This window comes from Marmota marmota, unplaced genomic scaffold, assembly GCF_001458135.2.
Source record: "Marmota marmota marmota unplaced genomic scaffold, marMar, whole genome shotgun sequence".
NCBI classification, from domain to species: domain Eukaryota; kingdom Metazoa; phylum Chordata; class Mammalia; order Rodentia; family Sciuridae; genus Marmota; species Marmota marmota.
Window position 1 is genome coordinate 10,500,115 of NW_025999969.1, and position 54,692 is coordinate 10,554,806.

The 54,692-nt window shown below is 39.7% G+C and overlaps 1 protein-coding gene and 1 pseudogene across 1 annotated transcript; one reads left to right on the plus strand and one right to left on the minus strand.

Annotated features, from left to right (window-relative positions):
- Positions 1-12,133: 12,133 nt before the first annotated feature.
- On the plus strand, positions 12,134-48,926 carry LOC107154287 (serine/threonine-protein kinase PAK 2-like). The gene is made up of 17 exons (XM_015499897.2): positions 12,134-12,149; positions 12,731-12,870; positions 13,635-13,816; positions 13,902-14,051; positions 14,487-14,592; positions 20,057-20,127; positions 20,774-20,912; positions 27,650-27,754; positions 29,131-29,236; positions 31,279-31,342; positions 32,873-32,921; positions 33,402-33,514; positions 35,027-35,144; positions 37,922-38,021; positions 40,197-40,393; positions 48,269-48,406; positions 48,840-48,926. Exons 1-17 carry the CDS (start codon positions 12,134-12,136, stop codon positions 48,924-48,926), a joined length of 1,881 nt encoding a protein of 626 aa, XP_015355383.2.
- Positions 48,927-48,957: 31 nt separating this feature from the next.
- Positions 48,958-49,973, minus strand: LOC107154288 (annotated as a pseudogene).
- Between the last annotated feature and the right edge of the window lie 4,719 nt (positions 49,974-54,692).

Genomic DNA, 54,692 nt, shown 5'->3' on the forward strand with positions numbered 1-54,692 from the left:
ATTTGTTTTGTTTGTTGTTGTTTAGAGACAGGGTCTCACTGAGTTGCTAAATGCCTTGCTAAATTGCTGAGATAGAACTAGTAATCCTCCTGTCTCAGCCTCCCGAGCCTCTGAGATTACAGGTGTGCATCACCATGCCTGGCTATGTAGGTCACTCTGGGGAGAATTGCCATCTTAACAATACTGAGTCTTCCCATTCTCGAACATGTTGTATCTCTCCATTTATTTAGGGCTTCTGTAATTTTTCTCATTAATTTGTAATTTTTGGTGTGTAAGTCCTTGACATATCTTGTTAAATAAATACCTCTGTGATTAATAGCTATGGGGCACTATCATTAATAGAATCATTTTAAAATTTCATTTCCCAGCCATTTGCTGATACTGTACAAAAATGTAATTAATTTTTATATATTAGCTTTCTACCTTGAAACTTTGCTAAATCCATATATTAAATCTTATTATGTAGATTCCTGAAGTATTTCTGTATAAACAACCATATCATCTGCAAACAGGGATAGTTTCTTTCCAATCTTTTTGTCTTTAGTTTATTTTCCTTTTCTTGTTATAGTATCTAAAACCCTGAGAACAGTGTTCAAGGTGGTGAGAATGAGAATCCTTGCCTTATTCTCAATCTCAGGGAAAATATTTTGTAATTATGATGTTGGCTTTAGTTTTTCACAGATGACCTTTACCAGTTTGAGACAGATCCATAGTCTTCCTAGTTTCTGAGAATTTTATCAAAAATGAATATAGATTTTTGACAAATGCCTTTTTCTATTGAAATGATCATATGATTTTCCCCCTCTTTCTGTCAATAAATAAATTACATTGATGTTTTCAAATGCTCCATCAAACTTGTATTTCTGGGGAAAAAAATACTTGCTATTGCATACATCATCTACTGTTGGATTCAGTTTTCTATTATTTTGTTAAAGATTTGTGTGTCAATCAGGATGGGATGGGTTTCTTGTTTTCAATAATGTTAATGTCAGGTTTGGGAATTAGATGAATGCTGGATTTATGAAAATACATTGGGCTTGATCCCTCTTCCTCTGTATTCTGAAAACTTTATGCATGATTGGTATTATTTCTACCTTAAATATTTAATAGAACTCAATAGCGGGAATATCTATACCTGGAATTTTCTTTGTAGGAAGATTTTCATTAACAAATTCCATTTCTTCTGTAGATTTAGAATTATTAGATTTTTATTATATATCACCAGGCTTTTGCTTTGTTAATTTTCTCTATTGTCTATCTTTTTAAAAAAATATTTTTATTTTTAAAATGTTTATTATTTTCTTATTTTTTTTAAACTTGGGGTTTAATTTCCTCTTCTTTGTCTACCTTCTTGAAGTGGAGCCTTAGGTAACTGATTCTTGTTCTTATTTTCTAATAGGAATTTAAAGTTGTGACTGTTAGCTATATATCCCACAAATTTTGGTCTATCACATTTTTGTTGTCATTGGGCTCAAAATACTTTGTATCCTTCTTTTTGATCCTTGAATTATTTAAAGTGTGTTGCTCATTTTCCAGATATTTTGGGTTTTCATCAATATCTTATTATTTTGGACATTTTATTTTATTCTATTATGGGCAAAGAGTACGTTCTGTTTGATATTAGTTCTTTAAAACTTAAGTAATATTTCTTTTTTGGCCTTTGACTAAATGACTTTATTCTCTTTATCCTATGTCATAAACAAAAAAGCAGAATGAAACAAATGACAATGGATTTCTTCTCAGTTTTTGAGCCAGCTTATAACTTGTGACATATTATTTTATCTATATATTTTATATTTTTAGCTATTTATTTATTTTTAACTTTTTAAAATTTATTCTGATTTGTTATACATGACAAAAGAATGCATTTTATTTCACTGTACACAAATGGAGCACAATTTTTCACTTCTCTGGTTGTACACCAAGTAGGGTCACATCATTCGTACAATCATACATGTACCTAGGTTAATGACCATATCATTCCATCATCTTTCCTATCTCCATGCCCCCTCCCCTCCTTACCCTCCCCTTTGCCCAACCCAAAGTTCCTCCACTCATCTTATGGCCCCCACCCCGTAGTATGGATTAGCATCCACTTATTAGAGAAAACATTTGGCCTTTGGTTTTTTGGGATTGGCTTACTGTACTTAGTGTGATATTCTCCAAATCCATCCATTTACCTGCAAATGCCATAATTTTATTCTCTTTTAATGCTGAGTAATATTCCATTGTGTATATATACCACAGTTTCTATATTCATTCATCTATTGAAGAACATTGAGGTTGGTTCCACATTTGGGCTATTGTGAATTGGGCTCTATAAACATTGATGTGCCTGCATCACTGTAGTATGCTGATTTTAAGTCCTTTTACCAAGGAGTAGGATAGCTGGGTCCAATGGTGGTTCCATTCCAGGTTTTCTAGGGAATCTCCATACTACTTTCCAGATTGGTTGCACCAATTTGCAGTCCCACCAGCAATGTATGAGTATGTCTTTTCCCCCACATCCTTGCCAACTCTTATTGTTGCTTATATTCTTGATAACTGCCATTCTGACTGAAGTGAGATGAAATCTTAGAGCAATTTTGATTTGCAGTTCTCTAATAGCTAGAGATGTTGAACATTTTTTCACATATTTGTTGATCAATGTATTTCTTCTTCTGAGAAATGTCTGTTCAGCTCCTTAGCCCATTTATTGATTGGGTTGTTTGGTCTTTTGGTATTAAGTTTTTTGAGTTCAAACTAAAAAGCTTCTTCTCAGCAAAAGAAACAATGAGGTGAAGAGAGACTACAGAATGGGACCAAATGAATTCCATACTTGCTTTTTCTATTTCTATGAGGAATGTTATTGGGACTTTAAATGGAATTGCATTAAATCTGTATAATGCTTTTGGTAGGTGTGACCATTTTGACAATATTAATTCTGCCTATTCAAGAACATGGGAGATCTTTCCATCTTTTGAGGTCTTCTTCAATTTCTTTCTTTAGTGTTCTGTGGTTTTCATTGTAAAGTCACCTCTTTTTTTAGATTGATTCCCAAGAATTTTATTTTATTTTTCTGAAGCTATTGTGAACGGGATAGTTTTCTTAATTTCTCTTTTGGAAGATTCATCATTGATGTATAGAAATACTTTGATTTATGGATATTGATTTTATATTCTGCTACTTTGTGAATTCATTTATTAGTTCTAGATGATTTTTGGTGGGATTTTTTTGGGGTCACCAAGTATATAATCATGTCATTGGCAAATAGTGATAATTTTTTTCTTTTCCTATTTATATCCTTTGAATTTCTTTCTCCTGTCTAACTGCTCTGGCTAGAGTTTCAATGACTATGTTGAATAGAAGTGGTGAAAGAGGGCATCCTTGATTTGTTCCAGTTCTTGGAGGGATTCTTTCAATTTTTCTCCATTTAGAATGATGTTGGCCTTGGGCTTAGCATAGATTGCTTTTAGTGTTGAGGTATGTTTCTACTATCCATAGTTTTTCTAGTGTTTTGAGCATGAAGATGTGCTATATTTTGTCAAATGCTTTTTCTGCATTTATTGAGACAATTATATTATTCTTATCTTTAAGTCTATTCATGTGAAGAATTACATGTATTGAATTCTGTTGAACCAACTTTGTATCCCTGGGATGAACACCACTCCATCATGATACACTAACTTTTTAATGTGTTTTTGGATGTGATTTGCCTGAATTTTATTAAGAATTTTTGCATCTATGTTCGTCAGGGATATTGGTCTGAAATTTTCTTTCCTTGATGTGGGTTTGTCTAGTTTTGGTATCAGGGTGATACTAACCCCATAGAATGAGTTTGGAAAGGTTTCCTCCTTTTCTATTTAATGGAATTATTTGAGGAGTATGGGTATTAATTCTTCTTTGAAGGTCTTTTAGAACTTTGCTGAGAATTTGTCTGGTCCTGGGCTTCTGTAAACTGGTAGGCTTTTGATGGCATCTTCTCTTTCATTGTTTGAAATTGATCTGTTTAAATTGTGTATATCTTCCTGATTCAGTTTGGATAGATCATATGTCTCTATAAATTTGTTGATGCCTTTTAGATTTTCTATTTCATTGGAGTTTAAATTTTCAAAATAGTTTCTAATTATCTTCCGTATTTCAATAGTGTTTGTTGAGATATTTCTTTTTACATCATGAATTTTAGTAATTTGAGTTTTCTCTCTCTTTCTTTTTGTTAGGGTGCAAAAGGGTTTATCAGTTTTATTTATTTTTTCAAAGAACCAGCTTTTCATTTTGTCATTTCTTCAATTGTTTCTTTTGTTTCCATTTCATTGATTTCATCCCTGATTTTAATTATTTCTTGTCTTTAACTATTCTTGGTGTTGAATTCCTTATTGAGTTCTTGTTGGCTTGGATCACAATAGTGACAGAATGTTTTGGCTTGTAGACAAGGAGAAAGCAATAAATATATCATGTCTGACCTTCAGAAAAGTTTTGGATTCTAGGATAAGTGCTACTTCACTCAGAAAGCCAAAAAAGCTAGTTGTCTTCATTACATAACAGATGGAGGGCTCAGGAGGTCTCACCTGTTTGCTTCCAATTCTCATAATCCTGAACCAAATATTTGGGTCTTTCTGAATATTTGGGAGCATGGAACATTCTTGTTGATGTCATTTTGGCTTTCTCCTTACACTGTGGCTTTTCTGGCTTATCTGTGAATGATCCAGATATGCTTTTCAGCACTGAATCTCCCTGGTGTTTTCCCAGATATAGCATTCATTTTTCTAAGTTTCACATAAGTTTTGCCCACAGAAATATGAGTATAGGGTGGTGGCAGAGGATGAAATAAATAGGAAAAATTTTAAACTATGAAGACAAGCTCAGTGTCTCAATGTCTCTGGAAAATTAACCCAACAATTTAAATTCGTAAGTTGATAATCAAAAATTTTGTCATTATCTTGACCTGCAACTAAAGTAGTCCTCTTTGATATCATTTCTGGTCCAAGATAGATTGCGGAGGAGTGACACAGGTGAAGTATTAAATAGAGACTTCGTACACCAAGGTTATGATACTTATGTTGAATTGGTTTCCAGTTTTCAAGATTTTATTCTTCATTTGAACAACATACATTGATGCACCACATAATTTCCTAAGCAGTTGACCTCAACAAATAAAGGAGTTGACTTTGAAGACTCTAAAGTTCTTTCTGTCTATCCCTTGAAAAGTGAGTGCTTTTTGGCCTTTCTGATATTCAAGGCTAAAGAAGTTGCTTGGCATCTTCATTTCTTTTCTGGATTTTTTTCTTTTCTTTTATTCTGACATGTTTCATTCTGCAATAATCACAGATTCTAACTGAACATATACTTTTTAAAGCTTAATTTACATAGGTATTCTTCAACTAAAAAGAGATATGTGCCATTTACCTTTTCCCAGTACATCTTGCACATACAATGCTCTGAGTAGAAAAATTTGCACTTTTATGTTGTTAATATTTAATGATCACAGATTTTATGGTTTGGATGTGAGGTGTCTCCCAAAAGCTCATGTGTGAGACAATGCAAGAAGGTTCAGAGAAGAAATTATTGGATTACGAGAGCCTTAACCCAAGCAGTGATTTAATCCCCTAGTAGCGATTAACTGAGTGGTAAATGAAGTGATAGGGTGTGGCTGGAGGAGGTGGGAATTGGGCATGGCTTTGGGGCATATATTTGTATCTGGCAAGTTTATTCTCTCAACTTCCTGATCATGTGAGCCATGTCCCTCTGCCACACTCTTCTGCCATGATGTCCTGCCTCACCTTGAACCCTGAGGAATGGAGCCAGCCTTCTATGGACTAAGACCTCTGAAACCATGAACTCCCAAATAAACTTTTCCTCTTCTACAGTTGTTCTGGTTGGGTCTTTAAGAAACAACAACAAAAAAAGCTGACTAAAATAACAGGTTTACCCCAAAAGTTCATGAGGGAAATTATTATGTCTTAGGTATCTTGACAGCCATATCTATACTTTTTGTATATACAGTCCATTTTGTATTGGTCTTATTCAATAGTCTAAGGGTACAGCAGGATTTGAAAGCAGGCTGCTGGGACCAGAGTTCTCCCATCTATATGAATGTCTCCCATCTATAGATATATTAAAAACTTTTGCCCTATTATGAGCTGAAGAATGAATTGAAACTTTTTCAAAATTAGTGCAAATTATAGTACAAATAATTAGCAAGAAAAACAGAAGTTTTGAACTCACAAAAGTACAAATGTGATGGCAGAGATTTTTTGGCAAGTTTAGATTAGAGGCTGTTTGCTATTCTACTGTTTTTTTCCCCCTAAGGATAAATTTAGTACCATGCAAAAAAAAAAAAATGCACATTACACTCTTTTGATGCAATAATATCTCACAAAAATTTGATTTGCACGAAGTCAATACTGTAAATAAAGCATATATATTCAGTTTCATTTTTTTTAAAAAAAAGTGATGAATAGCACTTCTTGAGCTTATTCAAGTTTCTTGGATTTAAAACTTATATAATAGGATAAATTAGCAAGATGTGGTGAGACATGATGGCGGATGCCAGAGAAAATTAAGTTTTTGATGGGCATAGACGAGAACTCCACATGTAGCATGGAAATAAGAAAAACCATAGATTTTCAAATAAGATGCTAAACTTTTTAAAAATTTTCATTCATTTATTTATTTATTTTTGGTGGTACTGGGGATCAAACCCAGGGCCTTGTGCATGCAAGACAAGCACTACCAACTGAGCTATATCTCCAGCCCAAGTTGCTAATCTTATTCTCTTTGTAGCCACTCTGTTTATCCTGACCTGAAATTTTTATGATGTTCCAGTTTTAGGCATCACTAAAACAAAGACTGGCAGAATCAAGAATCCTATCATATTGTATTATAGTTCAGTTAGGCAGAAAAATGTTTATAAGGGAATAAGATAAGAACTGAGAAAGATACTTTGAAGAGGATTCCTAACCGAAAGGCACAGAATGGAAGTCAAACCTAAATACTTGTGTTTAGTGTGTGTAGGTATATGGGAAGAGAGAGAGAAGGAGAGGGTGGGAGAAGATTTCTTGAGAGACAAAATTGAGAGGGGTGAATGTAGATACGTGTGCTTTAAATAGATTTGATCTAGAGGCTAATACTGAGAGCGCAATTAGAGATAGACAATGAGCACAGTCATGAACCTCGTTTCCTTACTAGTTAAGCAAATTGTGCAAATCCAAGAAAAGTACTTTTTGTGCTAGAAAAAAATCACAAAATTATTAAATTCAGAATTTGTGCTTATTAAGAAATTATACATATATAACTCTTCATGTTTCAAAAAAGAGAAAATATAGGTTCTGAAGTATATAAAGATAATTTAAAAAATGTAGAAACCAGTGATTAAATAAGATGACTTTGTAAACCAAATAAAAAGAGCTTTATGTCTCTCTCATATATTCTTAACCAGTGTTCTCTGATACAAACACATGAGAGTATAATTGTCAAACTATCAACAGTAGGGGCTGGGGTTGTGGTTCAGCCTAGCATGAGTGAGGCATTGGGTTTTATTCTCAGCACTGTATATAAATAAATGAATAAAATAAAGGTCCATCAACATCTAAAAAATTTTTTTAAGTCAATAGTTTCTTTAAACCAAGAAACAATATATTTCATTCTTTCTATCCAAAAAATAAATTATTGTATTTAAAAATATAGTAAAGCAGGGGCAGTGGTGCATGCCTGTAATTCTAGCAACTTGAGAGGCTGAGACAGGAGGACCACAAGTTCAAGGCCAGCCTCAGCAACTTAGTGAGGTCCTCAGTAACTTAGTGAGACCTTATCTCAAATAGAACATAAAAAGAACAAATAAAAAGTTAAGAAAAAAGAACTAGGGGGATATATCTTAGTGGCAAAGAACTCCTGGGTTTTATCTCCAGTACTACTGCTACTATTACTACTACTAATAATAATAAAAGAATGGATTAAATTCTCTTTATTACCCCATTTGACTGCTGAGGTAGTGTTTAGGGAGGAACTTTTTAAGAAAGCAGGGTAGTAGAGTTCAGAGCAGATAAGATAGCCAGCCATTTAGGTCCCACAGTGGCTTGAATTTAAAAGTGATTTTTTTTTTTTCTTTAGGTCTCAGACCAGTCCTCTGCAAGACTTATAAGTCTTGCAAACTCTCCATGCTCTTTAAGCCTTGGACAGATAGAGATCTGGCAGAAGCTAAGAAGTAAGGGAAACTACTGTTCTGAGCTTGAGAGGCAAAACTGCATTCACAGGACATTTTAACCATTTTTTCTTTTGAAAAACCAGTCTCTTAAGGTGTGGTCTTAAGGAGCTTATCCTAGTTTAGTTTATGTTTCCTCCAGAGACAGTTTTCATTCCCCTAGTTGATAATCAGGCCATGTTTGAAGCAGAACATTATTAGACATCTCCTTTTTACAACTGTGAGTAGGTCATTTCCCAGGCCTGGCAGCTGAATAAAATGAGGTGCTTTTTGAGCATCCGGCTCCCAGAGCCTCTAGCAGCCAGCAATTTCAACTCCTCTTTTTTGAAACAAGACTCTTCTCTGAACTACATGAAAAAAATCCCATTTTTTTTTTCAATAGGTAGTAGGCTAGTAGTGAACCAAACATAACTATTGGGAATGAAGCTCTCATCTGAATATGAGAAAATAGAACTCAGGCTCCTGTGCCAGAGAAAACTCCATTTTTCTTTAGGCCATAAGAGCTTCTTATAGCCAGCAAACACTTCTCTCACCACGTGGTTCTGATAAATCTATTGCTGGCATCATTGGCCAAGTGAACAGGGGCCTTTATTTGGCCTCATGCCAAAGACCCTAGAAAGTTCAGACTTAGAGGCAGGACTGACCTCTCCTGCCACTATAAACTTTAAACGTGATAACCCATTGGGAAAAAAAAAAAAGACCTATGTGTGGTGTATTTCTCTACTCTGTGGGCCAAAGGAATCTCCAGAGGGTAAGGAGGACATCTAATGATGGTTAAATGCTTAATACCCTTTTCCCAGAGGAGTTTAAGAAGGGGTGCATTGAGAATGCCTCCCTTTTGCAGCCAAAGAAAACTAGTGGAGGACACAAACAACAATGGGGAGAATCCCCACAGGCTCATGAAGGCTTAGAATGTGAATGAAGGGATCCCAGGCATTTCTGTAAGAACCACCCCATGTTAAATGTCCCTCTCTCAGTGACTAGAGTCTGATCAGAGAGAGGAGGGTCCTGCAGGAACGAGTATGAGAGAGTGCAGTTCAGCTCACCAGGAAGTGTGTGTCACTGGGGTTTTACACAGTAAAATTGACCAATCACCACAGGATACCCCATAAGGGCGATCAGGAGAGGAGTTGGGGGAGGGATCTTTGTGGTTTTCCCGGGATGTGGCCCTGGCTAGAATTTCAAAGTTATTCAGAACCTTTGTCCATCTCCACGCATCCAAACGCAGACTGGGACTAGGGACACTGGGTACTCATGCCAGACATGCTCTGAGCCTGGATAGGTTAGTGAGAATCCAACTTGCCCGACGTGCAGGACAGGTGATTAGGAGTCACCTAGGCCATGAATCCTGCCACCCAAGTCTTGTAGAATGGCAGATTGCACTAACTGCATTCAATGAACTGATGGGTGCCCATTTTTGTCCTCAAGAAAGAAAGGTGCAACTCAGAAGGATGTGAGGTGTGGAGGAACTTCTCCTAGTAATCATTCCTGCAGAGCCCCCATCTGAAATCGGTCTGAAAAATCAGGATCAGGTCCTGTCCACACACACACCCCCCACCACCACCCCGTGTTGAAGATTAAACACCCAAAAAGCACCAAGGTAAGAGCAAGAGAGAGACCTCCTGGGAGGAGGGATTCCAGAGCTGGTGCCCAAGAGAGTGGGGGTGTCCTGTATCTTTTATAGATTTCAGGTTTCCTTTCTTCTCATGTCTCTCTCTTCTGATCCTGCCTATATGGCCAAACAGAGGAAAGAAAGCCATCCAGGGGGTACTTCTCCCTATTTTCCGTATCTGCCTAGTAAGGCAGAAAGGGAACTGCCCAGGAGGTGCTCATTAACAACTCTTTCTTGGAGTCAGAAAAACTTGGCAGCAGGTTGGAGGAGGGAGAGGTGCTCTGGAGATACTGGCATTTTATTTAGTTTTGAATCATCACCCATATTCCTGACCTGAACAAACATTATCAACACGACTGTCCTTTTGCCACAATCTCAGTGCCACCCACCCCTGATCTATTTTTAATGAATTTAATTTTCTTGGCCAGGCATGATTGGCCCATGCCTGTAGTCCCAGAGGCTTGGGAAACTTCGAAAGGAGGATCGCAAGTTTAAATGGAGCCTCAGCAACTTAGTGAGACCCGTCTCAAACTAAAAAGTGCTCAATTCCCCTGGGTTCAATCCCCAATCCAAAAAGGAGGCAGAGGCACTATATATGGGCATTGGACATCTGTGCAGCTGATGCTTCTCAACACAGACTTCTCAGTTGGTGGGAGCAGTTCTAGAGTAAAACTGATGTCACCTGGATCACAGGCCTCTGTAATCCTGTCAGAGAAACCACAAGTATCTGCCCATTTTCAGATCCAATTAGGAGCTGTCCATCCCTTACTAAGACTTATGGTGGGAAGAATTCACCAAACACAGAAGGTTTCAGGTGATCAGTGGTCAATACAATCTCACACATCAGTGTAATAGAAACCCAGTTAATTTCTCATAATATACAGCTCAGGGGAGGCTGTTAAGGGATAGAACAGAAACTCAATCATTTCTCAAGTTGTGTCTGGGTAGCATGACATGTTGCCTAAAGGGTCCCAGGTGGCACCCCATCCAGCAGGTCTAGCTTCAAAACAAAAAGCAGGACAGAGTTCTGCTAACTGCTTCCTCTTCCCTTTTAAAGAAAAGGTGACAGCTTTTCCAGAAGGGCTCAATAGACATTTACACACATCTCTTTAATCAGGATTGTTTCATAAAGCCCACCCTGGAAGGGAGGGAAACTAGGAGGTTATTTAGTTGGTAGATTGCTACGTCCTTCCCCAAACTGGAGCTCTGTTAAAACAAAAAGGAAGAAGTGGAGCTAGGATAAGCGAGGAGCACTGCCTACTTCCATTAGCACTGGGCCTGAAAGGGGGATAACTAACCATCACCAAACTTCTCCCCTAAACAATATGACATGGTCTCTGTATTAGCTGCTTTCTGTTGCTCTAACAAAATACCCAAGAATGGGTACTTTATAAAGAGATGAGGTTTATTTAGCACAGAGTCCAACATTTGGCAGCCCCTGAGACTGATCTTTGGTGAGAGTGATCACAACATGGTTAATGGCATCATGGTGGGAGGACATACAAGGGGTCAAGACTGAATGGCCAGAAACTGGGGAGGATGAGTCTTGTTCTCTTTATAACAGCCCCCTCTCAAAGGAACTAACAGGGACCCATGAGAAGTTCATTACTCCCTTCCAAGGGCCTCATCCCCAGTGGCCAAATTACCTCCCACTAGGCCCCACCTCTTGCAGGTTCTACCCCCTCAACACTGCCGCACCGAGGACCTAGCCTCCAGCCTATGAACCTTTGGGGGATAAACTACATCCATCCTCACAAGCTCCAACAAAGCCACATTGTAAGAGCAGGATGTCCCCATCTATAAGTGTGTATGTGAGGGCAGGGGAAGGTTGATATCAGTGGGCACAGGAAGCAGCCAGAGCCCCCATTCCGGAACCTCTCTGATGTCACACTTGTAGTCATGGTACTCTGGGTGCCAACCCAGGAGAAGGAGCGGTTGGCTCTCATTTGTTTGAGAGCAGGCATCGCAGCATGACTGCATCAAACGATTTATTGTCCCCACCCCCACCCCCAGCCAGATCCTGGCTATTCTCAAGCCTCTGGGCTTGTTTCACAGTGGCAGCCCTGGTCTTTCTAAGTGCTGTGTTCTTTACGTTTCCGTGAGTCTCCGGGCCAGCTGTCGGGTTCCCACCAAGAGACAGCAGGGAAATAGACAGTGAGAGTGCAGAGGCAGGGAGGTGGAGGCAGGCCAGGAGGGGAAGGAGGATATTTAGTGGGAAGTACAGAGATGTGGGGAGCCTGAGGATTTGGGGGGACTGTGGGAGGCTGGTAATGCTGGTGACATTTGGTGGAGGGAATGGGGTCTGTCTCTAGCCTGGATATTCAGATCTGTCCTTAAGGTCTATGGGTCTGACCTCAGGTAAGCCGGGCCTCGGAGTTGTACAGACTCATTGGCATGAATTTTTTGGACCCAGGCATCTTACACAGAGGTAAGGCCTCAGACTCCTGGGAGAGGGAGGTGGCACCCCAAGGCTGGTGCCTACAGAGGTCATTTGTAAAGGGCTGACCCCACCTGTGGCCTCAGGATCCCCTCTTACCCTGTCCTTATTACTTGGGCCCTGGCACTTCATTTCCCAAGCCACTGAAGTGTGAAAAACAGAATCCTGGAGGTTTTGCGGTTGCTTTAGAAGGGAGGACCGGGCAAGAGAGGCAGCAGGCTCTTCCAACCACACAGTTCACCCTTCCTCCTTCCCATTTCACACCCTACTCCAAGCACTGATCACTATTCCAAAGGGGGAGCTCCATGTAGAGCTCCTGTGGCTGGACAGCCCTTCTCTCTGACTGCTGCCCATCTGAGTGGTCAGCTTGCTCAACAGGGACCGGGGTTCCCCTGCCCTCCTCCTCCCCACCTTCTTGATGCCCAGTGATGCTATGGGGCTGCCCTGAGCATCAGAGTGATACAAGGGCCTCCTCCACTGCCCACACCTCTCCCCCTGCCAGGTGCCTTCGAGCAGGACCCTGAGGCTCCCTACATGGCACGAGTGAATGGCAGGTTGTACCACATGCCGTGGTATCCCACCTGCTATTTTCACCGCCTGCCCCAAACCTTCCACTGCAAAAGGTGTGACATCTGTGTGGAGGTGAGTGCTCCTCCTCCCTGTCCACTCACCAACCTATCTCCGGGCACCTGGCCAGGACCGGGAACCTCACATCATGAGTGGGCCAGGTGGGGGTATCAGACCATGTTCCCAGAGTGCTTCAAGTGGCTCTCAGCCACTGTTGGTCACTTATATATGTCATCACCTCTGTGTCTGCACCTGTCCAGGGAGGCTGGCCTTGCTTGCACAGGTGCTGACATGCAAAGGGCATCCCCTCTGTGCTGAGCCTGGTGGAGTCAGGTGGAGGAAAAACAGTGACTGTCCCCTCCCCTGGCTTGCTGATACTAGATCCCCAGCCCTTTAGGCTGACTGCTGCCCTGTCCTGGGGATCTTTGCCCGTCTTGGTCTGGGTGTCCCAGTTGGAGGGTTTCCTGGGTTCTGAGTGCGTTTCTCTGATGTGCCCACCCTGCTCGGGTTCACAAGTGCAGACGGCTGGTAGGGGAAGGGCATTTTTTTCATCCTTATCCAGTTTCTGAGAAAACGGAGCCCAGAGTTGTTATATCCTGGTCCAAGTGACACCAGGCAGGTCTTGTCTCTAAAGACCTCACTCAGGACAGGTGACCTGATGAGCCATGGGGTCCTAACTGTGCTCTAACCAGGGAAATGCCAGGTTCTCGCTCAGATGGGAACCCTTATGTAAGGTCAAGAGCAGGCGGCCTAGAGGGCTGCGTTAGGGGAGGCCTCAGGATTAGGGGATGATGGAGGGCATTCCAGAAGGACCCTCTGACCTGCCTCCTCTCCCCTAGGAGTTCGACCACCATTGCAGGTGGGTGAATAACTGCGTGGGGCACCGAAACATCCGGCTCTACCTGCTACTCCACCTGCTACTCCTCGTGTCTCTGTGCCTCTATCTGGGTACCGTGCTGGCCACCTGCGTGGTTTTCATCACACGCAGGAGGAACATGGCGTTTTTGGACAAAACCATGACGTATCCACACAGTCCCAAGGGTCCCACACTGGGAAGAGCTTGTGTGGTGGGGAGGGAGGGGCAAACAGCCCAGGANCCATTGCAGGTGGGTGAATAACTGCATGGGGCACCAAAACATCCGGCTCTACCTGCTACTACTCATGTCTCTGTGCCTCTATCTGGGTACCGTGCTGGCCACCTGCGTGGTTTTCATCATACGCAGGAGGAACATGGCGTTTCTGGACAAAACCATGACGTATCCACACAGTCCCCAGGGCCCACACTGGGAAGAGCTTGTGTGGTGGGGAGAGAGGGGCAAACAGCGCAGGAGAAGCAGGGTGATAGGGGAGGGGCTGACGTGGGCGGGGCTAGAGGGAGAAGTCACTGGGGAGGACCTGTGAAGGACAGGTAGAAGGCCAGTGGGGTCAGGGACACGGCGGTGTAGGATACCTGTGGAGTTAAGAATCTAGGGGCCCACAGAGTAGGGTAATGAAAGTTGAAAAGGGACAGGTGGGAGGACAGTGTGGTGGAGGGAGGCTTCCCTTGGGTGTATTGGACTAACTGTCCAGTCCAGGGAGGGAGAGCAGTGGGTAGTGCTAGCTGGGGGAGGAGGGAGGGAGGGAGCAGTGGGGTCGACAGGCGGGGCCAGGGAGGAGCTCTTCCATGGCTTTCCTTCTTAGCCTGTGCACAGCATCCTCGTGGCTGTACGCGCTGGGGCCCTCCTGGTCCCACTCATCCTGCAATTGTTCATCAAGGCAGTGGCGGTGGGCACCGCCAGGCGACCCTATGAGGAGAAGGTAAGTGGTGAGTGCGTGTGCCCTTGGCTGTGTGGAGGCATCTTGCACCTCTTCAATTAGACACTTTGTGCACTTTCTCCACTGTCCTTGGCCTTGATGGTGCCTCATGAGTCCTTCCAGACCCACCTCTGAAGACGCAGCTCAGAAATCTCTATACCCTGGAGCTTGGTGGCCATTCTGCCTCCTGGGTGCATTGCATTGAAAGCCTACTATGTGCTGGGTGTGCTAGGTGGCGGTTATTTGAGGGATGGGTGTAGAGGTGAGTAAGTACATCATGCACTTGTGTTGATAAGCAACCTGCCATCAGAATAACACCAGGAGACACCAGGAACACTCTGAGCGAGGGGTCAGTCCTGAGTGGTGTAGCCAACTGGAAGAGATTGGGAGTTTGGCGAAGCCCACGCTGTAGAGGAGAACATGCCACTCTCTGTGTCCTAGGTGTGCTTTTGGAGAGGCAGACAGGAGGGCATTGACTGTGAGAGGTACAATTTTGCAGAAAGTCACAGAAATCTGAAAGTAGAGTGTTAACAGAATGATGAAGAAACGGATCTAGATCAAGCACAAGGTGACATAGGCAATGAGGTTGACCCCATGGGGGTCAAGATTAGAAAGGCCCAGAAAGCCAAGCGTGGAATTTCCTTTGGAAGAAGTGGAAACCTGGGAGCCATGGTAAAATTTTGTGAAAATGTCATTCATTGAGGGGTAATTGCAAACAGTAAAATTCACCCTTTTTAGTCTATAGCTAGGGATTTTGACAAATGATATCATGTACTTTCCACCAAGATCAAGGTTAACCAGTTTCATTACAGAGAAAATCTTTTCATCTCTTGTTGTCATTTTGTCTCCCTGAGTCCTTGTGGTTTTTCTCTTTCCAGAATCATGCATAAATGGTGTTGTGGGCTTTCTACTCTGGCTTCATTCACTGAGCAGGATACATTTGAGATTCATCTATGTAGTTGCTCACATCAGTAGTTTATTGTCTTTTGTTTCTGTGTCGTATTGTATTTCCCTACAGATTATTTATACATTCATCAATTGAAGGATTTTTACTTTGCACCTAGGTTTTGGCAGTATTTTTGTTGGTTTATTTTGCTTTGTTTTTGTACCAGGGATTGAACCCAGAGATGCTTAACCACTGAGCAACCATCCCAGCCTCACCCCACCCCACCCCCAGCACCCTTATGTTTTCTTTTTGAAAAATTTTTACAATTTTGAGAAAGTGTTTACTAAGTTGCTTAAGGCCTTGCTAAGTTACTAAGTTACTGAGGCTTTGAACTTGCCACCCTCTTACCTTAGCCTCCCAAACCATTAAAGTCATGGGGAACTGTGCCCAGGAACTTTTCCCTGGGATTCTTTTAGTATGGCAATCACTTGACTAAAGGCTTTTTCAAGAAGACTGGTGGGCAGCATCAGTTATAAATAAAGCTGCCACAACAACCATTGATGCAAAAACATGTGGACATAAGTTTTCATTTCTGTTGGGTAAATTGTTAAGGGTAGCATTGCTGAGTCAAAAGATAAACATGTGGGATGTTTTAGAAAACAACTGTACTGTTTCTACTTTGTACCAGCAATGAATGAGAATTCCAGTTGCTCCACATCCTCAATAGCATTTGACACTGTCATTGGTCACTATTCTTTTTTGTTTTCAAATTGTAGCCTGTCTAATAAATTAGTAGTGGTATCTCATTAGGGCTCCAGTCTGTATTTTCCTAATGACTAATGATGTTGAGCATATTTTCGTGTCTTATCAGCCATGGGTACATTGTCGGTGAAGTGTTTGCTCCAAACTTTTGCCCATTAAAAAAAAACTGTGTTCTTTTCTTATTGAGTTTCAGGAGTTCCCTATAGTGGATTCAGATCTGTGTGTTGCAAATCTTCATCTTGCAATTCATGGCTTGTCATTTCATTTTCTTCATAGCATCTTCCAAAGAGCAGGAAACCTTGGTGTTGCTGTTTTTCCAGCACTGAGGATTGAATCAGGGGTGCTTGACCACTGAGCTTCTTCCCCAGCATTCGTTGTTGTTCACTCTGAATGGAACCTCATGTCCTCGGTGAGGAACAGTTTCATTGTTTTCTTCCCCATCTGTGTCTTTATTGCTTTTTCTTTGAGCATCCACTAGGAATGATAGGGGTGGGCATCTCTGACTGGGATTCCTTTAGTATGGCAATCACTTGACTAAAGGCTCTTTCAGGAAGACTGGTGGGCAGCATCAGTGGGGGAGGGGAAGCTGCAGACCCTGAGGCAGCTGGACAGACAGAGGAGCCTGTCTGCTCATCACCTCCCATCCTTTTAGTCACCACCCCACCACTGCCATATGTGGTTCCCTCCCCGCTGTGACTCCTGTGCTTGGCCCTTATTCCTCAGCCCTGTGGTCTGCCTGTCTCCTCCTCTCTCCAGCTTCTAGTATCATCATTGAGTTTGCCTGGCAGCCTTTTCCCTCCCTCCATCCTGTGGTTCTTCCAGCCCCAGGTCAGGCCATAGGCCATCGCCCTTCCTCCTCTGCTCAGAGTGAGGCCCTCCATGTCCAGGATCCCCAAGTCTCAAGGGACCTAAATGTGGGTCTGCCCTCTGGGATTCACCAATCAGGGCTCCTTTCCATTATTGGCAGTACCCATCTCAGGCACTGATCCCATGCTCCAACTTTACTCCCTTTCTACTCTGCCCCCTGACTGCAACTCCTGGAGTCACTTGCTTGGTGGTTGGTGGCAAAGACTCTGGTGTAAACCACATAAGTTCAAATCAGAGCTCTAGAACTGACCAGCAGGGAGACCTGGGGTATGCTACTCAGCCCCTGGTCACTCAATTTCCCTATCTGAAAAACAGGGAATTGTGGGTTGATTCATGTAAACCACATAGAACAGTGACTGGCACCAGAGAGTGCCCTGTGTGCTGCTGTTACATCACTACCATTCCTTCCCATGGTCATCTACACATGTTTGTGCTCAGATTAAAGTCATACAAGTCCCAGCCTTAACATCCCAGGCCTCCACTCCACCTGTTGTACCTTCTGGGCCTTATGTCCTGACAGAGTTGAGCTTGTTCACTAGCTCCCCCTTCACTTCCTGGCCCAGGTCCGCCCAGCCCTTGCTGTCAGGATGATGCTCTCATTAATGGCCAAGTTCAGCAGACATCTTCAGACTACTCTTTCTGGTCTAGACACAGCCTCTGAAACCAGAAGTCGCTGTCTCAGCACTTAACTCTCTGGGCTTCTCCTCTGCATGTACCTGGGTGCTGTGAGCTGGATTGCCTACATGGTTCCCATGATACTCTCTCTCTGCTCTACCCTTTCCACGCCCCTTGGTGCTCAGGACCTCAGGTTGCAGCTGCCCTCACCACTGAAAGTAGGCTGGCCATGCTGTTTGCAGGGTGCTTTCCATCCCCAGTGCAGTGACAGGGGTTTGTTTTTTGCTACTCGGTATTGAACCCAGGGGCACTTTACCACTGAACTACATCCCCAGTCCCTGCTACTTTTTATTGTGAATCAGGGTCTCACTAAGTTGCCGAGGCTGGTCTCAAATCTGCCTCAGTTTCCCAAGTCACTGGGATTACAGGTGTGTGCCACCATGCCTGGTTGGACAGAAGCATTTTTGATGCCCTGAAATATTTCTGATGGGGGTGCATCTCAGTGGTAGAGTGTGTGCTTAGCATGTGCAAGGCCCTGAATTCTTCATTCCCCAGCACACAGAGAAAAGACATCTGAATCAATGAGTGAACCAACAAACAGAAGAACCAACATTTGGGGATAGAAGGAAAGAGGAAAGGAACCGAGAGAAGCCTGGTGCCCTGACCCCCCAGGATAAGGGGAAGAAGGAGAGGCAGCAGGAAGTTGGTCAGAGATGGGGCAAGAAGAAGATGCCGCTGCATTTTGGTCCTGTGGAGTGTGAGGGCGTTTGAGACACAGAATTGGAGCAGGAGCCCCAGGAGTGGAGCCAGAGAGAGAGGCTGGTCTGGGTGGCACAGAGCTGTTGGATTCTAGTTGTGTGTGATAGGGTTCCATGTGGGGGGAGGATGGTATTCACATTTACCTCTCAGTTCTTAGAAATTTACTATCATTCCTTAAGCATTTTCTGTACTTTATGTACAATCAATATTTTCTGTACATGATATATATCTAATCAAATATTCTTTCTCTAAGTTTAAGGATTCTGTAATTTTTTTAATGCTCTGCTATTAATTAATTTATTTCTTCTAGTACTAGGGATTGAACCCAGAGGTGCTTTACCACCAAAGTTGTATCCCTAATCCTTGCTCTATTTTGTTTTGAGATAGGGTGTCACTAAATTGTTGAGGGCCTTGCTAAATTGTTGAGGCTGGCCTTGAACTTGCGATCCTCCAGCCTCAAAATCCCAATTCCCTGGGATTACAGGTGTGTGCCACTGCACCTGGTGGTATACTCCTTTCTTAAGTGCTGTGAACACCTTAAAGGAGGCAGATCCTCATAGAGGACAATGATTCGAGTTGCTTTTTGGACATATTCCAGAGCTGTTCTGATGTGGAGTCTTCTTTTCTTCTAGTGGAGAAGAGTGTTGAAGATGAAAGTCTTCATGTGTAGGCCATCGGAGACTTGGGGTGGATAGAGGTGCTGCTGGGCCACTTTCCATTATAACAGAGTATTTGCTACCTAAAGCTCATGAAGTTGGGGTGAAACTCAACCTGTTCTGGAAGGAGGAGGGGTCGAGGCTGAGGGATGGACTCAGGAGAAAGAGAAAGTAGAATAAGGGAGAGAGGAGAAGTCAGTCAGTGTCCTGGGAAGTACATGACCTTTGAGCTTGACCTTTCCTGCTTTGTGTACTGAAGGTCTTCAGCTCAGATTTTCCTGGAAAATCTGATTTTTTTTTTTTAATCTATCATCTTATATTTTTATTTATTTATTTATTTATTTATTTATTTATTTTATTTTTTATTGTTGGCTGTTCAAGAAAATCTGATTTTTAATTAGGGAAATATGTCTGGGCATCCCCTGCTGCCACTGGTCTCCCAGATAGTGAAACTCAATGAAGGTAGATTTTTAGAAAAAATCGAGAGGTAAGAAAGTCAAGTGGGAGCTGGGTGGTGACACCATCTTTGGATCAGTTGAGCAGAACAGCACAAGACAGATCTTAAAAGGTACCTGGAAGGATGAGGTGAGAGGACAGGTGTGGCCAATGGAGACAGATCAAGGATCCTGCAAAGGGAAGCACTAGGGGTTGAGGAGCCCTGAGAAGGCAGGAGAGGTGGGTGCTGGGTCAGCACTGTCTGGGGACAGCTGCTCACAAGTGGGTCGAGGGAGGTCACTCTTCCTGGGAGCCTGGGAAGGCAGGAGGCCGTGGGTCACTCTTGGGCACCCCTGTACCTAGAGCCTGGCCACAGGCCCAGGTTGAGTCCTGGCTTAACTGACCAACTTAGTGAGGGTCCCTGGGAGATGGCCTTGCCCAGTCCTGCTGATTCTGAACTCCTCTTCCCCTCCTCATTTCCCTCCAGCATGACAAGGCATTCAATGTGGGCTGCCCAAGAAACTGTTACATCGCACTATGTGCACCTTTGGGACCCAAGTGAGTTGGTCAACCAAGGGCTCAAGTGCTGGACCCTGGGGCTGGTGCGGGGGGGTGAAGCTGGGTTTATTTCCCTGGTCCCTGTCTCCAGCTCCCAGCCTTAACACTCCCTGTTCCTTTCCCTTGGGGTTTTCTCCAGGGCACTCTGGGAGTTTCTGGGAATTTCACTCTTCCTTGGTGTTGTGTGGTGAGCCGTTCTAATTAGACCGTGGCCGCCATTAGAAGATGGCGCCGGCTTCCACTGTGGCCTGTGATAAACAACTCCTAATATGGAGAATTGGCACGCAATCCCTTACCACCCTATGAGAAAGGTCCACGTGGCAGCTTAAGATTGGTATGCTGGAGGCTTTATTAGGCTGTGCTTGGGCGCTCGGCGACGGGTCACTAGAAGATGATACATGAATCAAGGCCTGAATAAACTGCTGAAAGAAGAATCCTGTGTCGTGTTTTCCCTTGCCGGCGAGGGGTCGCGGCAGTGTTGTAGGTTCTTGCCCCAAGAAATGTGCTCGAGGGGAATGGCAGCCTGGATAAGGCTTCTGGATGAGGGCCCTGGGATCTGTGCTTTCCCAGCTGAGGGGTGAGAGTGGTCAGGGAGACCAGGCCAAGGTGGGTAGTGACTCCTTGCATTTGGCCTGTTGCTTCCCAGGTACATGTCTGAGGCGGTCTGCCTTCAGGTGGACCAGGGGACCAACTGGGGGCCAAAAGAACACCTTAAAGACCTCCTTTGGCCCAGGTATGCCACTCAGGCCCCCCCAAGGAGTGGCAAGTCTGCACCTGTACAGAAGGTAAGGAGTATCAGGTGAGCTTTGAACCATGGGAAATGTGGTTGCACATGTGTTAGGGGAAGCCCCCGATGTCGGGCTGGCCCTGAAGCTGAAGCACTTGGAGCATAAGGAGTGGGATTATGGACCTGGAGGGTACAGGGTCCAGGTCACAGGGCTTCAGAGCACACTAAGGTGTCCCTGGATAGACAAAGAGAAAAGACTGAAACACACTTTCTGGTTGGCTTTGGGCCAGTCCTTACTTTTTTGGTCCCCAGTTTCCTCAGCTATTAATGAGGACTGAGACTAGTCCAGTGGTTTATGTTTTAAAGAAAATTCTGTTTCTTTTATGTGTGTGTGTGTGAGTGTGTGTGTGTGTGTGTGTGTGTGTGTGTACATATATAAATATCAGTTGTAGATGGACACATATATTTGTTTTATTTGTTTATTTTTATGTGGTGCCAGGGATTGAACCTAGTTCCTCATGCATGCTAGGCAAGCACTCTACCCCAGAGCCACAACCCCAGCACCCCCAGATTTCTTTTTTTAATGGAAATTTTTGACATATGATGTGAAAAAATTTGTGTGGAGCATTAGTTGTACAGTGGGGTGGGTAACGCATAGTGCCCCCCATGGTCCCTTACCGTGATGTGGTGCCAGCCCTCTCCCTTGTCCTGCCTCTGGCACCCTGGGACTTAACTGTGAGTTGTGGGGTGGAGGGTAGGGAGATATCCCCCATGTACTGACTCTGTGTTTAGCTTCTCATCAGCCCAGTGGTGCATTGGGAGGCTTCCAAAGGAGGCTTGGCCTCCCATTCTCCCTTCATACCCAACAATGCCAGGACATGCAGCAGAAATTCATCTCCGGAGCCCCATGTGGGGGTCTCTTGTGCCTGAGCCCTCAATTCCCTGTTGAGAGTGCCAAGACCCCCACGCCTGTAATATACACATATTTTTTTTGCTGCTTCCTATGGCAGCTGTGCCTATGTGTCCTAGGTTCAGGGAAGTGTGTTTCCTGACGTTGGGTGGAGGCTCTGAAGGGCTGGGACAGGGCCCTCCTGGTTCATTTTTGGTCTCTGGAGACTCAAGCTCATAAACCAACACTGCCTGACTCTTTGCCCTTGGGAAGACATTCAGCATGTCTCTCATCCTTAAAATGTGGTAACAGTAATAATCACAGTGACTGACCTGGCTGGCTTCCTGGCAAGGGCTGCAGATGGACAATACCCACCAGCCTGGAAAATACCAAGTGCGCCTGAAACAATTCCATAAAATACAAAGGGAACTTGTTTATTGTTAGTCCTAATAGGCTAGTAGATTAGTCAGAAACTACAAAGTTTCAGTTAACATGAGAAAGTTTTGGAGATATAATAGTCAATATGGTTGTTACAGTTAATTTACTGCATACTTGAAAACTGATAATAGAGTTGGGTACAGGTGTGCCCATCTATAAACCCAGCTACTCAAGAGACTGAGGCATGAGGATCACAAGTCAAAGATCAGTAACTTAAAGAGAATTGTTTTCTGTATGTATGTGTGTGTATATGTGTGTGTGTGTGTGTGTGTGTGTGTGTATATATATATATATATATATATATATATATATATATATATATATATATTCCTGGGGATGNCCATCTATAAGCCCAGCTACTCAAGAGATTGAGGCAGGAGGATCACAAGTCAAGGATCAGTAACGTAAAGAGAATTGTTTTCTGTATCAAAAAAAAATGTTTTGGGGATGTAGGTCAATGGTAACACACCCCTGAATTCAATCCTCAGATGTGGAAAAGGAAAGAAAAATTGACCATCACTTTTGTGGGTTTTCTGTTTGTTTAAGGTGGAGTTCCCCGTATGTTGGCCAGGCCAGTCTTGAACTTCTGAGGTCAAGCAAACCTCCTATGTCAATGTGCTGAGTGCTGGAAGGCAGATGTGCACCACTGGACTGGCTAGAAAAGGGATTGTAAACTGGGTTTGGTGGCACATGACTAATTCCAGCAACTTAGGAAACTGAGGCAGCTTTAGGCCAGCCTCTGAAATTAGCAAGACTGTACCTCAAAATAAGAAGAGCTAGGCATAAAGCTAAGTGGTAGGATGTCCTTGGGCTCAACACCCCAGTGCTGGGGGAAAATGTGTGTATACACACACACACACACTCACAGATATATAGATACACATAGATATATAGACACACACACACACACACACACACACACACACACACACATATATATATATATATATATATATATATATATTTCATTATATAGAAGGATTTGGAGAGTTTAGATTTCTGCTTTGGTGTAGTACGAATAAGCATGAAAACTGGTTTCCTTGAGCGAGCGAGGCAAGAGCTCTACCATTGAGCCACACTAGAGACCTTACATTTAAATTTGGGTTAATTTTTCACTGTTAGTTATTGGAGGACCCCACATTTTCTTTTTCATTTTCTTTGGGCTTGTGTTGGGGCTTCCTCTGATGCTCAGATTGGTCTCAAATTTGTGGGCTCCAGTGACTCTCCTGTTCCTGCTTTCTGAACAGGAGGTACTACAGGTACATGCCACCACACTTGGCTGTGCAATCTCATATTGATAAGACATTTTACATGTGATAGGAATCCCAGAATCAAAAACAGCAATTTAAGATGACTGAGCATAGTGACGTCTGCCTATCATCCCAGCATCTTAGGAGGCTGAGGCAGAAGCATCATAAATTAGAGACCAGCCTGGGTAGTTTTAGCAAGACCCAATCTCAAAGTAGAAAGGGCTGGGAATGTCGCTCAGTGGTATAATGCTCCTGGCTTAAATACCTAGTACTTCCAAAAACAAATTAAAGAATAAAAATATTAGGGCTCGGGTTGTGGCTCAGTGGTAGAGTGCTTGCCTAGCACGCATGAAGCCCTGGGTTAGAGCCTTAGCACCACATAAAAATAAATAAAATAAAGGTATTGTGTCCATCTACAACTAAATATTTATTTTAAAAAAATAAACATGAAAGCTGGGTTTGGTAGCACGTGCCTGTACTTGCAGCTACTCTGCAGACTGATACACAAAGATCACTAGAGACCATGAGTTTGAGATAAACCTGGGGAAAATGGTGAGACCATATGTCTCAAAAACAAAAACTAAATACTAATATTAATACTACTACTACTAATAATAATAATTTGTGAAGCCAAGCACTTTGGTTCACCCCTACAATCCCAGAGGCTCCCGGTTGAGGTAGGAAGATCACACGTTTGATGCAGGGGTTGGGGTCTTAACAAGACTCTTGTCCCAAATTTGCAAAAGGGTGGGGGGACTGGGGATGAAGCTCAGTGTTAAAGCACCCCTGGATTCAGTCCCCAGTACAGGAGATGGGGGAGGAAACAAGCCAATTTGACTCCATATCATTAAGACCTTGGGACTAGAGGTAACTTGTGGTAATGTTTAGCAGGTGCTTAGCAGCTTAAGGCCTGGGTTTAATCCCAAACACCAAAAAAACAAAACAAAACAAGACAAAACAATAAAAACAAAAACAAAATTTAAAAAAACCCTTTATGTATATATCCCAAATCACAAATGAATATGTTACTTTCACATATATACATTTTGACCCAGAAATGTAATATTTAGCACGTGTGTCCTTGGGGAGCCATAGAACAGCATAGATTATGGGTTGTGTCCCATTATTTAGATAGCAAAATGTAGCAAAAAATCAACTCAAATATCATTAGTAGTAAATTGGTTAAAAATATGGCATGACCATTTAATGTACTACTAGATTGTTTTAAATAGATTTAGGGGGGAAAAAAAAAACTATAATGTATTGCTGGGTTCAGTGGAGCATGACTGTAATCCCAGAAGCTTGTGAGGCTGATTTAGGAGGTTTACAAGTTCAAAGCCAGACTCAGCAACTAAGTGAGGAACTAAGCAATTTAGTGAGACCCCTGTCTCAAAAAATAAAAAGGCTGAGGGTATGGCTGAGTGGTTGAGTGCCCCTGAATTCAATCCCTGGTACTCCTCCTCCTCCCGGCCTAGAAAGATCTGAAACAGTAAACACTGTATGAAGTGGGTTCTTGGTTTCAAAACCCTACATTTGTATTCCCTGAAGTGCTGAAGTTGGAATGGGCCTGCCGCCCTGTGTTCTCTGTCTAAAGCCTAGAGCAGAACCAGACATAAGCAAGCGTCCTTCTTCCTGTTTGCTGTCCCCTGACTTTTGCTTTTGGCTTAAGCCTTCTCAATTAGGAGCTACTCTGGTGGATGATGAACAAGAGGAAATACAGGTTTGACACTTCTGTCCATCTCCTCAAACACACCATTCCCATTCCTCTGTTTGGATCTTTCCTGTTGATTTGCAAAATAAATATGGAAAAGTAGAGTTTTAGAAAATGAGACCATTTAGAATTTAGTCAAATCTAAAATTATGTGTATGGGTTTGTTTTATGTATGTTGATGTTTATCTCTGAAAATCGATAGTACTAGAGCAATTCAAACCACAACTCATGTCTGAATTTCTCTTTGTTAGGGCATGCCAGCGCAGCGGGCTCAGTTGCCACAAACCTTCAGGGTCCTCAAAGGAAAGCCAACTGAGCATCCTCTAGCTGTGCGGGGTGTCAACAAGTATTATAACGCCAGCACCTTGAAGCAGAAAAATCTCAGATTTCCTCCTCCTGGTGAGACATCAGACAGTGGTAAAAGACTGAATCCCATGGAAACTTGTGAAGCACTGATAGATAAAAAGATCATTTCTGGAAAAATAAAAAGCTAAACTGTATTGTTCCTACTTTCTCCTACATAGATACTGCTTTTTGTCAGCTGTCCGGATGGCTCTTGAACATCATCTGGAGACTGAGGATTTCATTGATCTCATAATTTTGTTAGAAATGGAATTGGATATGTTACATTTTTCCCATATTTCTTATACATTATAATTCAACATGGTAGTGGGATTCACACTTGTTCCATGTTGTTACATTTACTTGGGTTTTTTTTCCTCCTCACGGATTTCAATGATTTTCAGTTTAGAAGGAAAAAGTGTGGATATATAGACATGTTTATGCTGGAGATATGTTTATTGTCAGTGGCATAGAAGGAAGTTTTGCTTTACAAATGCACAGACCTTGAAATAAAAAGTATTTTCTACTCAAAAATTACTTCCAAATACATAAAAATAAGCCTTATAACTAAAAGGATTTTTTCCTCAGAATTAGAATCTAAGTGGGTAAGAATTGGAATATACTGGATTTTTAAAAACAGTTTGTGTAAGGCAGCATCGGAATGAAGTCCACGTGGTGCAGTTGGTTGAGCGATACCTGGAATGTCTTTGGAGATTTAGTTAGACTCCCCTTCCCCACACTGGTTCTCCTGCTTTCTCTTCTTTGCACTGTACTTTAAAAGATGCAAAATCATTTCTCCCATTTCTCTCTGTGTAGATTTTGCCCATTACAACCACAAGATATATAATTTTTATTTAATATGTTTCTCAGTCTCTAAAGTCATATATATAGTTTTTAAAAATAATCTATGTATGCAAAAATCATATGTGGTTGGATTAATTTTATTTAATATGTTTACATCATCACAGAGATAAAGGCTATGTTCAAAAAAGAAGTAGACTTCTTTGCAAGTAATACTGATCTTGACTTTTTCTATAAATAACTTACCTGGTATCCTTAGGAAAAGGTCAGACTTTTACCTAGAACTTCTGTGTCAACTAACTAGTAAGTTGCATTTTACAAATAAAGAAACCATGTCAAAAATAATTATTTTCCCAGTTGCCATGTTTGGTGGCTTTATATCCTTTTGCTCTTTGGTAGACAATTCTCTGGAGAAAGTATCTTAAACAAGGAATGTTTTATTTTAATATAGCTTGGTGGGCATGGTTTTCATTACACTTTGGTGGGGGCGGGGTACCAGGGTTTGAACCCAGGGGCACTCAACCCCTGAACAACATCCCCAGCTCTATTTTGTATCTTATTTAGAGGCAGGGTCGCACTGAATTTCTAAGCACCTAGCTAAATTGCTGAGGCTGGCTTTGAACTCAAGATCCTCCTGTCTCTGCCTCTTGAGCCACTTGGATTATAGGCATGGAATTACCAGGCCAGGACTCCATTACATTTTAATAACTTGATTGAAGTATAATTTACATACCATGAAAGTCAACCATATTAATTATCTATCCAGATTTTTCAAAATGTATGTTTAGGGTTCCATTAAGTTTATAGAGTTAGTAGCTTATTCTTTTATAAATTATTATTTTTATATTACTATTTCTATCATATTTCTACAGAAGTGATTCTACTTAAAATGAAATCAGTTTTAAGACATTTCACTTGCTCCTATTTTATATTATTTTTCTTTTTGTCATAGAAAAGTTTTTTCTGGTGAATTGTTAACATTCCCTTCTCTTTCATTTTCAGAGAAGGATTGCTTCCCTCTGGAACGCCAGCAGTAAGTTGACTTATTTCTTATAGTTCTTGTTCTAATTAAGGTTACCAAAACAAATCATTTTTATTTTGCTTTCTAAAATAAGAGGTAAAGAACTATTTAATGTTTCTAAATAGTACTCAAGAATATTTATCATATATGTGTATTTACTTTTCCATATTTCAGAAAATCACCTTTACTTTTTAATTGATTATATTGGAACCAATGAGGTTTAATCATTTAAAAGTTAGCTATTGAAAAATAACTTCTTAAAGTTTGTTTTAAAAAGAAGAGACCTGGTCACATTTTAATCTTTGACTTTTCCTGGCTTGTCTTCCTTTGCTCCTGAACACAGCTGAACACCAAGGGGCCAGAAACATCAGCAATAGTAATGGAGGAAGATGATGGTGATGGAGGGGTGCAGCCTTTCACTGCCCCACGACATGGCCACACAAGACCAGTGAGTGACTAATGACCTGGTGTGCACATCTGTGCATGTGTGTTAGAAAAACAGCTGTTTGTGTTTGACTTTCAGTGATAATTAAAATAAGCCTTCAAGTTTAAAATATTTTACTATGAGAAAATTAAGATTAAATTAAAATTTTTACCTAAAGAGTACTCATCAAAAACCACGTTTTTGAAAAATAAAACTCTATGCATTCTCTAAATGTTAGAATACTTAACTCACTGGGGTTTTTCTTTCCATGTTTTGCCCCCTTTTCCAGAGAGATCATCTATTGCTCTGTTTTTTCTCTGTTTCATAATGTGGGTAACTCTTCTACCTAAAACTTAGATCTTTCCTCTTCCCCAGATTATGTACTTTATTTCTCATTTTGACATTTCTCTCAAAGCCTTGATGGCATTCTAAAGACAGTTGAGAGTGAAATTCCTCCCCAGCTGAGGAGAATTTCAACAGTAAAGAGCTCAGATGGAGTCAGGGAGAGAAGTACTAAGGGGGCTGGACTGTGATGTGGTGGCTCTGAGGACTGCCATTGGATTCCCATCTCATGACAGATGGCTGTGTTTTCTATATTCCTTACAACTGGCTCTTTGAAGTGAAAGAGGGAGGGTAGGTTATATTTGTGTAAAATGTTTTGTGAAAATTAGTTATTTCAACGTCAAGATTTCTAGTCTTTTGCATTTTATCTTTTTGTGAAAAATGTTAGTTTTAAAGTGTGCTGCTATGTTGTTTTACTATTTTATCTTTTTAACTTTAAAAAATATATTTCGTTGTAGATGGACACAATACCTTTATTTTATGTAGTTATTTATTTGTGTGGTATGAGGCGTGAACCCAGTACCTCACACATGCTAGGCAAGCACTCTACCACTGAGCTACACCCCCAGCCCCTGTTATACTATTTTATATCTGGGCACACAGAGATTTTATTCATAGACCTGCTATTTTGCTAGTTATACTTTTTTTTTTTTTGGCACTGTGTATTGAACCCAAGGACACTTAACTACTGAGCCACATTCCCAGCCCTCTTTTTTATTTTTTATTTTGAGACAGGGTCTTGCTAAATTGTTAAGGCTGGCTTTGAACTTGGAATCCTCCTGTCTCAGTCTCTCAAGTTGCTGGGTTACAGGCATGCACTGCTGCATCCAGCTGCTAGTTATACTTTTAAATAAGTTCATGCTATGGCAAAGAAAAATGTTTCACATTTTTTTTCACTACATGATTTTTGTAAGTCTGAAAGTATGGCTTTCTTTAGAACAAGAGAAATAACTTAGTTTTGGTTAAAAATTAAGGAATTCTGAGTAGTGTTAGAATATTTGAAAATATTTGTTTTAAAATCTCAGTCATGAACAATATCTCGGCATATTTCCACACAGTCTATAACTGATGCTCTTCCTGCACCTCTTGGTGATGCGACTGTGGGCAGTGGTGCCAAGAGAAAGAACACAAATTTGACCGATGAGGAGATTGTGGCGAAAATAAGTATGTTATCTACTTTTCATATTATTTATGAGTTAGCATTTCTTAAAACATTTGACCCACGTCTGGGGATAGAGCTCAGTAGCAGAGCACTTGCCTGGTATGTGCAAGGCCTTCTGCAGCACTGAAAAGAAAAAAAAAGACCCAGTTGAACTGAAATATATACCTTTTATTTTAGCTTAAGGCAGAAAGACTATTTCTTATAGGAGTAATTGCTTCAATTCAAATGTAGTGAGCTGGGCATGGTGGCATATGAATATAATCCCAGCAATTTAGGAGATTGAGGCAGAAGATTTCAAGTTCAAGGTCAGTCTGGGTGATAGTGAGACTCTGTCTCAAAATAAGATATAAAGGGCTGGGCATATAGCTCAGGGGTAAAGTGCCCCTAGATTCAACTTCCAGTACCACCCTCAAAAAGTGAAAGCAAAATATTATTCATTTTGTTTGCTATTGCATTTGAAATATATTATGCATTGATAGTGAAGTCAGTCCCTTCGGGAGCAATACTATTTCCTATGAGCCAAATGTAAAGAGTATGAACATGGTCATAGTTGGAAACCTTATCAAAGGAGGTTTGTATATGTTTGTCCAGACCTATAGCTTTTCAAAATAGATACATTTAGTCATAAAATATATTCCAAGGAAAAACATGTTTTCCATGTCTCTTTTAAATCATTTACTATTGTAAAACATGTTTTCCATGTCTCTTTTAAATCATTTACTATCAGTAGCCTGAATCAAGCATTATAAATAATGTAAACAGTTCCAGGAAGGGGGTCACAATAATGTCTGATTACAAGCCCCCAGTAACTATAGTTATAAAAAACAATGTGATGAAGAAGGCTCAAGGAAAAATACTTTAGAGAAGATGGGTTGTTATAAGCACTTACATATTCAATGTTCTGGATTCCTTAGTATTTTCCAATATAAAACTGCTTTAACTGTGACATCCTAGGGATATTTGTATATAATAATCTTTATCTTAGAAGGGGTGCTGCTTTAAAAAATAAACTAAAATTAGTTTACTGTGATTATTCATTTGTGACCTTTATCTATCACATCCCCTGTGTTTATGCCCTTAGTTTCTTGGCTTGACTCTTAGTAGTTTACTTGAGATTGAATTACCTTCATAAGATTATTTATGTGGGTTTCCTTGACATGGCCCTGTCCTTGTTTATCTTGAGGTAGTGAAATTTTAATGTGATTTTCTTATATATTGACTTTACTGGTCATCAGAATTCACACTAGGATTTTATATCCAACCTCCTAATTTTACCATTTCGTAGTCATTACTTTGAACATTGCTAACACAGATATATGATTATTCCATAGTAGAGTAATGTCTGTAGAAGGAGGTGGTTTTCTAAATATATTGAAAAAAGATATCCTGGAATAGTCAGAAAAGTCAGTTAGGATTATTCATTTGACTATCACTTATTTATTATTACTGATAGTTGTTTCATAATTTATCATTAGTATATAATACATGCAGTGAAGAAGAAATGTAGAGTGCGGAATTTCCAAGTTTTTGTTTGTTTTTGATCCTAGGGATTGAACCCAGGGGTGCTTTACCACTGAGCTACACCCCAATCCTTTTCAGTTTTTTTGTTTGGAGACAGGGTCTCACTGAGTTTCCAAGACTGGTGTTTCTTTTGCTTCAGCTCCTGATTATTTGGGATTTCAAGCATGTGCCGCCATACCCTGCTGGAATTACCATTTGGAAAGCTGTACATCCTGAGAGTCCCCTTAATTCTCAGGCAGACTAGAACATTCAATTGTTCTGAAATATCTTGATGCTTGAGAAAGTGATTAGTTAGGAGTCCCAACCTAATGGAGAGTATGTGTCTTCTTGTTTCGAACACACTTTTGCTTTTCTGAAGTTTCTTCAATGTTTTGTTTGGAACCATTTATTGTTGAAACTTGATGTGTTTGAAAACGACTGTTTTAAAATCAGTAGAGTTTATTAAAAGGAATCATGATACTAAAATTGATTTGTTTTTAAAATTCTTGACTGAAAGAATTCAATGTTGTTTTTGTTTAACAAGGAACTATGGTGAGCATCGGTGACCCTAAAACAAAATATAAAAGATATGAAAAAATCGGACAAGGGTAAGTGTTTATGATTGTATTGTTATAATATTCACTACTTACTGGGTATTCAACATAAGCTCTCCTCCCTCCCCCACACCAACATAAGAACTCACTATATTCTATGAGTGGTACCTTAAGGGATTTGTGTAAATACATAATGCAATTGTTCAAAAACCCTACATGTTAGCAATGACTTTATATCATTGTTTCTTCTTGAATGTTATTTCTCATAGATGGTAAGGGGTTATTAGATGGAAAAGTTGCCCATGACATATTTAAAAGCCAACTTTATTGCAGGATTATAGGCCATAAAATCTCTTGACTTGGGGCTGGGTATGAAGTTCAGTGTAGAGCATGTGTCTGAATTACATGAGGTCTTGGCTTCCATCCCTGGCATTGCAAACACAAAAGCAAAGCAAAGCAAAGCAAAAACCCACACATTGATCTGGGCTTGCTGGTGCACACCTATAATCCCAGCAACTCAGGAGGCTGAGTTAGGAGGATGGCAAGTTTTCAGCCAGCCTCAGCAATTTAGTTAAAACCTAAGATCAAAAGGACTGGGGAGTTAGCTCAGTGCTAAGGTACCCCTGGGGTTCAATCCCAGTACTAAATAAATAAATAAATACACAAAGTGTTTTTGAATCCTATTATTGAGTATTGATCTTTGATCTGCCACTCTGATTCAGTAATTTGTTTTTAAACTATGCTAAGCTCTTTCCTGTATTGCTTTAGAGCAAATGATAATCTTGAATTTTTATTGTTACTAATCTCTAGAAAATGTTCTATGAACTTAGAGAGAATTAGTAGGATTTAGAATGAGAATTTTTGGAAACATCCTTAATTTCTTTTTTAACAACTAAATTCAGTTCAGCACTGATTTTAATAATAATAAAAGTTGAAAATCACCTTAATATTTTAAACATGATAATATGTTGAATAATTAATAATGAGTGAATAAGAATCATGCCTATGTATGTGGATAGGTATCAGAAATTCAGGTGAATTATCTATTAGTTTGTTTGTGGTCCTGGGGATTGAACCCAGAGGCGCTTCACCACTGAGCTAGTTCCCCAGCCCCTTTACAGGTGTGTGCCACCATGCCCAGTCAGATGAATTTTTAAAAGCAAATTGTAGAGAAATACCTGAACATTAACTTCATAATTGAAAGTATAGGAACACGCTTGGAAAGTCGCACATCAAATACAGGATGAACACCCAATGCAGGTTCCCTGAGGTGGAGGGAGAACGCTGCAGGCAAGGGCACACCAGAAACTTCCAGGTGCAGTTGTTTGTTTCTTAAGCAGGGAGCTGTCAGAATGAGTGTCTGTTATTCACTCTTTTCTTTATCTTTTCCCCTATATTTTTGTAGGACTGAAATATTTCAAATCAAAGTTTTGGCTACAAGGATTGCCTCCTCTTTTCCCTTTCCTTTTCCTGTTTTTAAGATGCTAAATCTAAAACTTAACCGTGAGAAGGGTAAAGTCCTTAGCTCTTATAAATGGCAGTGATTTAGAAATCTGAATTCTGACTGTGTCTTGTTTCCCCTAGGTTTTCTGGTACGGTTTTTGTTGCTATTGATGTGGCTCTGGGGCAAAAGGTAGCAACTTTTTCATACTTCTAGATGTTCTATTAGCTTTTTGTTTAGGAGAAAAACTAGACAAAGCTCAGCATAATCAATAGGAATATACTTTTTAGTTGGATATGTTGTAGAATTAGTCTATATAATTTTATAGCCATTCTCACATGAGGGTGAACAAAGAAGGAATTATGTCATAAATAAGCAAATATTTTTTAAAAAAGTTTTCCCAGATTGGAGTGAAAAGAGGGTTAATTCCTGGCACTGGACTGATCTGAGAGGTTGGTTAATCAACTTCAAAATAATTCTGAACATATTTAGGGTTCAGGTAGTATAAAACACTGAGCATAGTCAGTGTGCAAGTGAAAATACTAATTATTTGTCAGTTGTAATCTCACTATGTAATATCATGTGTTACTATAAATTAGTGACTGGTTGGTGTTTGTTACTTTCTAAGAGAACTAGGAAAACCATTTTTTTTCAATTCTGTTTCCATTATAGGTTGCGATTAAGCAGATTGATTTAAAGAAACACCCACAGAAGGAACTGATCCTTAATGAACTTTTGGTGATGAAAAAACTAAAGAATCCCAATATAATTCACTTCTTGGACAGGTAAATACGTTTGAAGTTCTTTTAAACATTAGGATAAAAATATGGAAATTGATAGTCTGGTGGTTCAACGGAGGCTAGCCACTTTGAAGTGTCAATAGTGAAGAGTAAACTTAAAAGAGAAAGAGGAGAGGTGAAACTAGCCTACTCCAAGTTAGAAAGTCCTTCTGTTACAAGGATATTACTTGGCAAGTGAGAGAAGGCAGCTAAATGAAGCACATTGCAAATGATATGTATATTCATGCAAATGATCAGAAGCAGAAACATTTAAGAAATGGTCAGCTGGGATTCATATCTTAATCCACAGAGCTGACTAGCAGTCAATTCTTAAACATTTAGATCAGTTTTTATTTCAAATGCTGTTCTTTGTGTACAAATTGTATATGTTTATCAAAAGCTCATGTAGGCCGTGTGTGTTGGTCCATGCCTGTAATCCCAGTGACTGGGGAGGCTGAGGTAGGAGGATCATGAGTTCAAAGCCAAAATTTAGCAAGGGCCTAAGCAACTCAGTGAGACCCTGTCTCTAAATAAAATACAAAATAGAGCTGGGGGTGTGGCTTAGTGGTTGTGTGCCCTGAGTTCATTCCCTGGCACCCCCCCCCCAAACAATAAAAAATTCATATAGATTAGCAATTGATGTTAAAAAAAAAAAGAAAAAACAATGGAAAATTAAGTATACTATTAATTTTTTTAAAGAGAGAGAGAAATTTTTTAATATTTATTTATTTATTTTTTAGTTTTTGGTGGACACAACATTTTTATTTTATTTTTATGTGGTGCTAAGGATCGAACCCAGCACACAGCATGCCAGGCGAGCACGCTACTGCTTGAGCCATATCCCCAGCCCCCTATTAAATTTTTTAAAAACACTTATGAAATATATGAATGAAAGACAACTGGTAAAAAATGGTAATAGCAGTTGTATTAGAGGGTTACAGGTGGTTTTCTTCTATATATAAATTTGTTTAGGATGGAAAAATGATAATATATTTTGAGACTTTAGCCCGAATCATGGGGTCTGGGGGTCTGCATTCATGGAAATAAATTTTTAGGTACATTTCTCTGCTTTTTAAAATAATATTTCAAGTCAGCATGGAATGCTAGTTAAGATAAGCCATAGGCATTGTAATCGTTAGAATTTGACTTCAGATGCTGATTCTGTCACTTTCTATGTGATCTTAGATGAGTTACTTCACCTCTCCAAGCCTCTGTCTCTGTATCTACAAAACAAAACCAATAATCCTTATGTGATAGGGTTATTTTGGTTGGAAAACTCCAAAATATACACCAAGACTACTATTATGGGCAAACTATGACTTAAAAATCATAATGAATATCATAATGGCCCTTGGACTTTTTTGGACTGTTACATAGTAACTTTCCAGTGTTTTTCTTGGCTCTCAAACTATCAGCTCTGTAGGTTTATTATTATGGCGCTTAACATTTGAACTCTTGAACAAAGAGTGTCAGATGTTTAAAAAAATAAAAGGTATGTTTTGTATGTTCTGTTTCTAGTTACCTGGTCGGAGATGACTTGTTTGTAGTGACTGAGTACCTTGACGGCGGGCCACTCACTGATGTTGTAACCGAAACCTGCATGGATGAGGCGCAGATTGCTGCTGTGTGCAGAGAGGTGAGTTTGCTTTCTTTGAGATAAAGCAGGGTGATGTGTGGTCAGCAAGAGATGAATTAAAGGAAAGTTGTTCTGCACAGGGAATTTTGGTTGTACACATCCTCTGCAAGTTATCCCATACTGTTTCATCTCAGATGAGCATTTCAGGCCTTCATGTGTAGGATACATTGGGAATAGGGTTTAGGCCCTTTTTTATTTTTATTTTTTTGCGGAATTGGGGATTGAATCCAGGGGTGCTGCACCACTGAGCTACAACCCCAGTCCTTTTTATTCATTTATTTTTTTATTTTGAGACAATCTCAAAAGTTGCCTAGCTTGGCCTCGAACTTGTGATCCTCCTACTTCCACCTCTGGTGTAGCTGGGGTTACACGCATGCCTGGTTAAGGTCTTTGAAGAACTAAATTCACCTGCAATCTCCTTATAGTCATCACGATAGTTTATCATCCAGACAGTGCACTTTTGAGAACAAAGTGGGGTGCTTTTAAAAAATATACCACTCAGTCAGGTGTGGTGGTAGAAGCCTGTAATCCCAGTGACTCAGGAGGCTGAGACAGGAGGATTTGCAAGTTCAAGGTCAACCTCAGCAATTTAGGGAGGCCCTAAGCAATTTAGTGAGACCCTGTCTCAAATGAAAGTGTAAAATGGCTGGAGATGTAGCACAGTGGTAAAGTCTCCCCAGATTAAATCTCCAGTGTCCCTTTTCTGGCACCCACCTCTACCCGGACCCCCCCTCCCAAAATAAATTGGGAACTAGAACTGTCACAGACAAACAAGGCACATTTACCTTTAATATCAGTAAGTCTGCCTCTGGCTTTATTGAGCTCACGGAAGGTGAAGGAACTGGTGGTTTCTTTATGTTTTTTAATGAATTTCTTTTTGCTGAAGCTAGTAAAATTTTCCAAATTGCCTAAGTCTAAGCCAAAAACAAGTTCCATCTGTCTCTCCATAACTTGTTCTGTAGAGGAGACTGGGGATAATTGTTTGCTTATTGTCACTGAAACTGATACTACTTTGTCCTGATGTCACAGGATCATTGTCATAAATGACAAAATTATAAAATTTTATGATGGACTATAGTGTAAAACATAGTGAATTATAAACTTTGTATAATATTTTCATTAAGGTAACATTCTTTGAAAATTTAATTCTGAGTTGTATTTAACTGAGTAATTAAAGGAAGGAAATCAGCTCTTTCATAGTTCTGAATATCACATCCCTTAACAAAGTTTATTTGGTCACTTGAAATCTAATCACATCTTAAGAATTTATCTATTTATACTTAATTGTTTTTCTCAATTTTTTCATAGTTGATTCTAAAATCTATTTTAGAAGTTCTAACTGTATTCACTTAGGTGTTCTTTTATGTGCCCCAAATTTAACTTGAGACTATAGTTTATTTCTACTTATTTGTGTAAGTATTTTTCTGTGGCTTTAAAAAATCTTTCCAAGAATCTGATTAAATGCCTGGTAAATATAACATGATAATACCATTTATGTGTTTTTTCTTTGTATAATAGTATAATATTTGGAATGGTATTTTTACTGGTTACAAATAATGTACAGACTTTGTTGTTCTACTCTGATGGGAATGAGAATAAAAATACAACTAACTTTTCCCAAGTGTATAATTTATCTTATCAGTTTGTATTAAAAAATCATAGAGCAAAGAAATTTTTTAAATCTCATTTTATTCTTGTTTTTAAGGAAGGGGGGGAATTTATCCTTACTTTTTAAAAAATATTTTTAATTGTAGATGGACACAATAACATTATTTTATTTATTTGTTTTTAATTGTGGTGGTTATTTTGTTTCTTTGTTTCTGCTCTGGGGATCAGACCTAGGACCTCAAACATGCTGGGCTTTACACTGAACTCTACCCCTAGACATATATTTTCCTGGTTGGTGTCAGGCTGTGGAGATAGCTTGACCTAAAATCTACCAGAGAAGAAATGAAGAGGACAGAACATTATATTGACGACCCCCCTCAATGCAACCAGACCACCCTCCATCTTGCCTGCTTCTCTTAGTGGCTCACAATGATGAGACTTCTGAGTACCTTAGGTTTCAAGTGCAAATAACCACAAGTTTATCCTCTACTGTAGAAATAATTTCTAAAGAATTTAGGCTCGTTTACCAAGTGCTGTGTACTACTAGGCATTTAAACCTGAAAAGGCCTAGATATTATATGGACGTATCCTTTATTTTATAAGAGACCATTGAAGACTAAGTTTTAAAAATCTATGGTAGAGACTGGGGATGTAGCTCAGTTTGCCTAGCATACACAGTGCGCTGGGTTTGATTCACAGCACTGAAAAAGAAAAAACACATAAATGGTATTATCATGTTATATTTACCAGGCATTTAATCAGATTCTTGGAAAGATTTTTTAAAGCCACAGAAAAATACTTACACAAATAAGTAGAAATAAACTATAGTCTCAAGTTAAATTTGGGGCACATAAAAGAACACCTAAGTGANAAAAAAAAAAAAAAAAAAAATCACTGGGAAAAAAAAGGGCTTAGTAAGACATTATTTAATAATGCCTCTAGATGAGATCAGAGTGTGGGAGGGGATCTTCTTACTAATTAAGGTATTATGTCTTCAGAACTTTGCATATGAGGGATGTTTTTCTTTATAAATGTTAAGTATTGCAGGGTCTTTGGCTGAAGACTACAAACAGTGCTCAGGCCACAACTACTGCTATAATGACTCTGTGTGAGCTAGTGAATGGAACTTTCCAGGACTGTTTCATTGATACGTGTCTTCTTGTGTTCAGTGCTTACAGGCATTGGAGTTTTTACATGCCAATTATGTGATTCACCGTGACATAAAAAGCGACAACGTACTTTTGGGGATGGAAGGATCCGTCAAACTTAGTGAGTAATAAGTGAAGGAAAAGCATTCATTGTTTATTTTTTATTATGCTTTCTTCCTTTTTAAATTAAAAAAAAAACCCTTGTCTGTTAATATTTTTGAAAATTAAAATATGGAAGGGGCTAGAATCTAGTGGTAAAGACTATGAGCTGGGAACTGAACTGGGTTTAAATAGCAGAGGTGCTACTACTTGCACAATAATTTTGGGTAAGTTAATCTCTTTGTGTGTCTTTTCTCATTTATTCACTGAGGAAGATAATAGAACCAATCTCAGGATTTTTTTGGAGGTTAAACATGTAAAGGACTAAGAAGCAGTGCCTGGGCCTGTGCTAGTGTGGATGCTGCCTTAGAGATCAATTTGCATTTGTTTCCACCATCTGTTAGTTTTTCTCATGGTACTCTTCAGCATTCTCTGAGTTTCACTCAGGATAGCCTTTTCAGGAGAGGGCTGTATGACCCTGACCTCAGGGATGACAAGGAAGACATCCTACTTTTCCAGTGTTCTTCAGAAGGAGACACAGCAGAGTCATGCAAAACAAAGTGAACTTCTTTCCCCTGTGTCCATGGGTATCTGGGTTTCTGCCATGCCCTCTGGAGGAGTCAAGCAGAGCTATTAAAGTACATCCTGTAAAAGTTACTCAATCAGATCATCAAAATAAAAGATTCTACCTTTAAATTATCTTAGTGGGCAAGTTGGGAATAGATAATCACATACATTGTTGGTGGAGACATATGAAAATGGAATTGGACTTTTTTGGATCATGTTTTGTGGTGACTCTGCCACTTACTAGATGAATGATCTTAGGTGAATTAACTAAAAACATATATGCCTTGGTTCCCCTATTTGTAAATTAGAATAATTTAAATAGTAAGCATACCTGGGGCTGGGTTTAGTGGAGCACGCCTATACTACAGCGGTTTGGGAGGCTGAAGCAGGAGGATCACAAGTTCAAAGCCACCCTCAGCAGTTTAGCAAGGACTTCAAGCAACTTAGTGAGACTTTGTTTCAAAATAAAACATTTAAAAAACCTGGGGATGTGGCTCAGTGGTTAAGCACCAATACAAAAAAAAAATTAAATTAAAAAAAAGGAAATTACCCAGAACATTTTTTTTAAAACTTACCCTACCTCAAAGGCTTATCATGAGGATTACATATTTTTACAAGGTACTTGGATAGTACCTGAGTTTTATAAACACTCTTTTTCATTATAAATGTTATTTTACGTAACAGTTGTTCTTTTCAGTATTCACTCCTATAGAATTACTAAATATATGCACCATAATTAGTAAAAGGATATTCTATGCAACATGGTAAAGAAAAACTAAAACTATCTTTAATGTCAAACAGTAAAGGAATAGTAATCTGGTATGTTAATACACCTTAATATATTATAGTTTTTAAAACAGGCAGATAAGTGTATTGATATGGAAGGATCTCTTCTATAAACAGTTTACAAAATATCCTAGTTAGGTAAAACAAACCAAGCAGTTCGTAGCTTAATATTCACTCTTATGCAAATATCAAACAGTCTAAAGCTTACAGACCTGATAACCCATAGTTACATAAGTACTTGAATGGCTTTAACAATAGAAGGGAAGAAAAGATCATAAATTCTCATCTTGACCTTTCCACAAAATTAACATCAAGTACTAAAGTTTTCTGTTTCTTAGTTATAGTGGAGATAGTTGGAGTAGATGAAATCTAGTAAGTACCTTGTCAGTATAATTACATTCAAATGTGTTCGTTTTCTAAAGTCCCTGCTAACTTGTATGCTTAGTATAGCTTCTCTTTATTTCATTTAAAGTAGTTTCAGTGTCCTGATGTTTGCCTGATTCATTTCATTTGGGTTTGATGTCCACCTTCAGTGATTTTCTCCCCTTTTTGGACCTCTTTCAATTTTACTAAAACTTTTAGGATAAAATATGTATTACTGAGAATAAAAGCCCACCTAATAATCTGCACTCTGTTGTAGGAAGAAGAAGCAAAAAGTGGCAATATATAACATCACCAATGTATTCTAATCCCAGTCTGGATAACTTTATTATTAAATTCTTTTAATAAAATAAATAAGCCCAAATAGTCCAAATATGATTATGTCATCTGAGGTGAACTTTTTTTACAAAAGCATATCTAGAAGCTATTAACTCTAGATGTTTTGTTTTTGTTTGTTTCTTAGCTGACTTTGGGTTTTGTGCTCATCTCACCCCTGAGCAGAATACATGCACTGACATGCTTGGAACACCCTACTGGATGGCACCAGAAATGGTGCTGGGGAAAGCTTATGGCCCTAAAATCGACATCTGGTCGCTAGGGATCATGGCCATTGAGATGCTGGAAGGAGAGCCTCCATACATGAAAAAAGATCCCACACAGGTAAGACCAGTGTAACACCAGCTTCACTGCAAGAACAATACTTTCCCTTAAAGTGTAGTTGGAACTTCCTTGTGTTGTTCATTGGCCAAGAATTTAGGATCAAAACTTTATAAAATCTAACCTCTGCCCTTACTTTGTATCTACAAGTCACACTGCTTTTGAGTTACAGAGCTGACCGAGTTAGCTAAAGAGTGTAGGTGTTCGTTATTCGCTGTATGGTTTCCTATTTGGGGTGTAAGTAAGCATGGACTCACCTTTCTACATAGTTGAAGTCTCCTAGGTATGTGCCTCTCTCTACACAGTGAAGGTACTTTTCTTACCCATTTAAGTACCCTGGATATAGAAACCAGGTTATCCACTTTGAATTTCAGTCTCTGATCCCCAAGGTCCAGAAAAGAGGAAAGCAAGATGACTCCTCTGAGAAAACTGTATCACTGACAGTGTTCAAGCCCATTTTCAAACAGAGTAGACTTTGAACAAGCAAATATTCTTGCAACTGAGGTGAATTTCAACCATCCTCCCATCTCCTTTTCAATGACCATATGTGGCCCAACTCCATTAGTAATTAAGGAAATACAAATCAGAACCACAGGACACCTCTTTACACCTAATGTCAGACAATAATCAGTGCTGGTAAGAATGTGGGAAAATTGGAATTGTTGGCCAGGCAACAGTTGTAATCCCAGGGATTTGGGAGGCTGAGTTAAGAGGATTGCAAGATTGAGGCCAGCCTGGGCAACTTCACAAAACTCTGTGTCAAAACTCTGTTACATGGATGTAACTTAGAGATAGAACACTTCTGAGTTCAATTCCTAGTACTACGGAAATAAAAATGAAAAAATGATTGGAACTCTCATATATTGCTGGTGGGAATGGAAAAGATTGCACAGCTTTAGAAATAACTCCACAGTTCCTCAGAAAGTTAATATTGGGTTACCATATGACCTAGCAATTCCACTACTAGGTATATATCCAACAGAATTAAAAGCGTATGTCCAAGGCTGGGGTTGTGGATCTTGGTAGCGTGCTTGTCTTGCATGCGTGGGGCACTGTGTTCGATCCTCAGCACCACGTAAAAAACGAAAATCAAATAAAAGAAATTTTTTAAAAAGCATCTGTCCATGGAGTGGGAGATGTAGCTCAATGGTAGAGTGCCCAGCAGGCCCTGGGTCAGTCCACAGCACTGACAAAAGAAAAAAAGGCAATAAAACCACATGTCCACACAAAATGTACACAAAATGTTCTCAGCAGTGTTATTTAGAATAGGAAAAAGTGGAAACAACCCAATTATGTGTCACGTGATGAGCAGTAGAGTATTATTTGGCCATAAAAGGGAAGGAAGTTCTGACACATGTACACATTGACCCTTGAAAGTATTATACTTAGGAAAACAGGCCAGACAACAGAGGGAATTGGATTTGCATATTCTTTCCTGAATGCGTTTTGCCCCATTGCCAGTTGAAGTAAGCAGTTAAAATAGTTTTAATAGGAGATTTATTTAGAACACTTTTCAGAGCAATTTTCAAAACCCTTTCATTTCATATATTTATTTAGCCAATATTGAATTAAGTCCCTGCCTTGTGCTAGGCACTGGTTTAACTTGCTGCCTAGAGAAATCACAAAAATTCCTGCCCTGTAGAACCTCCATTCTAGTGGAAGGAGAGAAACAAGAAGGGAAATCAGAATACTACACTAAGCAATGGACTCTTTAAGTGCTGGACTAGCAGGAGAGAGAGCGTCAGGGGTTTGTTTTTAAAAGGGTCCTTATGGAGGGCTTCACTCAGGTGACATTTGGACACAGGATGTGAGAGTGGTGCTTCTTTACCTAGGGAAGAGCACGGCAAGCCCAAGAAACAACAAATCCAAAAGCCCTGAGGCAGGAATGTTCCTGGAGCAGTGAAAGATCCTGAAGGCTTTAGCAGAGTCACAGTGCACTGAGCAAGCAGTAGGCGGTGAGGGTCAGTGAGAGGAGGCCCGGAGTATTGCTTTGTGGGGCTTCTGGCTTCCACAGAATGGGAAAACCTGTGGAAAGTTCTGAGCAGAGGTGTCAAATGGTGTTACTTAAATTTTAAGAGGCTCACTCTGGTCAATTTGTTCAGAAGAGATTCTCAAGGAAGGCCAAGGCAGAAGCAGGAAGACCAATTAGGAAGCTGTTGCAATAATTCAGATGAGAAATGACAGTAATGTAGACAAGAATGGCATCAGTGGAGGTAATGAAAAAAATAGTTAGATTCTGGGTGTATTTTGAAAGGAGCATCTATGTAAAAGAGGAGTTGAGGAGAGTTCCAAGAATTATGGCCTAAGAATGGGAATGATGAACTTGAAGCTTCCCTTAGTTGAGACGGGAAGGACTGCAAGATGGGTAGAAGGGTTGGGGTGAAATTGGGAGTTTAGTTGACAACATTTTAACTTGTTTTAGACATGTAAAAGTGAAGACACCTAGAAAGATGTTCAAGTGGATATGTTGATGAGGCTGTTGGGTATGCAAGTCTTGGATCCAGGTTAGAGAGATAAAATTGAGGCTCCTTAGCTACAGATGTTTCCTACAGCTGCCAGGCAAGATGAGGTCACAGGGTCAAGTGGGTATAGATGGACAAATATTTACCTGGCATCCTGACACAGTCTACAACTAAGAGTTGACGAGGCAGAGCAGCAAGGAGACCAAGAAGGAATGGCAGGAAAGACAGGGAAATCTAGATAAAGATACGCCTGGAATCTATAGGCAAGAAGTGAGGGAGAGATCAGCTTGGCAGAAACCACAGTTACACTGAGACTTAATCAGTTGAGATGTAATGTTGGTGAGAACTTGATGAATGGACACATCTGCTTTCTGTCAAAATAAAGTAACAGGGACCAGCTTAACCCTTCTTGCTGGAAACGACACCAAGAAACTAGATTATATGAAACAGTGATTTTCAAGACACTATCAGATTTTGAATGAAGGACAGTGATGTCAGAAAGTGAGTACTAACTGAAGTGAACCCTACCACTGCCCCAGTTTCCAGGCCATGTACAGAGAGGGACAACCCAGATGGGACATTGCTGATAAAGCTGTGAAAGAGGAAAGATGGAGACTCTTGAGATCTTTGGAGGGCCCCCTTAAGCATTCAACAGAGATTGGTGTGAAGAGCCACTGTAAAGACTGAGATATAATTATCTGATAAGATTGGCAAGAACTGGGCTGAGGTGTAGTTCAGTGGCAGAGTGCTTGCCTGGCCTGCACAAGATCCTCGGTTCAATCTCCATCACTAGAAACAAATCCTGGTGCTGAGCATGATGATGCACACCCACAGTCCCAGCTAGTTGGAAGATTGAGGATCACTTGAGCTCAAGTCTGGGCAACATGGTGAGATTCCCCCAGATCAGAAGAACAAGATTGGAAGGAACAGCACCTGCCACATGTGTAGGCTTGGGAGTAGTGCCTGTTTCTATCAGCCACCATGGAAAAACCTTATCACTCACAAGATATTGTGTAGAAGACTGAAAAGAGTCTTGTCTCAATGATGGGAAATAATTACCCTTAAACACTGTTTCAGTTCCACCTAACAAATCTTACAAATAAGACCCAAATAGCTTAAAACTGTATCCCAGAACAAAGCTCAAGAATATTTTTAGGGCCACAACCACAACCAAAGTTCTACTCATGCCTCAGAAGGGGCTTGTCTTTAGTGTCCTCTGCTTTGGATCTGAGTAGACCCCAGTGAAACCAGCTAAATCCCAAATGGCGCCAACTATCAGTAGATCCAGAAGGTGATCAAAGATGGGCTGGTCATCCATGAGCTTGCTACTGTCCATTCCCTGGGCTCAATCTGGAAAAACACCTTGGCCTGCAGGTAGAGCAGTCGCATGAGCATAGGTTAGAATAGGTGACCTGGAGGAGAGGGTGAGAGTTGTGCACCAGGTTCTCATAAGATACCATGAATCTAGAGATTTCCACCTGTACCAGAGCCTGTACCTGGAGATGAAGGAACATGGCCCCAAACAAAGCAGATTCTCATGGAACATGTCCACAAGCTGAAGGCAGACAAGGCCTGTGAGAATCCTGACTGACCCAGCTGAGGCCCATGGGTCTGAAACCAGGGAAGACAACCACCTTTGTGAAGAGCACCTCCAGGCCAAGAAAGGAGGAGATCATCAAGACTGTCCAAAGACGAAGAGGCCCAGAAATGAAGCTCTACCTCCTGTGTGGCCTTCTTACTTACATAGACCAGTCATTCAAATAAAAGAAGCCTTGATCTGTGTGGAAAAAAAGTCAGAGAATATTTATAGGAATCCAGAAGTGGCCAGGAGCCAACAGGCACCCAGACCTCCAGTCAAAGCTTTAACAGAAAGACAAAGGGGTAGAATAATTAATGTAGTCCATAATGAGGAGAAAATATTCAGGTGAAATCAACCCATACCTGACACAGATAAAAGAATTAGCACATAAGGTCATGAAAATAATTTTTATAATTATGTTTCAGGCTTTAAAAAGTTAGGCATATGGAAGGCATATTTTTAAAAGACCCAAATTCAGCTTAGTTATATGTTGTGGTTTGGGTGTGAAGTGTCCCTGAAAAGCTCCTGTCTTAATGCAGGGATATTTATAAGTGAAATGATAGGATTGTGACAGTCCTAACCTAATCACTCTCTCCTAGTTTGAATGGGCGAGGTGGTCACTGTAGGAATGTGGCTGCAGCAGATGGGACACTGGAGGCTACCTTCAAAGGGTTTTTTTGGCCTGTACCCCTTTTCCCCTTCTCTGCTTCGATGCTTCCTGGTCACCTTGAGCACAGCTCTCCTCCACCATGCCCTTCCGCCATGATGGTCTGCTTCACCTTGAGCCCAAGGCAGTGGAGTCAGCGCACCATGGACTAAACCTCTGAAACTGTAAGCCAAAATACCTATTCCTCTAAGGTTTTCTTGTCAGGTATTTTGGTCACAGTGACACAAAGCTGACTAACACTCTATGGAAACTATAATATTTGAGACTGGATTAATGATAGATTACTGTAGTGGAAACTACCACCGTGAAACATAAAGATAGAAATGAAAATAGTTTTTAAGTGCAATAGCATCAGTGAGCTGTGAGACAGTTTCAAGAGTTTTCATGATGTGTAATGAAGTTCTGAAAGAAAAAAATCAACCAGAAATCTATCTCCCAAAAGCTAAATAACAGCTTCTTCAAATACAGTAAAGTCAAAAGTAGTTCTAACTATCTGAATAAATAAATGTCTGTCTGTTATAAAAATATCTTTAAAAGATAAAACCATTTAAATAAAAATAACAGTGGAGGCAGGAGATATGCATACATAAAATGACAATAAGAACATCCGGGTCAAGAACAACAACCCTAAGATTCTTATCCTGTGTGACATGGTGTGTCACGTGATGGTCGAGTGTGATCATTGAAAGATGCAAACATTCAATAATAAGAGGGAGTCTTACCTAATCACTAAGGAAAGGGAATAATAAAAAAGTGGAAAATGAGAGATGGAGCAACAGGACCGCTCCTGCATTGCTAGTGGGAGGCTCCATTCCAGAAGTGGGTTTTTTCAGTTTCCCACAAAATGAAACATGACCTTACCACATAACCCAGCAATGTGTTTCCAGATATTTACCCCCATGCATTGAAATGTGTCCTCACAAAAACCTGTGCAAAAATTTTATAGCATCTTTATTCATATTTGCCAAATCTGGAACAAGATGTGTTTCAAAAAGTGAATGTGAGGACTGTGTGTAGCTCAGTGGTAGAGCACATGCCTAGCTTGCTGAGGCCCTGGGTTCCATCCCCAGTACCACAAAATAAACAAAAGAAATCCAATGTGTGTGCTACATCCATACAATAGAATAGTATTCATGGATAAAAACTGAGATATCATAACAGCAAAAGGCATGAACGAATTTTATCTTATCTATTTATTTATGACAGGGAAATAACTTGGATAATTGATACATGCCTATGGTATGGGCATATTATTCTCTGAAAGATCTTTAAGAGCATAGTGCTTAGTGTTGTCCTTCTGTCTAAAGGGGCTAGATGCTCTCCAATTGCAAGTGTATCGTGTGGGCTAGAAGTGTTCATCCATGCTAGGGTACTGCCTAGCATGTAAGTTTAGGACATCTCAAGCATTAAGAGTTTTAAAAAATCATTGATTGCAGGGATTCAGGGATGTGAAGAGGATGAGTAGTAGGTTTTTAGGGCAGTGAATTTATTCAGTATGATGTTATAATGGTAGATACACAGGATAATATTCATTTTTCAAATCCCATAGAATTATATAATCCAATACAAAGAGTGAACTCTAATGTCAAGTGTCAGCTTTGGATTAATAGAAGTACATCCGTATTTGTTCATTTGAGGTAGAGTGCTTGCCCGGCATGCACGAGTCCCCATGGTTCAAGCCCCAGCACCTCCAAAAAACAACAAAAGTGTATTAACATATAGATATGTATCCACAATAGGTATCATTGTAGTAAGTATACTGCACTGTAATGCAAGATATCAATAAGAAAATGAGGGGCCAACATGGGAACATTTCAGGATCCACATTTAAGGAAAAAGCATTTGCAAGGCTATCTAGTTGTCTTTTCAGTTTTGAAGAAGGTCAGTGAGATCCCTTAAAGTGTTCTTCCTGTGTCACAGGCAACTCAGCGAGGGTCCCTATTGTCTGCTCACTTTTAAAACCTAAAATTTATACTAAAACATCCATTAATTAGAAATAATTTCACTTCTAGAAACTTAAAGGTAATAATCAAAAGTTAAAGAATACAAAGATTTTCTAAAGGGGATTGGTTAAATTATGAAAACACCCATATTAAGGCACGATTGAAGTTAGCCATTAGAATCATTTTATGGTCAGTTCTTAGGAATGATGTAACTGGCATATAGCTTTTGAAGGAAAAGAGTTTCAGTAGATCCAAATTGTTTTGAAATGTGACTTTTAAAAAGCTTGTGAAGGTTTAATAGGTAGAAGGATTGTCATCATTTTTTTCTTTATACTTTTATGCACCCCAGGTTGATTTTGTTTTCTTTAAGCAAATGTATTGCATTTATACTTAACCCAGAAAAGATGAAGCTGCCAGGCCTGGGGGCACACACCTGCAATCTCATCTTCTGGAGAGGCTCAGGCAGGAGGATCTCAAATTGGAGCCTGCCTGGGCAACTTAGAGATACCCTGTCTCCAAATAAATGAAAAGAGGGCTGGAGTATAGCTCAGTGTAGAGCACTTATTTGCCTAGCATATTCCTGGGTTCAGTTCCTGCACCACCTCCTACAAAGAAAGGGGGGGTGAAGAAAGGAGCGAGGGAGGAAAGGAGGGAAGTCAAAGGAGGAGGAGGAGGAGGAGGAGGAGGAGGAAGAGGCAGAGGATGAAGAGAAGAAACAATAAAGGAAGGGAAGGAGGGAGGATACAAAATTCAAGCAGGAAGAGATAATGATAACCTCATTTTACTCACTGTAGTATTTATAGTGATTGTCTTTGCAGAATTCAGAGGGACTGGAGATGTTGATCAGTGGTAGAGTGCTTTCCCAGCATGCACAAGGCCCTGGGTTTGGCTCTAACACCACACACACACACACACACACACACACACACACACACAAAATAGTTCCATAAACTTGATAAATTACATTATAACTTGTTGAGTTACCTTAAAAATGTCATAAATGCTATACCCAATGGTTGCACACCTGTGATCCCAGTGACTGGGGAGGCTAAAGAGGGAGGATCACGAGTTTAAGTCCAGCTCAAGAATTTGGTGAGACCCTATCTCAAAAATTAAAAAGAAGGGTTAGGGATGTAGCTCAGTGGTAAAGCCACCCTGGGTTCAACCCTTAGTATTCCACCCCCTCCCCCAATAAAAAGAAAGTCACAGATGTCGTTCTATTTTTAGGCCTTACACCTCATTGCCACCAGTGGAGCACCAGGACTTGCGAACCCAGAAAAAATTTCCCCGGTATTCCTGGACTTCTTGAATAAATGTCTTGAAGTGGATGTGGATAAGAGAGATTCAGCTGGGGAATTACTAGAGGTAAATTTGGAAATGATGCGATTTGGGCGAAATATTGACTCTTTTTGAATATCCAACAGAAAGTTTTCATTTCACTGTTCATTGATCACTAGCAATAAGGCAGCTGCTACATTTTAGGGTTTCATCTGCCAGGAGTAAAAGTTTAATTTCATGATAGTTTGTTGTGGTATATTATCAAATATCAGGTCCATTCGATGCTGGTGTGAGTGTATTAATGGGCTGTTTAACTGTCGATCTTTAGAATTTAGAACAATTAAAAACAACTGTTTTCAAAACAGCTTATGAAAGTTATGGTTGTGACTATAAGAGTTTGGGCAGGTATTAAAATTTGGGTTGTTTAAGTCAATTGTATTCATAAGTAGTCTTCAGGCCTTAGTTGAAAGAACATTTTTTGCTTCTAAATTATGCACTTTTTGTTTCCTTTCTTTGGCAGCACCCATTCCTGAATATGGCGAAACCACTCACAAGTTTAACGCCACACATCTTGGCGGCCAAGGAGGTTCTCCAGAAAAACTACTGAAATGCCATCCTATTCTTTTTTGTGTGTTTGGAAACAGATGTTTATTAACATACCATTTTAAAAAAATTAAATGCCTTAAACAAAAAACAATACCATAAAGTGAAAGACCTGGTAGCATGCAAATACTTCAGGTTGGAGAGGCATGTTTGCTCTTGATGAATGTACATATAATAAATTCCTATGACATTTGACTCCAAAATTAATGTATGAATCAGTTGGACATGATTATATGACTAATATTTTAAAGTAAAGCATAATCTTAAAGGCAATTTAAACACTGGCATTAATCTACAGGAGTCCATTCAAGGTCAGTGACTGGAGAACTATATAAAAAGAACGCTGTGCCTATGTACATCTGTAAGATTCAGGCTCAACTTCTGCTTTTGACGAACCTGATTCGGAAAAGGATGTATAGCATCCATTACACACCTGTTTCAAACACAGTCTGTTTCTAAAATTACACATCTCTTTGCAAATAAATTTCAACTATTAATAGCTAAAAGATGCCACTGGGATGGGCTCTGAAGTCTGCTGTTCTCACGGCCACCTTGAGACATATTTTTAAGGCATCATTTTTAATCTTGGGGTTTTAAGAACATCTTCTTTGCTTTAACTGGTTCTATGTCTCCAATTTCATCTTCTTCATAATTGGCATGGTCTCTTTTCTTGGAAAACTTTTTTCCAGTTGTCCCCCCAAGGTATCATATCTTCTAGCCATTTCCTCACCTGATACATCAAGCTCTACTATTTCATCTTCATCTTTGGCTTTATTCTTAGCATTCCTCTGAAGCATCAATTTCTCAACTTCAGGATTAAATCCTCTGAATGACATTCCTCCACTCAGATCTTCACACTGCTCCTCTGTTATGACACTCTCTTTCTCTTTAAGCTCTGGCAAATCCAAGTTCCAGTGCTCTTCACTGATGATCTTCTTTTCTTCTTCCTCTAGTTGTTTCTTGGTTTCCGAGTCCAGTCCCATTTGCATGAACTTCATGCGCAGCAGGTTCTTTCATGAAGTTGGTCTTGCGCTCAGCCACCACGCTGGCCGCAGCTGCCGGCATTCTTTAATTTTCTGAAAAGAAAAAAATGTAAAACTTTATTATAATAAAGTGTTCATTGTTGTAAAAGACTTGTACCATAAAATTTGCCATTTTAGCCATGTTAAGTGGACAACTCAGAGGCATTAATTACACTCACAATATTGTACAACCTTCTGTTTAAAGAACAGTTTTCTCACTTCAAACAGAAGCTCTGCCACCATGTAAGTAAGAACTTCCATTCCTCCTCTTCTACCCCCAGGTTGTCACCATTCTTTTTTTTCTTTTTCTTTTATTTGTTCTAATTAGTTATACATGGCAGTAGAAGGCACTTTGACACATCATACACAAATGGAGTATAGCTTCTCATGTTTCTGGTTGTACGTGATGTAGAGTCACATCAGTCATGTGGTCACACATGCACCTAGGGTAATAATGTCTACTCTTCTTCCCACCCCATACCTGGCTCCCCTCCTTTCCCTCCCCTCTGCCTAATCCAAAGTAACTTTATTCTTCCATAGCCATGCTCCTTATTGTGAATTAGTGTCAAAATATCAGAGAAAACATTTAAACTGTGGTTTTTGGAATTGGCCTATTTTGCTTAGTATGATATTCTCCACTTCCACTCATTTACTGGCAGATGTCATGACTTTGTTCTTCTTTAAACCTGAGTAATATTCCATTGTGCATATTGACCACATTTTCTTTATCCGTTCCTCTGTTGAAGAACACCTAGGTTCATTCCATAGTAAAGCTATTGTGAGTTGAGCTGCTTTATAGCATTGATGTGGCTGCATCACTGTAGTATGCTGATTTTAAGTCCATTGGAAATAGACTGAGAGGTGGGATAACTGGGTCAAATGGTGGTTTCATCCCAAGTTTTCTTAGGAATCTCCATACTGCTTTCCATGATGGTTACATCAATTTGCAGTCCCACCAGCAATCTATGAGTGTGTCTTTTCCCCCACATCCTCACCAACATTTATTTTTGCTTGTCTTCTTAATAATTGCCATTCTGACTGCAGTGAGATGAAATCTGAAAGTAGTTTTGATTTGTATTTCTCTAATTGCTAAAGATGTTGAACATTTTTTCACATATTTGTTGATGAACATACATCTTCTGAGAATTGTCTGCTCAGTTCCTTAGTCCATTTGTTGATTGGCTTATTTGGTTTTGGGGTGTTAAGATTTTTGAGATCTTTATATATCCTGGAAGTTAGTGCTCTGTCTGATGTGCGTGTAATAAAGATGTTCTGCCACTCTGTGGGCTCTCTCTTCACATTATTGATCATTCCCTTTGCTGAGAAGAAGCTTCTGAGTTTGAATCCATTCCATTCATTGGTAAGGAATATTGTTTTATGGCCCAGAATATGATCTGTTTCAATGAAAGTATGAAGTGCCCTTAAAGGGAACGGGAGTTCTGTAGTTGTTGGGTATTGTATTCTATAAAGTCAGTTAGGCTGTTGATACTGTTCCTCCAACCTTCTATTTGCCCATTTAATGTATTTACTGAGAGACAGGTATCAAAATCTCCCACGATGGTTGGTAACTGTTTCTCCCTTTCATTCTGTTGATTTTTGCTTTATATATTTTGAAGCTCTGTTACTAAGTGCAGGAGCGTTAATTATTGTCATATCTTTCTTCAGGATTTCTATTTATGGTAATATTTTTGCAGTTTATTTTATCTGATATTAATACAGCAGTTCCAACTTTTCGTTCTTCATTTTTACATTATTATTTTCCTGACTTTTTAACTTTCAATCTATCATATATCTTTAGATTTTAAGCACATCTCTTGTAGACATGATTAAGTCTTGATTTTTTTCTGATAATCTCTGCCTTTTAACTGGGTGTTTAATTCATTCTATCCAATGTATTACTGATATATTTGGACTTAGGCCTCGTATTTTGCTCTTTGTTTCCTGTTTGTACCATCTGACCTTTGCTCTTCTGTTCTTCCTTTTCTGTACTCTTAAATTTTAACCATCAACTTAGAGTTAATGTTTTTATTTAAAATGTAAAAAACTTCTAAGACCATCAATATTACTTTATTATTTTTTTTAATTTTTTTGGTACCAAGGGGGTACCGAGGGGCACTTAATCACTGAGCCACATCCCCAGCCCCCCCCCCTTTTTTTAATTTTTAGAGACAAGGTCTCAGTACATTTTTTAGGGCCTTGCTAAGTTGCTGAAGCTGGCTTTGATACTCCTGCCTCAGCCTGAGTCTCTGGGATTGCAGACACATGCCACCACACTCGCCTAGTCCATACTAATTTTAACCTCCTATTATATGCTGCAGTTCTGACAAGAATTCCATTTCCATACCTGATAAATCCCACCATACGATGCTGTCATTTTTCTTTAAACTGTAGGATATTTTTAAATGAATTAAGAGAAAAAGTGATAGTTTGAAACTATGCTCCTGCATAATTTACACAGTTACCATTTCTGACACTCAAATCTTTCTGAGGATCTGATCATCTACTGGTACCACTTTCCTATAGTCCAGAGACCTTCATTTAGTGTTTCTTGGAGTACAGGTCTGCTGGTGATGGGTTCGCCCAGCTTTCCTTTATCAGAAATTGTCTCCATTTTCTCTTAATACTTTATATATGTATTTCAATATATAAAGTGTATACATATATAAAGTATATACGTATATACACACATTATATGTATTCATGTTCATGTAGTCATTTGGTTTTTTTGGCTTGATATAGAATTCTGGTTTGACAATTTTTCCTTTCAGCTCTTGTTTAAAAAAATAAACTTTTTTAAAGAACAGTTTTTTATTTAAAGAAAAATTGCATAGATATAAAGACATAGTTCTCCTATGCTCTACACCCAGATGGCCTTATTATTACACCTTTGGTTAGTATGGCACACTTATTCAAATTGATGAACCAGTATATTCTGGAAGAGATGATGGAGAAATAGTACACCATTGAGGTCACTTTTTTTTTCAAATTTTTCATAGAATTCACCAGCAAAACCAACTAAACCCCATGTTTTCTCTTTTAGAAGGTTATTAGCTTTTAATTTATTTTCCTTAATAGAAACAAACCTATGCACATTGTCTATTTTTCCCTGTGTAAGTTTGAGTAGTTTAGTTTGTCAAGGAACCCATCATTTTAGCTGAATTATCAAATTTGTGGGCATAGAGTGGTTTGTAGTAACTTTTCTATTGTTTTTAATTTTATTGATTTTTCTTTTTTTTTTCTTTTTGCTTGCTTTAGGCTTAAATTGCTTTTTGGCTTTGGTTTCTAAAAGCTAGATTACTGTTTAGCTCCCTCTTCTCTCGTCTGTGTCTTCAGTGCTATAAATTCCCCTAAATCCACTAAATGGTTACACATTTCATTGATAAATTGTGTAATTTTGATAAATTGTAATTCCTTTGTTCAATTCAAAACATTCAAAAATTACCCTTGAGACTATTTTTACTCATATGTTATTTACAAATTTATTATTGAATTCCCAAATATTTGGGGATTTTTCAGTTCTCTTTCTATTGGAGATTTTCAGATTAATTTCATTGTGATATAAGAATATAGTTATTTGATTTCTAATCCCTTAAATTTATTGATGACTATTTTATGACACAGAGGACATGGTGTGCCTTTCTGAATTTTATGTAAACCTGAATAGAATGTGTACTCTATTCTTTTGGGATAGAGTATTTTAGAATTCCAATAAGATCAGGTTGATTGACAGCGGCATTCTGGTCAACTATATCCTTATTGATTTTCAGACCTGCGACCAACCTGCAGAACAGGCCCAGGGGTCCGCGGGCGTGGTAGACACCTCACAACAATTGGAGGAGGGGCAGAGCAGAGCCGCTGCCCGTGCCTGCAAGGTAGGCAGACCGCCGCCCAACCCTGCAAGGGAGACTTTTCACCTATACAAGAGCAATATAAATATATAGGGGGAAAAAATTTTCAAAAACACAACAGTTTCACCAAGCAGAAAGAAACACAAGCAGTATGAAAAGACAAGGAAAGAAAGGACCACAAGCAATGCAGTTCAACTCAACTTTAGAAGAGGTAACAGCTGCAGCAGATGGAATGTCAGATAAAGAATTCAGGATATACATGCTTCAGATGATCTGGAGTATCAAGGAAGACATTAGACAGCAAAATCAGACAATGAAAGATCACTTTGACAATGAATTACACAAACAAATCCAGGAAGCAAAAGATCAACTATACAGGGAGATAGAGGTTATAAAAAACAAACAAACAGAAATCCTAGAAATGCAGGAAGCAATAAACCAAGTTAAAAACTCAATTGAGAATACTACCAGCAGAGTAGAACACTTAGAAGATAGAACATCAGACAATGAAGACAAAGTATTTCAACTTGAAAAGAACATAGACAGCTTAGCAAGACTGTTAAGAAACCATGAGCAGAACATCCAAGAAATATGGGATAATATAAAGAGACCAAACTTAAGAGTCATTGGGATACAGGAAGGTATAGAGGTCCAAACCAAAGGAATGAGCAATCTATTCAATGAAATAATACAAGAAAACTTCCCAGACTTGAAGAATGAGACAGAATCCCAAATCCTAGAAGCCTACAGGACGCCAAATGTGCAAAATCATAAGAGATCCACACCTAGACACATTATAATGAAGATGCCCAACATACAGAATAAGGAGAAAATTTTAAAAGCTTCAAGAGAAAGGAAGCAGATTACATTTAGGGGTAAGCCAATCAGGATAACAGCTGA

Excerpts from the sequence above, each read along its gene's own strand:
- LOC107154287 (XM_015499897.2), top strand. Across the intron at positions 29,237-31,278 it reads GGAGATTGTGGCGAAAATAA|GAACTATGGTGAGCATCGGT; the intron begins GTATGTTATCTA and ends TTGTTTAACAAG. Across the intron at positions 40,394-48,268 it reads TGAAAAAAGATCCCACACAG|GCCTTACACCTCATTGCCAC; the intron begins GTAAGACCAGTG and ends TTCTATTTTTAG.